This window comes from Calliphora vicina, chromosome 2 (genome assembly GCF_958450345.1).
Source record: "Calliphora vicina chromosome 2, idCalVici1.1, whole genome shotgun sequence".
Taxonomy (NCBI): domain Eukaryota; kingdom Metazoa; phylum Arthropoda; class Insecta; order Diptera; family Calliphoridae; genus Calliphora; species Calliphora vicina.
This window is the reverse complement of record NC_088781.1, coordinates 9,927,714-9,999,802: the sequence shown is the minus strand read 5'-3', so window position 1 is coordinate 9,999,802 and position 72,089 is coordinate 9,927,714. Positions and strand designations below refer to the sequence as shown.

The window sequence follows — 72,089 nt, the reverse complement described above, 5'->3', positions numbered from 1 at the left end:
TTCAACCCAAATATTATAAAAATACCAAAAAATCAATTTGTAAAAAAATTTTAAAAAGTACCTTTCGTTCTGCGGCTCCTCATGTGAGGTTTTACTACTTTAGACAAACTTCGTTACACAGGTTTGTCTTATCTACACTTATAACCACCAGGGGCCGAACGTAAACTGTAAACAAGTTCATGAAAATAATCTAGAAACCAAAATCACACTGAATCATAATAACAAGTTATGAAAGTGCATAACTTGTTATTATGATCCATGGTTCATGTTCTCCTGATGCCGACCACTGTTTAGAGTATAATATAATTGTGACGTCCACGAATGAAATGGTTCATTTGAATGATTAAGTCAACAAGGTAGTAGTAGTTAAACGACAACTATATAATCATTACAAAAACAGCAGACATTTTGTTCTGGTATATCATACAATACACCAAGAAAACTTTTATTGTTTTTGAAAGTTTTTCATAATTGCTGTGCAACTAACTCTAATTGGTTTTTATAATTGTCCCTATGAACGACTTCGTTCATGAACGACACTCAACTCTGCAGTATTATTCTAATTCGCCTCCAACCAAACCATTGAAATTGTATGTAAATAAACTGATTTGTTTTGTGAAATGTTAATTGTAAACAACAATGTAATTAAATTTAATTATTTAAAAAACATATAAAAAAAGAACTCACCACAGGCGTTTTTCTTTTCAGTTAATGAAATCTATGCAATTTGTCTGGTCGTTTCTGGGGAGACGGAAGATAAAAAAAACAATAATTTGTTTCACATAATTAATGAAGTTTTTGATTTAGTATTTATAGATATAATTATAAATGTTAATTGCATAATTAATAAATTAATGGAATAATTGTTTAATAAAGTTTAAAAAAAATATGACTTAATTTATGTAAAATTATTTTGCAACAAGTTAGAAAAAATTAAAATTAATTGTAAAGTCATATAAAAATAAGGTCCACACAAATTAGCTTGTCATTTGTTGATCCAAAGATAAGTTTATTATTGAGTCATATGTTATTTAGACACTGATAGGTAGTTTTGTTTACTGAAAGATCTTCTTTCAGTATGAAATTTTTTCATTTGCACTTGAACAACACACAGTGGGGTCAATCGCAAAAAGGGACAATAAATCAGAATCTTCTAAACTGTTGATTCGATTGTAAAATGATGTATGAACGAATTATAGAAGAGGACACAAGCTTTAAGAAAATTAAATTTGTGATCACCCTGTTAGATACAGGGTGTCAAAATTGACCACCTAGGACCCACAAGATTGACGAATCCACCTTATGCATACCTCCAACGTACACGAACAGAGAGGAAGTTTCGCGAAACCGTCACCGCAGCAGCCGCAAGCTTCATTCCCGCTGGACGAATGTCCGTAGTGTGACCGCACTTCTCAGCAGAAACATGGGGACTCGCAGATGAGCGTGATAATATCCGAAGTACCAACCCTAACGACCCTAGGATCGCCCAGCTGAACCACGTTATCAGCAGGTAGATAAATGAGGACTAGCGATATAAACAGTTGGATAATTTGAAGAACTTCAACTTAAGTTCTGGAGTTGACAAGTTATGGTCTATAGTTCGGTCTTTCTCCAATCCCATAAAGAATAATGATAGGATCGCTATTAAGTTTGCAGGTACCACCATATCCGTCCCCAAAAAGTGCGCGAGTTATTTTTGCCTACTTTTTATTGAGCACTCCAAGAGTGAAAACGTTAAAGTCTCGGACACACGGTAACTTTACACGCCTGAAGTTACGGAAAAACGTCAAATGCAATAGGACCTGACGGAATATCCATGCTGATGCTAAAGCACCTTGGCGAGAGGGGAGTTGAGTACCTGACAACGGTTTTTAATCTGTCAGTAAGTAGCATAATAATACCCAAAGCTTGGAAAATAGGTCGAATGATCCCGTTGTTAAAACCTGGGAAAATCGCGAGCGAGGGACAATCGTCTCTCCTGTTACCTGTAGCGGATACACCTGAAGGTCTCTCCTCCCCAATTCACCAAAAGATTACACATCAAGACCACAGCAATATCCGCTATAGTTATTCCGATCTCACAGGGCTTAAATCAGCAGAGGCCGGACAGCCCCAGTGGCACTTGATCTGTCGAAGGCATTCGACACTGTCAGTGACGCCACACTCTTCCCGGATATGATGAAGTTCACAATGCCCAACAATACGCAGAGGTGGATAGTGAACTATCTGAGTGGCAGGTAGCTCGAAAAATTATCAAAACCCCGTAGAGTTAAACAAGGAGTGCCTCACTGTGGGATCCTGTCTCCGCTCCTGTTTAACTTGTATCTCTCTAAACTCCCAGTGGTAATCACCTATGCGACTGCATTATATTGGCGAGAGGTCATAACGTTTATGAGTTTTGCATTATGGTAAATGGTTATCTCAACGAAATCCACAATTTCTTCACTGCACGTAGTATGCAGTTATCGCCAACGAAGTCATCGGCAACATTCCTCAACTTAGGCATCATCACCCGAAAATCTTGGGTATCACTTTTAATAGCCTTTTTACATTCTCAGCACGTGCCACTGTAATCAAGCATAAATTGCTTGCTACCTACAACTATGCTACTCCAATGTGGTCGCCTTCGTTGGGTGATAATCAATGGAGAAATATTCAAAGCTGTCATAATGGAGCCTTAAGGACCGTCACAGGCTGCTTTAAAATTACCCCTAAAGACTAAGGTTCTACCGATCAAGGAACACTACGTCATGTTGATGCAACAGTTCCTTCTGAGAAGTCATTGGTCAAACTTCAACATCACACAGTTGTAGTTTCCCCCGAGGCATGTGCAGGATCCATTTGATCGCCGCATATATGACAGCTTTGAGTGACACAGAGACACCATAAATTCCACAGTAGTAGGATATCGTATGAATGTCGTACTTGGAGGTCGCCCACCACGTATAGCAGACCACGAGAAGATTCTGTGACGTAAAAAAGAGTAAAACAAGCTTGCCTCCTTTTGGCCCGCATAGACGGTGCCGTCCTCAACTTATGCCCAGCAAGTGACCAGGCTCCTCATGACATCCTCCACATATTCAACTGTCCAGCCAGCATTACTGTACAACGTCCAGTGGATAAATGGACTCATCCTGTCGATGAAGCACAGTTCTTTGGACTTGAACTACATATAGAAACCCCAGATTAAATATTCAAAAATTGTTTATGTTGCAACATCAACAACAAATAAATATGCTTTCAACCAAATATTTTCAATTCCAACAGATTCGAAATCATCTTTGAATTGTGATGTACCTATAAAATAAAATTCGCCATGCAGCAAATATTAAAAGTTCTATTAATTGACTATTAATAACATTCTGGAAACAAAAATCATGCAATTAGCCCCAGTCATCCACAGACCACCATTTCGGAATCCTTAACATTTATATATAGTAATTTATTTTCTTAAATCTTTATGCTCAAATCAAGTATTTTAATTATGACCTTTCTAAATATTCCAAGTATTTAAAAGAAGACGAATTTTTATTGATCATAAATTTAATAAGTGTCCATAATTAACATTTTGGGTCACAATTAATAATCATTTACTTCTGGCTTTATACAGTTACGAGAACACACTTACATACGCCAATCAAATTTCGTCATGGCCATTTAAACATAATTCCTCTTAATAGGTATTTTGATTAACTCATTACGGCTATAACAAAAATAAAATACCCAAAAAACAAAAAAAATAAATACAAAAACAACGTTGTTTGAAAATCAAATTGCAATTTTGTCATCATAATAATTATGAAATTTTCCTTCATTTTCGTTTTTAGTCTTTTTCTCTATCATTCTGCTTTTATTTCACTTATAGCATTTTACTGGGGCGTTAAAATGAATGGAAGATGAAAAAAAAGAATCTAAAACAAAATATTGAAAATATAGGCTAAGGCTGCATGTATCTTTATCCGTCTGTCCGTACTTTCCTTCGTCTGTAGAATTTTGTGCAACATTGTTATTGTTTTCTAAAAAAAAAAAAAAAAATTAAAACAAGAATATTGTTCGAAGTGATGATTTTGATTTTGTTACTGATGATGATGAACGACGACGACGTTGATGTTTATGATGAAGATTGTTAGATGTTGGGGCGGTGAAAATAATCATGACAATTTACATAGAAACCTACAATAGACAAGATGCATAAATACATACAAATCTACCCGTATACAAGTACATAGGCTGATTTATTTAGAGTTTTTTTTCCAATTTTAAATAAAAAAATTTAAAATAGAATTGGATGTCGGTATCTTTGTCGGTTTTGACCCGAATGAACAATCTTTGACATTTTCATCTTCTATATATATAAAAATGAAATGGTCCATGTATGTAATGGCATCACGTGAGAACGGCTGAAGCGATTTGGCAGATTTTTTTTTTATTCAATTCGAAATTTTCAGGAGATGGTTTCCAAAGAAAAAAATTCAAAAATTACGGGTAAAACTCGGAAATTTTTTTTTTTAGTCCAGTCAATTGTAATAAAAAAGCTGCCTAAAGTATGCAGTACAAATTTAGATATTTTATTTGCAAATAAATAAGAACAGGCCGGTGAAGAACTAACATTAGTAAATGCTACCGGGCGAAGCCGGTGCGGTCAACTAGTTTTAAATATAATTACATTCAAATGTTGGCGATTAGGCGGTCCATGCGGAAGATTCAATTTTCGATCTATCTTTCCAGCATTGCTACAGTTATCTAGCTTTTTACTTCACATTACCCCAAATGAAATAGGTTTAGAACACGAAATCAGCAGCTCACCAAAATGATTTCTCAATTAAGACATTGTTGCTCGAAGTGCACGAAAAACATTTCACACAGAACGCTGATTTTCGTAATACAGCTGAATAATTTGTAGAAGTTGACAAAAACCTCTAAATAAATCACCTTATACATGATTTTTTTTCTCTTATTTTTAGTTAGTTAGTATGTATGTGTGTCTGTATGTCAATTCTGGCATAATTGTATGTTTGTATAAGTGTTTAGTGTCTTTTGACAAATGACAATTATAATTTGTAAATTGCTTTTTTTCCACTCACTATCTTTTATCTCACACCATCCTCGCCATCTCTCCCTCCCTGTCTAACTGTTCTAAATATTGTTCAGGTTTTATTTTTATTTTCCTTTTTATGTATTTCATTGTTGTTGCAAATGTTTTACTAACATTGCAATTAGTAAAAGGAAATTAAAGAGAAAATTAAATGTTATGAATCATTCCATAGAAGAATGTGTGTATGTACATTAAAATCAAACAAGTGTGATCATTGTCAACTCTTAGCACATCAAAACAATCAAAATGTTGTTAAGAAAAATATATAAAACAAAATGAACAAAATTAATGGCCAGAATTCATTAATATTTTTATGAATGTTCAAATTTAAAATGTAAGTTTGTTTTTGTGTTTTTACAACAATATCAAATTGTTCTGAAATTATTATTAAATTTTAGTACAAATGCACATTTGTACTTGCCATTAATTATGAAAATATAAAATCTATGTACAATTATTTCAGTTAAGAATTGCATGAACTTGTGTTTGCATATAAAACAGGGTGAAAGATCAATATATTTGCGCCTTTTCTCTACTGAAAACAAAGTCAATTGCGTAAATTTTCTTAATGAATCATGATGCAAAATAGGAGTGCCCTTAAAATCTAACATACTTATTTTCTTTTTAAATATATTGTTACGTTTTTAACTTTTAGAACGTGGTTTATTTTTTTTAAATAAACCGGATACTTTTGATTGCAAATAAAAGCAGTTTAGTAGTTTAAAATTTGTTTTTAATTAATAAAACAACATTTTAAATTATATTTTAAATTTGTGTTATGGTACGATATTTAAAATAATAGTCTACTTTAAGGCTTTTATAGTCAGTCCTTTTGTTTTTATTTGAAAAAAGCTTCAAAACTTTTTCCAACATATACATACATTCAAATAATTGAAGGAAAATTTCAAAAAATGTTTTTTTTAGAAACATTTTAAATTATATTTGAAATTTGTTTTCAGTTACGAATTTTAAAATAATAGTCAACTTTATGGACTTAAAATCGACTTTAAGGCTTTTGTAGTTAGGCTGATAATTTTTTGAATAAAAAATTATTTTATTTTTCATCATAGTCTACTTTGAGCTCTATGCACATTGTCTAACGTTTCTCCAATTTGTTATCCCTTCGAAAAATATGATTTGTCGAGGTCATCAAAATAGGTATTTGTTTGTGAGATAATTTCATCGTTGGAGACAAATCTCTTTCCGACGAGCCATTTCTTCAGGTTTGTAAACATGAAATAGTCAGTCGGCACTAAGTGTGGATAATAGTTCGGAACAGGGAGCATTTCGTAGCCTAATTCATGGATTTTTGCCATGGAAACTTGTATGGACGATCAAAAAGTAAAAAATCGTATAGCAGAATCACAATCTACGGAAAATTCTAAGATAATTTCCTCAACAAACCATATGCAATGTGGTTCCAAATCAAAATCTAGGTGGACAAAATTATTTGGCGCTCTTTTTATATAGAATTGGTGTCTCCGATTCCAAAAAAAATGTTTAAAAGATCAATATAAACTTTTTTTCAAGTTACAGTAGGGTCTAGATATATAAAAATCATTAATAAAAAAAAATTTTAAAAATACGTTTTCATGTGTTTCTGAAACTAAATTTTTAAAAAAATCTGTATTTACTATATTTCAAGTTACAGTAGGGTCTAGATATATTAAAATCAATAATAAAAAAAACAAGTAAGAAAGTATGGTAGGTCAAGCCCGACCATATAATACCCTACACTAAGTAAAAGAGCAAAAACATTTTTCTTTTAAAATTTCAATAATTTATCTTTTTGAGTGATTTTCGGAACTGGGCCTTATATGGGGGATATGACCAAATATTGACCGATCACCATGAAATTAGGTCGTTTGATTTATGTCTCCATGAAAGTTTATTATGTTGAATTTTGTGAGTATACCAACATTTTAAAGCGATTTATGCAATTTAAATTGATTTTCGGAAGCGGGTCTATATGGGAGCTATGACTAATTATGGACCGATCGTAACAAAATTTGGTGACATGAATTTTGTATATATAAAACTTATTTGGAGCGGAATTTGTGGATATACATATATAAATTAAACATTTATGACCGATAAAGTCCAATTTCGGGAGGACATTTGTATGGGGGCTAGGAGGAATAATGGACGGATTTCAGCCAGTTTCAATAGGCTTGGTCCTTGAGCCAAAAAAATAATATGTACCAAATTTCATCGAAATATCTTCAAAATTTCGACCTGTACTCTGCGCACAAGGTTTACATGGACAGCCAGACAGCCATCCAGCCGACCAGACGGACGGACGACTCAGAAAGTGATTCTAAGTCGATCGGTATACTTTAAAGTGGGTGTTAGACAAATACCCTCCCCACTATGGTGGTGTAGGGTATAAAAATATTTCTACAAATTCCATTTCATAAAAATTAAAAAAAAAAGTATTTCGGGGGTTGCTGGCGGCTACAATTTTTTTACAAGGACATTCCCCAGAAGTTTCTTTAAATGCTGTATATAGGCATTGGCAAGCTATATAATATTCTTAGAAGAAAAAAATATCTGTATATTTGAGACCCAAGTTTAAAGGACTATAGCAGGAAAATGAAGAGGCCCATAAATATAGGATATACAATTAGTAAAAGCCTATATCAATGTTTATCTATATTTTGAAGTATGATTTTCTATATGATAAAACAATTGAGATATATGTAATTTAGTAAAGCAGTAAAATATTAAAAACAAAATAACGAAAATATGATTCAAAATTTGTTTGAACTTCTGGCGCTTCTGTCGAGAAAACGAAATGTCCAATTGAAAACCCCATTTGTATTGAAGGAGACCAGATTGTCAGCTTCCGATAAACTGCGTTTTTCCAAATTCTGAAGATACCGATTTTTATAATTTTGTCCACCTATATTTTGATTTGGCTCGGTTGCTATTTAAAATCGAGAAAATCGGTCCACAAATGGTTGTGATATAAGGAAGAAACCAGGGCAAACTCGATTTTTCGCCTATTTTTTTATCTATATCTGGATTATTAAGTCATTATTACAGCCAATTTGCAACGGCGTATATAAGGCCATACGGACCTACAATCGGTCAAAATCGGGAAAAATATTTTTTAACCTGAATTTTTTCACAAAAAAAAAATATTTTTTAACCTAAATTTTTTACCAAAAAGTCTTCTGTAATCGAATTTTTTTCACTAATAAAAAAAATTTAAAAAAAATAAAATTTTTTGTGCCATAAAAATTTTTTACTAATAAATTATAAATAAAAATATAAATTTTGTTCACCTAAAAACATTTAAAATCTTTATTTTAAAGTATAATTTTGTGAAGAGTATATAAGTTGTTTCGGGTGTATAGACCTCAACTGGCCGTCCAGAACGTTCGGCATCTTTCGTGCATGTTCTTCCAGAATGAAGTTCAGAAAACCACTTTTTTATTGATTTAAGTTTCACTTGAATGATAATTATGCCCACTGTAGTTGCAGGTAAACATAATTAAAAATATTTATTTTCAAAAAGTACATTCATGATGCAAATTTACTTTTTGAAAAATTTTTCCACGTAAAATTTTAAATTTGTTCAAATAATATTATTGTTACTACTGATAATTTTTAAAAGTTGGCTGCATAATTAAGAGCAGGTCTAATGCATTCACACATAAATTCTCATTTTTTCAATAATTTTTTTTTGTTGTCAATTGACAAGGGTATCACTATCATGCAAATTTATTTAAATCTCATTAAGTCTTCAAGGATGTCTGATTATTACTATGACAATCAGAGTTTAAAGATAATTATGCAAAAAATTCATTAAGAACATAATGTCATTGATCGAACGAGAAATGAAAAAGACAAGAAATTTTTTTATCATAAATGTTTGTAGATGCAGTAAGACTACAGCTTTAATAATTGGAAAATCATTTAAAAAGTTACAGCCAGTTTAAAAATGCATATTAATTTAATATTTTCCCTATAACCCAGCCATAAAAATGTTTCCTTATGTTCTTTATTTACACCAAGAAAAATATGTCCACTTATTTACATGTTTTCTTTTTGGAAAAAAAAATGTTTCCCCGAAACATTTTATGTTATTTCATACTAATTTTGTTTACTTTGTAAAATAGAAAAGCACGAACAAAAAACTTTGCATTTATAATAAATTGCTCAACTTATGGTCCCATAAAAATGACTTTATGTCATCAATATTTTCTTCTTTAAACATCTGTTGGTGGTCGGTCTCTAATCTTGGCCATAGCCATACCAACCGAAAAATAACAACGAAAAACAAAGAAATATGCATCATATAAAAATAAGACAAAAAAAAACTGAATTGAATTTATAAAAGAATAACCCAAGAAGAAAAAAAAAATAAACTAAAGAAAATTAAAATTGATATCAGCATGACTTTTACTTCAACTCATTGTTTAGAGAGTTTGGATTATTTTATTTTCTAGCTATCTTTCTTGCTTTCTTCAGACATGTTGGTGGTTGAGTTGAAGTACTTCGAACTCGTTGTCTGCAAACATGTATAATAAGAATACAAAGAATATTTATAAACAGAGTAATTTTTCATTTTGCAAAAAAAAAAAATATACAAAAAAAAAATCGTCGTCGTTTCAGTTTTTGTTTTGTGGGGGTGACAGTATAACATTTTCTAACCTAAAGGTATCAAATATAACACACTACTGAATACAAAATACTACACTAGCGAAATATTAAGGCTATTCATATTGTTACGTTTTTACCTTTTAAAAACGGTGATTTATTTACTTTAAATATACCGTAGTCTTTTAATTGTAGTTTAAAATTTGTAACATATCTTTATTTATTTGAATTTACAGCACCTATGATACACTGACTAACTGCAACTTGCTGTTACTATTAATAGTGCCTTGTTCTAGTAGTTTCAAGAGTTATATGAGATACCTAATGGACAAAACTAGAATGTTCTATTTATAGAGCTTTTAGAAGTTTTAATGTTAATGTTAGCAGTTTTAACAGTTAATGTTGTTATACTTGTAAAAAATTTTAATAACAATGTGTTATCAACATTGCTGATACGTAGAAGTATCGAGAAATGGAAATGTTTATAAACACGCTGAATGTTGCAGACATACAGTGGAGCCATTTGAGTTTTTTCGTTGCAAAAATCATAACTTTTGAACCAAATGAGATAGTCAAAAGATTTAAAAGGCATATAATAGATAATTGATCAGACTATGAAATGAGTGTTTATAAATTGTTCTAAGCCTTTCTTGCCTACTTATGGGTTAGCAAATTTGAAATTTGTGGAAAAATCAATTTTATGGGAAGTAATAGGGCCTATACACAACACCATCATCATTGAGCAATCAAATGATTGTGCAATTAAGCTTGAAGCACACATTACTCCAGCATGCTGGTACAAAATTAATTTTTTACCAAAAATTGTGGGGAAAAGTTTGTAATGAATAATGATAAACAAAAACGAAAAATTATCAAAAAACCGTGTTTGCATGAATGGCTAGAAAACAAAGGAGAACTTGGACACACTAAACTTCTAAAAGAAGATGGTACATTTTTCTTCTCTGGAACATTCCTAATCTTCCAAAAATGGAGTTTATCGTAATACCACAACGAAGACTCCAAAACATCATCTGTTCCTGCAGTATTCTAAAAACGTTGATTTTTTTTACTATTCTTGCTCTTGGCCCACCTCTTTCAATTGTTCTACCATTTTATTGTAGCATTGGTTTTTTAATTCATAGGCAAGGCATTGTTTTATAAACTTCGAAAAATTCTCCCCAAAATATTTTTTCTTTGGCATTCATATTTAATTTTTTTTATTTTTTGATGTTTATGTCTTGACGAGTTTAATTTTATGATCTAATTTTACAACACACGATTCAATCATGCTGGTTCAATCAAAAAAATATCAAACTATTTTTGATAAAGCACCAGCAGCTGGTACAATCACACCACAAGCTCATACACGATCAATCAGCTGGCACAATCACTTGATTGCACAATCATGATGGTGTTGTGTATGGGCCCTATAAAATAAAATATTCTTTAAAATTTTTTAATTTTTTATGTTTCTTTTTAAAGGCTTTTATAAATTAAAATTATTCCAGAAAAGAATGGTTTTTCACCGTCATATGTCATTTTTGAAACCATGTCTTTTTTCAAAATTTTACCTCTAGCAATAAATTGGGCAAGAAGCTGCTAAATATAGAAATTGATAGTTTTTTTTTATTTTCGTTCAAAGTTGAGAAATATTGAAAAAATGAATAGTTGGTAAATATCGTTTGTAACCATGTCTTTTTTCAAAATTTTACCTCTAGCAAAAAATGGGACAAGGACGGGCAGCTGGGAATTTTTGCATTAGGTAAAGGAGTAATCAAAGAACTTATTTTGAAAATATGGCAAATATTGAAATTGATAGTTTTTTTTTTTATTTTCCTTCAAAGTTGAGAAATATTGAAAAAATGGATAGTTGTTAAATATCGATTTACTTGGACAAATACAAAACAAACAGTACAATTTTTGTTTATTCTTTTCTTAATGACGATCAGTTACATAGTTTTCGATATATTGTATCTGAAAGCGTACCAAATTACCTAAAAATGTTCTGTTTTTTTGGAAACTGAAAATCAGTCAACTTTGAAGGGCTGAACCACTTTTGATATCGTTGGACAATTTACTGTAAAAGAGGTTTATTCAATATTTGTTAGGGGCACATGAAATTTTGATTTTTGCAACCTCACTTGTTCTATGGGCGGCACTGTGAGACAACCGTTTCAGACCATTAAATTAAACTTGATGGTGCAATTTCGTAACAATATAAAGCAATTAAAAACTTGAGCTAACACAAAAGAATGAGTATCTTTGGCCCTTAATAGCGAAAATATCTTTCTAACTTACAGAAATTTAGCTTTCTAGCCCAATTTTCTACACTAACATTAACATTAAAATTTATGCAGTGAATAGAATACCCTTACTACAAAACATCGTCATAAAAATATTTATAAAAACAAACAAAAGGCTGATGGACATCAATATTATTAAGAGAGGAAAGCAGACAACTGCAGAACCTCAAAACACGAAATGTTGACCGTTACTACTAAATTTTTTTACATTTTTTTTTATACTTCCGCTGACTAAGCAAGCATTCTATAAAATACATAGATCCATCCAAACCAACATGCTAGCATCCATTATCCATGTATATTGTATAATAAGTAGCATGAAGTATATTTCTATGCGAAAAAAATATTACAGACAAAATGATACAAATTTATAATAGTAGTACTCGTATAATACTGGATGGTTGTTTGTTACTTGTCTTTTTTTCGCCGTAAAATAAAATTTGTATATTTTTTTTACGACTACACAGGTCCTGTTGAGTGCGGAGCAGTAGTAACACAACCAATCATACTTGAGCATTTTTGCTTCTCTCTGGTCCATTGCTTAGATTTTCATAGCATGTTGTTTTTCCTAAACTAATGAATAGATTTGACTAAAAAATATTTCAAATCGTTGTCATCTAATTTATAAATTTTAAGCAGAAGCTGTTGCTGGTTGAATCAGGAGGAAAAATGTAGATTTTAATTAAAGTTTCATGGTTTAAATCCCTGAAGTTTTAAACAGAATTTTATTTTTAAATTTTACAGCTATTTAAAAGATATTAATTGGAAATATTTGTTATTATTTGCTATAGATTTTAAAAAATTGCTTTATTGCAGATGTGTTCAAATTAAAGTGAACAAAATTTGTATTGTATCCACTAGTTACCTAGCAGACTATTGGTGGTACGAATTAAACTCTAGCTTAACATCATTACGATGGAAACTATTGATACCTCCTAGTTTTTAGGATGCCCCTGATGGACTAGACGATAGTATGCTGGACTATCATTCTGGGGGTTGCGGGTTCGATTCCCGGCAGAGACTCTGGGTGTATCTGCAGACAAGCAAAACGCATCGCAGTTTGTGCTTCATTTTTTATTCTTACAAATTGACGAATTGATTTCGAAAGTTATAAAATTATTTGGTGTATGCCTTAAAAATGTAGGATCTACTAAAGATGGTGTATCTCACTTAGTTATTGAACAATATACAACAAAGTTTTTTTTGCATCGCAAATTTCAAATTTGTGCCAACAAAGCGCCATATGCGGGACGATTTGCTTTACTTCTTTAATTTGAAAAAGTGCAGCTGAAGCCCACCGATTGCTGACCAAAGCTTATGCTGAATGTGTTCCATCGGTTTCAACTAGCCAGAGACATGGAAGACAACGATCGCCCATGCCAGCCAAACAAATTTGAAAACCAAGAATTGGAGGCATTACTCAATAATGATTATTGTAAAATTCAAATTCAGCTTCATTCATCTAAAAGCTGGGAAATTAGGTACCATACGAATTGAAGCCAAAAGACCTTGAATGGCGATTTTGCATGTTCGAAATGATGCTTGTTTTTTGCACCGAATTCTTACTTGCGATGAAAAACGAATCTATTACGATAACCCGAAGCGTAAGAGATCATATGTGAAGCCCGGCCAAGCAGCTGAATCGACACCATAGCCAAATATCCACGACTCTAAAGCATTGGTCTCCAGCAGTACGCCGCTGGCACCGTCTATGTGTGAGTTTCTTATACGTACATGTGAAACCGAAATTAAACAAGTAAGAGTGCTATATTCGGCTGTGCCGAATCTTATATACCCTTCACCAAATTATACTTCAAAATTTTAAATATTTTTAGGTAAACAAATTTTAATTTTTTTTGCAGTTGTTTTTTTAATTTTTTGTAAAAAAATTTTTTTCTATTGTTATTTAAAATATTTTTTTTTAAATTTAAATTTTTTTTTTAAATTTTAAAATTATTTTTTTTTAAATTTTAAAAATTTTTTTTCTTTGCTTTAAAATTTTTTTCCGATTTTGACCGATTCCAGGTCCAACTTACTATGATCTTATATACGTCGTTGCAAATGTCTTTGAAATATCTATCATTAGATATCCATTTTGTCTATATTAATGTCTTAGTAATCCAGATATAGGTCAAAAATCGAGGTTGTCTTGGTTTTTTCCTCATATCTCAGCCATTTGTGGACCGATTTTGCTGATTTTAAATAGCAAAATTCTCGAAAGCATGTCTGACAGAATTATTGAAGATTTGGATCCCGAAGATATCTGGGGTCTTCAGAAAATTGATTTCAACAGACAGGCGGACAGACAGACGGACATGGCTTAATCGACTCCGCTATCTGTAAGGATCCAGAATATATATACTTTATAGGGTCGGAAATGAAAAATGTAGAAATTACAAACGGAATGACAAACTTATATATACCCTTCTCACGAAGGTGAAGGGTATAAAAACAAACATGAGTTATTTTACATGTGTTGCCAGTGAAGGATATTTTCATAAGCAATTTTGTTCAGTGTACACACATCGTAACACTAGAATACTAAGCAAATCTATTGTTGTGAGAGTTTGGTTAAAAATGCTCTAAAGCAGTGAAATTCTATCTATTATGAGCTGCTGAAATCTGACCAGACCATCACAGGGTACCTGTACCGAACGCAATTGATTTGGTTGAAAAGAGAATTGGCCGAAAAATGCTCAAAATATGTTAAAACTATTTAGAATGAAGTGATTGGAAAGTTTTGCAGAACGCTCTCTCTGGGATACGCTTCACCTTAGAATAGAGTATCAGAAATTGGATTGATAGCGTCAATACATGCAATGCAAATAGTGTCTGCCAACTCATGGACATCTTTAAATTGACTTCCTAACATATAAGGATTCAGAATATGTAGACTTGATAGGATCGCAAATGAATACTATAGAAATTACAAACAGAATAACAAACTTTTAAAAGGTGCTCCAAAATTTTCCGCAAGATTTAAATTAAATATAAATCACACATTTTTTCTTTAGATTGAACGTTTTTGTATTTAATGATAAAGTTCAGCAGATAGGGTTACTTATGGAATTGCACATCGGTCAACTGGTATCTATGGCTTTGCTGACACTTAAGTACTTCTTTGCCGAAATAGTCCAAGACGATAACTGTAGCTGTAGTCGTTAATGCAGCGTTTAATTTCTTCCTTCAATGGTTTGGTGATTGTGAGCTTATTGCCATAAATCTTTGACATCAAATAACCCCATGAAAATTATCCTATGATCTTAAATCCATAATCTAGAAGATCATACAATGTCTCATGCAGTAATTAAATTGTTTCAATGGCTGTGTGACATTAAATCAATATAATCCAATTTAGGCAGAAAGAACTCTTTTATCATGTCTCGATATCGTGTAATAATAACAGTCACTGCTTGACTTCCAACCCAAAATCAACACTGAAACTGTTGCGGATTCATTTGTATTTCACCATTCACATGTGTGTTCTCAGCACTAAATTACATTTGTCAAATATTCGAATTTCATAAAATTCTGCACGAAATTTTCGAACTATAGGTGTGTTCGCGTACTTTCCAGTAAAAAATATCCAGTAACTTTATTTTAGAGAGTAAAAATAAATTACTCTCAATCTGAAAAGTAACAAAAAAAAGTACGCGAACAACAATTTGTAAAAATAAGTTGTATTTTATTATAAATTAATTTAAAACGTTTGTTTTGGGCTATTTTACTTCTTTTCTTTGCAAAACTTGTAAATTGTATTAATTTTCAACTTTTTAGTTTTGTTTGAATTTGCAACCATATGTTTTAAACGTTTTTTATGTTCTCTGTCTAAGAACTTTCATTTTTAACACTCTCTTGCTCTCTCGTTACAGGTTTTTAAAAGTAAACGAACGGAATCCCGTAACTTCCAGTGATAATTTGTACAAATTATTACAAATTATCAAGTACTCGAACACAACTATTTTTAATACCAATGTTTAGGGCCTATACTATCAGCTGTCAAACTATTTTTTTTGTTGGTTTGCGTATACAAATTTAGATTTCCTCCTCAATCTGTTAAAAACCCAATTAAATGTAATCAAATAGACTTCAACATAGGCAGGAAATCTGAATATTGGTTAAAGAAAAATAAATCAAAATCTCTTGAGAACAGCATTAAACAATTTAACGTTAGTCGAGCTGAAAGTATATTTTTGTGGTAGCTGTAGCTTAGCGCTAACGTCAACCTAGTTAAATAGTGTCTGGATAAGTAAGTGCAAATGTAAGCGAAGACACTATTGTGTGTCTTCGCTTACTTGCTTATTGTGTCTTAGCTAAATGTTTTCGAAAACAAAGTGATATTTGTGAAATCATTAATTTGACAGTTAATATCAATATCACTTTACAAAACAAACTATCATTTATCTTATTAAAGAAAAAAAGTTATAAAATTAGAACAACCGTATTGCCACAGATGTTATAAATATAAAAAAAACCCATTAAAATCATAAAGAGTTTTTATTTTAATAACCAGTAGCAGTATTTTCAACAGATGTCCTGATTAAAACTATTTCTTTAAGTCTCTTAACTATTTATTTAATTTTGCGTTAATTTACCAGCTAAACATTCCGCCATATACCAGATGAATTTTAATGACCCTGTTTAGTGGCGCCCAAGTGTCATACGCAGAGAGATGCTAGCATTCTAAGAGGATCATTATTACCTTTGACAGTAATTAGGACGCGACATGAAAACTGCTATTTTCACAATATTTGTACTTGTACTTGAAGTCATACTAAAGGTAAATTGCTGCTCCCAGTAATGGTACTTAACGTTAGTTACTTCAAGCGTTAAAATGTTGCTGTTCGTTCTTAAATTTCTACTTTTCTCTAGCTGTCTTTTTACACATTTTCTTGTTTTTTTTTTCATTTCTTATTTGTAGGAGACATTTTCTAGTAGGTACTTGTGGAGTTTGTGAAAAATATTATGTGTAGAGAGAGAAAAAAAAACTATGTACTTACTTTATGAAACTATTGTTGCAAAAGAAGTTTGTTTTGCTAAGAAAATTTTAAGAAAAAAAAACAGAAAAGTTTGTTTAACAATTTTGTATACGGTGTGTTTAAATGACTAGAAAACTGTGTAATGTTTTTTGGGAAATTTATGTTTTAAACAGTGTTTGATGATTTGGCAAAACATTTTGAGACTTAATCATTTAATTTTGTTCTTTTTTTTGACTTTTGGAAACTCCAAATGTCAGATTGTAAAGAAGTGTGTAGCAAACAAACTTTTAATTTTTTAATACAAAGATGAAAATCATTAGGAAATTTGTTTATGTTTTTACACGATATGTACATTTAGATTTTGTATGTATTTCATTCAGACATACAGATTCATCCGTATGTAGGGGATGAGTATGAAAATTACTCTCAAGAAAATAACAATACACTAGGCTTTTTCAGGTATGATCAATTCACCTAGAATTTTTTGAAAATCTTAATCAAATTCGAAGAATTTTTGATACTTCAACGTGATTAAAAAGCTGGAATATGCGCTCATTTTCTGATTATAAATAATACTTTTGTCGGGAGAAAATAGTACCCTATCCGCGACTCGTCTAAATGAGTCTTTTATGAGCCCCTCATTGAGCGGAAACTCTCCTGTCAAAGACCTAACTCAGTTGTCAGAAACCTAAGTGGTGAGAATGTATTAGTCGAAAAAACTATGTGAGAACAAAAACAAGTAAGAAAGTATGGTCGGTCAAGCCCGACCCTACACCAAGTAAAAGAGCAAAAACATTTTTCTTTTAAAATTTCAATAATTTATATTTTTGAGTGATTTTCGGAGTGGGTCTTATGACCAATTACACAGTGCAACAGTGAAAAAAACACACGATCATGACTATATAGGTTCGGCTCTACAACCAAAGGGTAGTAAAACCCTATACTCAGTTTGCCCATTTTGGTGACCGATTTTTTTTTATGGGCCCCCAAAGTTTCTGAAAATCAGTGGGGCCTCTAAAAAAGGTGTCATCAGTTTTTGGTTAACAGCTAATTCAGACTTTGGTTAACAGCTAATTCAGACGGCTTAACTTTATATGGCAATAATATAGCTAAGATTCCGCCAAATAAATTTTGTTAAAATTTTTTTCCAAAAAATAGCTTTTTCGTGCATTTTTGTTGAAAAAATATAGGAAGAAAATTTTTTTTTCTTTTTTTAGAATAACTTCCAGGGTCTCCTAATTTTTCACTAACAATATTTAGCAAAGTTGTAGGTACGGTAAAGTTGAACAACTCTTGAGAACATATCATTGCATTCTGAACGTGTCTAGTCACTCTAAATAGCACACAAAGATCACTTTGTACCTTAACAATTTTCGTTTTTACTATTTTTTGACAATAAAACAAAGATTTGTTTGTTATAATAGTATGATCAAGTCCACACTTCTATGTTGTGTTGTATTATTTACTCGGCTGAGGTGTTCGGAATGGGGATCAGTGAGTTGACCCTCAATAAAAAAAATCGCCAAAAAGCCATTTATGATCCGAATGAGCTGAAATTTAAAATGTAGATAGTCCTTGAGAAGGTCTACAAAAATATGCTTTTATCTGCAGGTATCTCTTTTAGTTCAAGATATATTTACGTTTATTTTTTTTTTTAAATTTTGGTCGAACTTTTTTTTGTATTTTATATATGATGGGCCTACTAAAGCTCCAAATTTGTTTTTTATATATGACGTTTATTTGCCATAAAATTCTAAAGAAAATAAAATAAACCTGATAACAATTATTTCGTCCCTATAAAAAGTTACACGCATCCAAAGTTGAAGCATCTTTTTATATATTTCAACTATGTATGCGTGTGTTTTTTAAGTTTTTTCCCAAAAAAGTCCCCATATTTTTTCTTTTATAAAAAACTAATTTTCTTCGTGGCTATACACATTTTTAATGATCTGGAAAGAGAACTTAATGCAAAAACGTATAAAGTAAAATTTGACTAACTTAAGCGGACATTGTACCCCCCAGCCCTATCCAAACTTGGCCAATTTTGAAACAAAATTTTAGGTTTGAGTAAAAAATTCTAAAAATGCAAAGCACCGATCCTCAAAATCTCATCATATTTGTATAGCCCTATATATTGTTTATATACATACAAAACGTTTTTACTATCATACTGTAAATAACGTCAAAGTGGGCTATTTTAAAAAAAAAATCAGTTTTTGGAACACATTTTCCCCGTTTTAGGAATTTCGATGTTTGAAAACAATGAATGGCAACATTAGTGATGCCATTAACTTAAGAACATTTAGATCTATATTACTTCCAAATTTTATTGTGATGCCTGTAACTGTTCAAATTTTATATTAATTAAAAGTTTTTATTTTTCTTGATGGAAAGTCACCATTTTATAATATAGTTAGTTATAGCATAAAGTGATGCCCCCAGATCATACCGATAATGATTTGCCCATTCTTCGTTATTCCAGCACAATAGAGAAGTATACACTCGGAAATACATTTTTAACAAAACATTTTCAAAATATAGTAAAAAACTAAAATTTTTAAGCTACAAAGTGATTTTTGACAGCTATTTAGAATGCCTAGATATGTTCGGATTGCATTGATATGTTCACAAGAGTTATTCAGATTTACCGTAGCTACAACTTTGCAAAATATTGTTATTGAAAAATTAGGAGTCCCTGGAAGTTATTCTAAAAAAATTAAAAAAAAAAATATACCCTCCCCACTATGGTGGTGTAGGGTATAACAATAATCGCATGTGTGATTATTTTGAGTATTTTTTTTGTTTGAGTTTTTGTCTAGTTTCCGCTCTATGCCTCTTCTGATCATTTTCATTTCATTACATCATTTTTGAGTAATTTTTTGGCCGAATTGCCGTTAATTTTGGAGTCATTTTCGAATCATATTTTAATAATTTTTGAGTCTTTTGTGAATAATTTTTATGTCTGTTACAATCAGAAACAATAATTCAGGAAACAGTTTTTGGTATTCCAACTGCGAAAAATATAATTCCAAAATATATTTGTAAACAATCATATTTAGAACGCCTGAATGATCTAATTATGATTGATGTACATTTTGTTATTGTTTTTCAAATAAATCACATTTAAATGGGAATCATTTTCGAATAATTTTTTAAGCGTACAACTTATTAATCAGTTTTTGATCACCAAAAGTACTCGAAAAAGTCTCGGTTTGGTGAAAAAACAATCTTCCAAATGCTACCTGGTCTTCTCTTCTGTTACGTTTAGAGCAGTGGTCGGCATAAAGAGAACGTGTATAGAAATTACATGTTAAGCACTTTATTTCTGTGTTGCAATCTGACCAGCAATTTATTGTGATTTCGGTTTCTTATTTGATCATTTGGCTATGTAAGTCAATCACTGCTTTAGTGGTATTTAAGGCAAATATGTACACGAAAAATATGTTATTAAAATCATAAAACTTAAATTTGATCAATTGACTTGTTATTAATAAATTTCTTTAACAAAAATCCAGCACTTTCCTTTTTTATATTTTGTTCTATAGTAAAGCGTGCAACTTTTTTTTTTGGCAGTATGAGAAAGCACATATTGACTTTGTGTTGCTGTTATTTATCAAATCCTTTGTCTCTGTGCCTTTTATACGCTTTCAATACGTGTGATGCCTTGAGCCCTAATACTTGTGCACACGAACCAATTAATTAAATCTAATTAATTATATTATATTATCGGCGGAATGGAGTGTGTCATTCATTATACTTCCGTTTTCTGATACACAGGCAATGGGGCTTACGTGCTCATATATGTATATGATGTGATTGTACATTCAATTTACTTTTAACAATTTTTTTCTTTTCTAATTTGTATAAATGTTATATCGAATGATTAGATTTTATTTACCATTTTATACCTCTTTAAAAATCAATGAACAACTTTAAATATTCCTTCGGCATTCCTCTTATATGAGATAGGACACAATTTTTGAAGGTACTCAGGTAATTTATGATCATTCAAAATTTTAAGTTGCTCAAACATTTTAAATTCGCTTTGGTTTGGGATTTATCGAGGTTAAATTTATTTTTTTGATCGACATTTTTCGTTTTGTCCCTATACATATTATTTTGTCTCAAATTTCTGAGTACACTTGTGTTCCATTTATATTTTAAACACATTGTTGTTTGATTATTTCATGTTGTAATTTTTAGAAATTTAACTGACAAAACAAAACATACAGAAACTTTGTAAACCACAATGATATTTCTTGGTATAACAATTCTAATAAGTCTTTTACTAACTGGAGGTAAGTGATTTAAATTAGTTTTCATTTCAATGGGATCTTTTCGATTAATCCTTTTATATTTTAGTGCACGACCTGCATTGTCACAAATGCAGTCATACCCATTATTTATGCGAAAAAGCTCTTGGAAATGATCGTTACTTGCAGATGTGCAGTGATGATATGCCTTTCTGTTCTTTGATTTGGAATTATACACATAACCTGCATCGTGGCTGTACAAATGGTTCATTTTGTCAGCATTACTTATCAATGCCTCTGCAATGTTGTAATTGTAAAACAGATGGCTGCAACTGGAGTTATTGGTCATGCAAAGGATCAAACATTTCTCATTCAAAGAGTATTATTGTAGGTTTTTTGATTATTCAGTTTTCCTTGTTACGTGTGTTTATATGATTCATTACTTATTTATGTACTATGATTTGTTTGTAAGCTTTAACCTCCTGATTATACCTGACTCCCTGTCTATACTTAACAAATATTTATCATAACAATACATGACATTTGTTTTCCAGACAAAGTTGTCTAATAGGGCCCATACACAACACCATCATGATTGTGCAATCAAGTGATTGTGCCAGCTGATTGATCGTGTATGAGCTTGTGGTGTGATTGTACCAGCTTTATCAAAAATAGTTTGATATTTTTTTGATTGAACCAGCATGATTGAATCGTGTGTTGTAAAATTAGATCATAAAATTTAAACCGTGAAGTCATAAACATCAAAAAATAAAAAAAAATAAATATGAATGCCAAAGAAAAAAATATTTTGGGGAGAATTTTTCGAAGTTTATAAAACAATGCCTTGCCTATGAATTAAAAAACCAATGTTACAATAAAATGGTAGAACAATTGAAAGAGGTGGGCCAAGAGCAAGAATGGTAAAAAAATCAACGTTTTTCGAATACTGCAGGAACAGATGATGTTTTGGTATTACGATAAACTCCATTTTTGGAAGATCAGGAGTGTTCCAGAGAAGAAAAATGTACCATCTTTTAGAAGTTTTCCTTTGTTTTCTAGCAATTTCTTCATGCAAACACGTTTTTTTTTTGATCATTTTTCGTTTTTGTTTATCATTATTCATTACAAACTTTTCCACACAATTTTTGGTAAAAAATTAATTTTGTACCAGCATGCTGGAGTAATGTGTGCTTCAAGCTTAATTGCACAATCACTTCATTGCTCAATAATGATGGTGTTGTGTATGGGCCCTATAAGCAAAAGCACTAACAATTTTATCATAACGAAGCAGTAATACTTAAAAATGGAGACTATACCTGATAATTTTTTATCTTGACAACGATTTTGACGTTTATCATGATACAAATTTATCAGGTATAGACACGGGGTGATAAATTTGTACAGGGGGTAAAAATAATTGTTATAACTTATTACAGCTAAACCATTCCAGCAAAAACGTTCATTACCAAGTAATGACTTGAAATGTTTAATTCTGACACTTTACTTTTTACACAATAGCTAGATCCAAGTAATTACCATAACCACTTATAAATCTACATATCGAGCCCTTAGCGCCAAATTAACGTAAGCGACATTTTCTAATTTTTTTTTTATTGCAAAAATTACAATTTTATGGACCGACTGATGTTTTAGCGTTCTCAGAATATCGAAATTGTTAATAACTTCAAAATTATAGGGGGTAAGATTTTATCGTAAGTCAATGTTTACATTTTACAGTAAACGAATTTTAACGAAAGCTACACATAGTGATATAGACAAAAAGTAGGAAATAAATCTGTAACTTCTAAATGGTTAGATTGGTTTGAATGAAATTTCACATGCGCAAAGAAGAAGTGCTGTCGAGTTTAAGTTCTGAATGTGGACCAAGGGTCCTCAAAGTAGGACACCTCGGGTATGTTACATTTTTAAAACAATTCTATTTCTAAGTTTGTGTTCCGATTTCAAAAAAAAATAACACATATAAAATCTTTTCATCGAGCGCTACAAAAGACCTAGTCGTAGCTATCAATTACCTATTATATCTTAGGAAATATTCGCATTTGAAAATTAAATGTTCAATATTTTTACACAACCTACTCCAGTTTTTTGATAACATCGTATCCAAATATTTTCCGATTTTCTACAGTTTTTCTTCATTGGACTAACAACATATTTATGTGTCAAACAGAAAAAGAAATGTTTAAAAATAATGACTAAGTCCAAAGTTATATGCATTTGAATTTAAAAAATTTTAAAAAGCCGATTTTTCGCAAATTTTTTGGGAAAAAAGAACTGTTTTTCTTTTTAAGTTATCACAAAAAATTTCTAAGAGGATGTATAACCCCCTGTCTATACCTGATAAATTTTAATCATGATATACGTCAAAATGGTTGTCAAGATAAAAAATTATCAGTTATAGTCTCTATTTATTAGAATTATTGCTTCGTTATGACAAAATTGTTAGTGCTTTTGCTAAGACAATTTTGTCTTGACAACAAACGTCATTAATTGTTATGATAAATATTTGTCGAGTATAGACAGGGGGTAAGGAATTTATACTTTCTGAAAGCTTAGTTTTCATAAAATATTTTAAATGAAAAAAAAATTAAAAATTGTTGTTACCTATTTTTTATGTAAAATTAAACTTTAGGGCAAAAATTCTCAAATCGCATATTCGATATCAAAATATAATAACCGATTTTGGATGGCCCAATATGCTCTTAATTACTTTGTAAAGGGTTCCGATAACTCCGACCCTGGTATGGATATTGTAGCCAAAAAACAAAAAATTTTTAATTTTTGGGATTTTTCAACACTTTTTAGGAATTGCGGGATTGCTGATAATAAATTTCAAAATTCGTTTTTATTTTTCCATTTTGAATAGAAAATTTTACATAACTGTGAAATTTCGTTAAAAACTATTCATAAATAACAATTTCATTTCAATTCGAAAAATTTGTATATATGCAAAAATTCAATAAAAAACATTTTTTGTCATATTTTTCAATAAAGTATTCCATGAATTTTTAATTGTCAAAGGTTATAAATATTTTTGAAAAATAGACAAATAGCTTGAACGAAATAATATTATATCGCATCATAACATTTTTAATTCTATGTATAAATTTCAAAATAATCGAAAAAACCTTCTCCTGTAAAATTTGTGTTTTGTCGCTTACGAAAATTTGGCGCTAAGGGCTCGATATGTTGTTACCAAATTGCATTATCAATTTGAATTCTTAACATTCTTTATAAGGAGGACAACATTAACTGTGATGCAGCTTTAAAAGCTATAAGTGATCATTGTGGTTATACGACATTCTAGATTTTCCGTTAGATAATTCTAGAAGTCGTATATAAATAGCATCAGCGAGTTGCAAACGAGTCAGTATATCGAGTTGTTACAATTTTAAAACTATTTGGTGCTTTTATTTGCAACTTAAAAGAATCCGGTCTGTCTGTCTGTTTGTCTGACAGATTTCATCTATCATTATATATTCATATTATCTATATTAATGACTAAGTAATCCAGATATAGATCAATAATAGTCAAAAATCGAGGTTATCTGGTATTTTCCTTATATCTCAGCAATTTGTGGGCCGATTTTCTATAGCGGATATATTGATGTATGAATCATGTATGTTAGTTATTTGGGGAATACGGAAAGTTGATTTCAACATACAGGTGGACATGGATATATCAACTCCGCTATCTATAACGATCCAGAATATATATACTCGCAAATGAAAAATGTAGAAATATAAAACAAAATAATTTACTTGCTTGCACATTGAAATTCTCATTAATTTAAATCCAACACAGTCAAATACTAGATGTTACAAAGTTAATTTTATACATAATTCTGAAATAGATTTAATAAAAATAAGAACACGTATTTTTATCAGAATCACCGCCATTAAATGAATCATATGCTGTGGATAACGATTGCTACATAATTATAAAATGTTTACAATGAATTGTTTAGTTTGTTAAGAAATTCCAAACGTATTAAACGTTTAAGACTTTAACATTCATCCATCATCTGATCTTAAAAAGGAATAGCCAAGGAAATGCTGCTGAAATTCGAAATATTAACATTCTATATTTTGGCCTCTTTTTATTTAGCCAAATCAAGTAAAACTATTTAAAAATTGTTTGTGTGCATTTTGATTTCTGAATAACATTAATGTTTTCTTCTTCAAGATACCTTAGATACTATTTCTACGGCTACATCGTTATTTTCATCAAAAAGTATTAAATGCATTACATGCAGCAGCCTATGGGATGACGATTGTAAAAATGATACAAAGGTCAAGCACAGATCTGATTTTCAGGGAGAATGTAGATCAGATGCTACAGGTTGTGTTAAGCAGTTTGTCGAAACTAGTAAGTTTTAATTTCGAAAATTTAATAGAAATTTATAAAAATAAAATTTGTTTTTCTTTTGTCATTAGCTGGGGGAAGAAATGCCACATTTCGTGAATGTTATTATGGTAGTATATTTCCCGGTGTCACGACTTTTGGATGTGAAAAGATCGACAGAAGTGTACATTACACTAATGTGAAGTGCTATAAATGCAGGGGTGATTTGTGCAATAGCAGTAATCGTCTAAAGCATTCATCATACGACATTATGTTATTTATATTAACAGTTATGTTAATTTCTTTTATGTTAAAACTGTAACTTAAGGAATTTTCTGTTTGTTCAAATAATAATATTGATAATTCTAGAGTCTCAAATATAATTAAAAACAAGTAATATGTATGTATGTATGTATGTATGTATGTATGTATGTATGTATGTATGTATGTATGTATGTATGTATGTATGTATGTATGTATGTATGTATGTATGTATGTATATGAACTGTTTCCCTTAAAATATGTAAGAGCTGTAAATGAATCATTCATTTTTGATTTTAATTCATTATGAATTAGCTAAATTTTGAATTAATTCATTGAATTGAAAAAATTAATTGAATGAAATTTGAAACAATTCAAATGAATTAGGCAGAAATGTGTTACAATTCATTTCCAATTCATTTGAATTGAATTGATTTTGAATTAATTCAATTGAATTAGAAAAAAGAATTAGTAATTCATTTACAATTCATTTGAAGTGATTTTAAATTAATTCAATATAATTAGAAAAAAGAATTAGCAATTAAAATGAATGAATCAAAAATCAAGAGCAAATCTCTAGGGGGAATGAAAAATGTATCCTACCAAAATGAAAATATCAAGTACAAAAATTGAAAAGCCTTGTCCTGTATCCGCGGCTGATTAATGAAAACATGGTGTTTGGAGTTTGTTTCTTTGAGAAAAACTGATTTTTAATTTGAAATATGCTGAATATTCAAGAAGCAATTAATTATTTTTGACCCACGACAAACTTTTTGCTAATATTTATGTTATATTTATTTCAAAAAAATAAAACTATCTTCCACAAATAATCAAAAATCAGGAAAAATAACATTGTATGTAATGTTTGTTGTCTTTTATATAAAAAATTAGTTGAATTTCAATCAATTCAAATGAGTTGGAAATGAATTGCTAATTCTTTTTTTAAATTCATTTGAATTAATTCAAAATCAATTCAATTCAAATGAAATGGAAACGAATTGCAATTCATTTTTACCAAATTCATTTGAATTGATTAAAATTTTATTCAATTAATTTTTTTGTGTGAATGATTCGCGAATTAATTTAAAAATGAATGATTCATTTACAGCTCTGGTAAGTATGATGTGTAAATGTTCCTTCGAACAAAAATTTATGAATTTTGTGAAAAGTTGCAAGGCGAATTAATAAGGTGACAGCATAAAATCAGCTGATTCGCCGTTGTTTAATGTAGGTCATCTGTCAAACATTGTTTATGTTTACCAGGGCACACTTAGAAAGGTGACTGCGATGAAACAGCTGATTATTTTTTTTATTCAGTTTGAATTGCCAATTCACTTGTGGTTGTTGTGGCGAAAAATACAACAAACCCAAAAGCAAAAACAACAACAGGCAACTTTGACAGTTCACCTACCTTTTAACAAAAACAAAGTTCCTGTTGTTTTTGTATTGTTGTAGTGATGCAGTCACCTTTTTAAGTGTGCCCTGATGTTTACATTTTTTATTGAAAATAACAATAACAATACTTTTATTCGCCTTGATTTTGACTTTTATTCTACATTTAAAGGAAAACAAGAAGGCGTATTAACAAGGTGAGTGCATAAAATGGTGCACAAGGCGTATTTAACAAGGTGACAGCAGTGGCGAATTGAAATAAATACAGGCGAATTCACTTATTTTTTATATATAGAGTTTGACATACGGGTGTACGGGCAAATATTTTTTATATATGTAGTTTGACATTTGTGCGAGCTATTTCTATAATCAGCTGTGCTGCCGATGGCACCTTATTAAATGCACCTTGATGGTGCATAAGCTGATTCTTAATTCGCCGTGGTTTAATGTAGGTCTCAAGGTATATTAATTATAAAGTAGTGTTATCAGAACAGCTGATCGTGTAAAATAAATGTCAAACTTTTGTTTACATTTTGTAAATGTCAAACTTTGTTTTGCTGTTAAATTCGTTTATGTTTTAAAACCAATAATAATAATACACGAAATTAGTATTATTTTTAGAAACATCAAATTAAATTAAAAACAAATGCAAATTTATAAACATTTTTTGTTTAACAAAAATTCGCTTTGATGTATTTGTCAGCTGTTTTTGACATTTTTAGCTGACAGCCAATTCGCCTTCAAGTGCAGGCACAATGTCAAACTACATAAAAAAAATTTAACCAATTCGCTCGGTATTCTGAATTCGACGATGACACTACCTTGGTAGGTCTTCTGTCTAACTTTGTTTATGTTTACATTTGTTATTGTAAATTACAATGGAAATATTTTATTTTGCCTTGATTTTCACATTTCTTCTACATTTATTTTTGCATTGCACAGTGGGGCAGAATCAATATATTTTGGAAATAAATCCGGCAAATCTGGTTGAAGTTATTAAAATGGGACCTACAAATGCTCCAGGGGCAGTACAATGTTGTCCATGGGGTCCACATTTCTTTTGGGTTGGGAAAATTAGGAGATAATTAGGGAACACATCAGGGTTTCTAAAGCTGCTTTCCGTTTTTCGAGCACGGCTTTGGGATTTTATAACATTTGGCCCAAAGTTGATATTTTGATAAACAAAAATAGGTCACATTCCGAAAAGCGTAGGGGCAACATATTCGTAAAGATAAATATTAAATTGTTTTATGTTCTTAAAAAAAGTTTATTTTTAATAAAAAAAAAAGAGTTAAGTCACCTTTTCGCCCCAAAATTAGCAAAAATCAACTATTTCTGAATATTTATATAAATAAATTGAAAATCGTTTGTTTTTGGATCCCTAACTGACATTGCTCGTTTGTATGTTATTCGTAATTTAGTTGTCTAACTAACAATAAAAATCGAGTTCAAAAGTACGACCTTTATTTTTAAAAAAGCGGTCTAAAGTATGGCAAAATTTTAAAATTTAAATTTTTAAATGCCTATAACTCGGAAATTATAAGAGATAAATAGTTTTTTCAATACCTAGTCGGGAAACAAAAAGGTAACCTACTTTGAGCCCCATAGCGCCGACCCTGGAGAATTTGTAGCACATATTTTAATAACATAAACTCAAATACTCCTTGGTTACGTCCACATCAAATTTTATACCGATCGGAACAGCCGATCGCCAGACTTATTTCCAAAAAATTTTGATACTGCCCCACTGTGGATTGTTGTATTTGTTGCCGCGACGAAATTACCTTGTTAATACGCATTGACAAGATGCCTGCTGATTTTTCATTGTTATATCTGTTGCCGCGATTCACTCACATAGTTGATTTGCCTTAAAATATACCTAACAGTTCTAAAGTTATTAACAGTTTTCTTTAGGTATTTTGCTTTGAACTTTGAACCTAATTCTGGAGAACTTTAAAATATGAATGGCAATGGAAAACAGTGTAGGTAAATATTATCGAATTCAGAAGAACATGTAAAAATGATCTTTTTCCTTTTGTCTCTATTACATTCGAGAACATTATTATTTAAAAAACAAAAATTCGTTAAGTTACATTTTTAGCATTACAGAAATTAACATAACTATTAATGTAACAAACAAATTGCCGTATGTTGAATGCGAAAGACGGGTACTGCTGTTGCACAAATCACCCTTACATTTGTGGCACTCCACCACATCGTATTGCCGATTTCTGCTAATGTTTTCACAATCAAAACTGGTATATAAGGAACTTATACTACCATAATAACATTCACGAAATGTGGCCTTTTTTCCATCATCTAAAGACAAAAGACAAAATAAATTTTATTTTCTAAAAATTTCTATAACATTTTATAAAATGAAAACTTACATCTTGTGACAAGCTGTTTAACACAACCCGTGGCTGCCGATGCGCATTGCTCCACAAATTCTGATTTTTGTATGACATTTGTTTTATTTTTACAGTCATCATCCAAAAGACTGCTGCATTTATAGCATTTCAAATGTTTGGTAGTAAATAACGATGTAGCCGTCGATATATCTAAGGCATCTTGAAGAAGAAAAAAATTTAACGTAATTCAGAAATTATTTGAATGGTTTAGTGATTTACTTGATTTGGCTAAATAAAAAGAGGCCAAAATGAATAATGTTAATATTTTAATTTTGAGCAGCATTTTCTTTGTTTTGCCTTTTTAAATTCTATGACGGAAGTTGTAAACGTTTAATACGTTTGAAATATCGTAACAAACTAAACATTTTACAGAAATCTATAACTAAGTATGTAATGAATTTTACTATATTTCTGTATCAATCATTACACACAGCATGTGATTCATTTGATGGCGGTGATTCGAATAAAAATATTTCTGTTTATTTTTATTAAGTCTATTTTAGAATCTTTATATATATAATTCTTCTGTACGAGTGTTAGTAACTAAACTCCTACTTAACGGCTGGGCCGATTTCGATGAAATTTGTTGTGTGTGTTTGAGTGGGTCCCTGGATGGTTTAGATTCACAATTGATCTATATAGGAACAATGGGGAACAATTGTTATTTCAAATGTGGAGTACTATTATAACGGGAGTCTTCAAACTTTGTGTGTGCTATGGCAGAACAACGTTTGCCGGGACAGCTAGTTTTATATAAAACTTTGTAATAACTGTGTAATATCAAGTGGTTAAGTATGTTGCCTTTAAATTAATAAGAATTTCAATGTGCAAGCAAGTTTTCTTTGTTTTACAATATTTTAAAAATAATGAAAGAATATAAGCAATAAAGCACATTCACAATCATAATTTTAACTGATGAATTTGTTAGTCGTTAAAATTTCAGCATTTGTTATTGTCGAAGTCAAATGAATGAACAACGTGTCACTGTTTAGTATGGATTCTGAGCTGGAGGCATCATTGGACTACACTCCTTTGAAAATGAGGCTGGTTAAGCATCCAAGATATCGGCATGAACATAGTTATATTTGTACATAAATTTGATGATACTGATGTGGATTCGCTGATCTGATTTGGCTCCCTAGATTCGTGTGCTTTAACACCAAAGGTCTTTGCCAACTATCCCACAGTCAACAGTGAATTGAGGAAGGATATTCAATGCTTGATCAATGAAATGTAAAATTTGGACAAAAGAGTACATAGTATATGCCAGCAAAGCCATGCATGCCTTTTCCCTGACTTTGATTCAATATAAATTTTAATTTTGCGTATATTTTGGGAGATCATTTTTATACCCTTCACCTTCGTGAGAAGGGTATATATAAGTTTGTCATTCCGTTTGTAATTTCTACATTTTTCATTTCCGACCCTATAAAGTATATATATTCTGGATCCTTATAGATAGCGGACTGTTGAAATCAATTTTCTGAAGACCCCAGATATCTTCGTGAAATCTTCAATAATTCTGGCAGCCACAAATAGCTGAGATATGAGAAAAAAACCTGGACAACCTCGATTTTTGACCTATATCTGGATTACTAAGTCATTAATATAGACAATATGGATATCTAATGATAGATATTTCAAAGACCTTTGCAACGACTATATAAGACCATAGTATGTTGGACCTACAATGGGTCAAAATCGGAAAAAATATTTTTTAACACGAATTTTTTTTTCACCAAAAAAAAATATTAAAAAAAAAAATTTTTTAATTTTAAAAAAAATTTAAATTTAAAAAAAAAATTAAAATAACAATTCGAAAAAAAATTTTTATAAAAAATAAAAAAACAACTTTGGAAAACAAAATTTTCTTTGCTCCTCAAGTTAATAATAAGACATACACTACTGGAAGAACATATACAGGATGATTTCTTTTAGATATTGGCAACTAGCGCACTATTATTCGAAAACGTGATCTAGTACCTCAATATCGACTCTTGTCATGACGCAATAATGACGATTTTACTTAAGTGCTTGCGTGTAACGAGCACTCATGGTAATCTCACTAATCAATCAGGTAAGGTGAATTTTTTGTCCAATTTACAAACTAATTTATATTTAACAAGTAAGAGAGCGATATTCGGCTGTGCCGAATCTTATATACCCTTCACCAAATTATACTTAAAAATATTTTTGTTTAAACAAATTTAAATTTTTTTTTCAATTTTTTTTTAAAAAAGTTTTTTCTAATTTTTTTTTAATTTTTGTAATTTTTTTTTAAGTTTTAAAATTTTTTTTGGAAAAAGAATTTTGAATTTTGGAAGAAATTTTCTTTCAAATTTTGAAAGAATTTTGAAAGAAAAAAAATATTTTTCCCGATTTTGACCCGTTGCAGGTCCAACTTAATATACATAGTTGCAATGGACTTTGAAATATCTATCATTAGATATCAATATTGTCTATACATATGAGTTAGTAATGCAGATATAGATCAAAAATAGGCCAAAAATCGAGGTTGTCCCGGTTTTTTCCTTATATCTCAGCCATTTGTGGACCGATTTTAAATACCCACCGAGCCGGACCAATTCCCGATGTATTGATGTATGAATCATGTATGTAAGTTATTTGGGGGCTACGGAAATTTGATTTCAATATACAGACGGACAGGGATATATCGACTTCGCTATCTATAACGATCCAGAATATATGAAAAATGTACAATTGTACAAATGAAAAATGTGGAAATTACAAACGGAATGAAAAACTTATATATACCCTTGCCACTCATGGCGAAGGGTATAAAAATTGACGGAACATGCATTTAACCAAAAAAATCCCCTATTCCGCTTTTAAGATTTAATTTGTGAAGGTACTTTACTGGTGGCTGTTATTAAATATAACAAGTAAGAGTGCTATATTCGGCTGTACCGAATCTTATATACCCTTCACCATATATACGTCGCACGTTGGGTTGAATCATGGTCAAAGTGGCGCTTAATTGATTTTTTAGAATTAATATTTATTTATTAAATTTGGTACAGGGTAAAAGTAGACAAAATTCTACATCACTAATAGCTAAAATCGTTATTCTAGGTTGCATACTTTTTCTGCAATATTCTGTCAAAGTGGAAAAATTTTTCGTATTTTTAGATAAAGTAATAAAAATTGAAATTAAACACAATTAAAATAATTTTTTTTTGTTTAAAACATTTAAAAGCTAACTTTTTATGATGAAACCATGAACTTCAGATATTTGAGTATATGAATAAGAATCTTTTATTTGGATTTTTTTTTTTAAAGTATTTTTATTTTTTTTTTTCTAAATGTTCCAAATTTAGAGTATTTTTAATATTTGATGGATAATAACTAAATATGTTTGTAGTTGTTTGTTTTTAAATTATATAATAAAAAAAGTACAACATATAGGCTTTTATTTGAACAAAAAAAATGTTGCGCATTTTTGCGCGCTTTTCTTAAAATTAAGATTTTATTAAAAGACTCGTGCTGCACTGTGGCGAAAATGAAAAACTGGAAATAAATGAAAAAAAATGGAAACAAATCTGTAAATTCTAAACGTATCGTCCGATTTTAATAAAATTACCCATGGCTATAGAGGAGGTGTAGCTGAGTTTAAGTTTTGAATTTGGAGTTAAATCACTAATACGCGCCGAAGCCTCAAGGCCTCAAAGTGAGGTAACTCGGAATGGGAAAAAACACCTGTTCGGTCAAAGTGTCAAATTTGGAATCCCTCTAACTCAGAGAGTTCATGACCGATCTTGTTGAAAAATTGTGTCTAAATTACTATCCAATAGGACTATCTTTGGTGCAAATTTCGTCCCGATCGGAGGACATAAGTTTCAAAATTTTTTTCAATGGACTTGAAAATTTTTTCTTTTGTGAAAATTTTTTTTATAAAATTTTTTATTTCAAATTTTTTCTATTTTTTTTACTTAATAAGGCATAATCTTTAAAAAAAAATATATAGAAAAAATCTAACATTATTGCCTGAATTAAGCGTCACTTTGGATGCGATTCAACCCAATGTGCGTCGTTGCAAATGTCTTTGAAATATCTATCATTAGATATCCATATTGTCTATATTAATGTCTTAGTAATCCAGATATAGTTCAAAAATCGAGGTTGTCTTGGTTTTTTCCTCATATCTCAGCCATTTGTGGACCGATTTTGCTGATTTTAAATAGCAAAATTCTCGAAAGCTTGTCTGACAGAATTATTGAAGATTTGGATCCCGAAGATATCTGGGGTCTTCAGAAAACTGATTTCAACAGACAGACAGACGGACATGGCTTAATCGACTCCGCTATCTATAAGGATCCAGAATATATATACTTTATAGGGTCGGAAATGAAAAATGTAGAAATTACAAACGGAATGACAAACTTATATATACCCTTCTCACGAAGGTGAAGGGTATAAAAAGGGATTCTAAATTTAAAAAACTTGCAAAAAAGTACAATAAATATTTATGTATTCCAAACTTCATCAGTTTTTCATTTAAGATAAACGAGCCATACAAAGCCCTGTAGTCTCACTGTACACTGTATTGTCTTAACTGGGGTTCTAAATTTCCCGCGATTCAGACGTAATGACTAAATTTTTCTGTTGTGGCTGAAAAATTTTAGTTTGACTGTTTGGTTCAACCAAACAGTTATTTCGATCGTAACAGTTATTACGATCGTAAGTCAATACATGCAACAGAGAAGTAATTCCAAAGAAGTGGAATTGTGGTGATCAAAGATCAAACTATCATATTTGGTTTCAATAACGCTGTTGCCAGGTTTAAAATGTTCTAGTAATCTTATTGCTATTATATAACAGATGACGATTCAATTTGAATGTCTTGTCACAGATAATTCCGAATTATTTAACCACACCCAAAAGTTTAAGGATAAATTAATGAGTCTCAATATAAATTCACACTATTACTTGTTTTTTTTTTTTTGGTTCTGTGTATTTTATATGACCTGTATATTATGCATCAAGGGTGCTTGTGGTCGATTTGTTTCTTATGAAATACAAATCTGAAAATTTCCAATAACATTAGTAATAAACAAACAAACAAACAAAAAATAACAAATACCAGCACGTGAGGTTGGGGTCTTTTCTATCCAAGAAATTTTAAATATTAAATATAACTTTTAATATTTTCTATTAATTTATTAAATAAATGAATTTAATGATGTGAATGAATGTTGAATGTATAAGTATTTACTAAACATATGTACAATATATATATTTCATTTAAAAATACTTAAATTTTGTGACATAAAACCACAAAAGTTCTATTCTTTGTATAAATCTTTATCACGGAATTTTTTTCTTTTGTTATTTAAAACTGATTAGTGAGTAATTTGTGGTAGAATTTTGTTGCACTCTATAGTTGGTATAATAGAATTACTTATGCGTAAAATAGTTCCAACTTAATGCTTTAAAATATCATAAGATTGTACCAGCAACTTAGGCTGACTGTGGAATACAATGCCAAATGACTACGATCAACAGTTTAATATAATGGCTTCGCCAACTGATGTTGTGACTACAGTCGACTATGGTAGAATATTCAAGACAGGGGCATCGGTCTACTGCAGAGTACGGAAATAAACAAATCGAAACGTTTGCTATCGTTTTGTTTTGTTATTTTCAGTGAGTAAAACAAAAACCAAACATAAACAATGAGAATGATTGTCCCATTTTGTTTTGTATTGTTTTTGCTCATGAGCGCAAACTGTACATTAATATAAATGTACGCAGCTAGAAAAGAGTAAGAACAATATTGAAACATTCTGATAAAAAACGATTAACACACGTTTGGTAAATGATTTACTCATTATAAGGAGTGAGATCGAAAAATTCTTAACATACATATATGTTTATAAAAAAGAAACCACTAAACTTACAGCTTTAATTTTTTTTTTATTTGATTGAAATTATTATTACAATTTACAAAAAAAATTATTTTTATAGTTTTAATCACTAGTGATGAAATTTTGAACCTTTTTCGGAAACCCTTCCATTAACGTTTTTATAGTGCTTTCTGTCACTTTGCTCGAACATGTAGTCCATCTCCGTTTAAAATCTACAACACTTTTGGACACCTTTTTTGTACTCTTCAATTCTCTTTTAACAAGAGCCCAATATCTCTCCACTGGCCTTAGCTCCGGGCAGTTTGGAGGATTTGCCTCTCTTGGTACAAATACCACATTATTGTTCTTGTACCACTCAAGGGCTTGTTTGCCATAGTGACAGGATGCCAAGTCAGGCCAAAAATAAGTGGACACAATTTGAAGTCTTATGAATGGAAGCAGCCTTTTTTGTAAACATTCCTTGATGTAAATTTCGGTATTTATAGAGCCCGTTGTAACAAATGAGTGGCTTCTTTTGCCGCAACTGCATATTGCTTGCCATACCAAGAACTTTCTGGGAAATTTTGTCTGCTTTTGGGTCCTAAACTTTTCTTCAACATTCCCTCGAGCATCAGCAACATAAAATTTTTGACCTGGAAGTTGCGAAAAATCTGCCAGAACATACGTTTCGTCATCCATTATGCAGCAAGAATATTTTTTTATAAAACTTGACTTCAATTTCCGTGCTCTGTTTTTGGCCTCTAAATTTTTAGTAGCGTTCCTGTCAGGAACTTTTTGAGCCTTGTATGTTTTTAAACCTGCATTAGCTTTAACTTTTCGTACCAAATAGTCCGAGCACTGAGCTAACCGGGCTGCTTTCCTACCGGATGTGTTGGGAGCTCTTTTGAAAATGCGTTCTATTTTTTTGGCTTTAGAAACATCATGTGGACCATTCCTTCTACCTGAACCAGGTTTTCTATCAACTGACAAGTTCTCCCGGTACTGTTTAATAACATTGGAAACAGTTTGACGGCAGACCTTTGTATGCTTGGCCAACTTTTTGTAAGACCAAGTTGGGTTTTGTTGAAAATATTTAATAATTTCAGTACGCACTTTTTTCTGGTCACTCATTTTAATCAGATTAACAAAAAAATTAATATAATTGACATTACACATAATAACTGACATGTTTTTCAAAGGTAACTTGATCAAAAAAAAATTCAAATAATACTTGGGTTAAAAAATGTAATGAAAAACGTGTGTTAAGAATTTTTCGATCTCACTCCTTAATAGAAAACACAGTACAAGAAAAAAAAACAAAACGAATAAAAAATACGTTTCTCTATCTGTTTTGTACTCAAATGTACGATTGTAACGGTAAATTATAATGCAGATGAGGTAAATTATAATGCAGATGAGTTTCGTTTTCTCTCTTTGTCACTTGAAAAGTTTTTGTTTTGTTTTTGCTCATGTACAATACAATACAAAAATTTTGATTTGTTTTGTACATTTTGCAAACGTTTGCGAAATGTTTTGTTTGTTTTCATACTCTGGTCTACTGTTCAATTCAATGACTTCTGACAACTATCAATCAACAATGGATTCCGTCTGTTTAATCCAGCGACCCTGTCTTTAACAATTAAAGAAATTTAATTGTTAAATTCAGGGGCAGCGGCCAACTGTTCAATACAGCGACTTCGTTCGATCGTTCAATACAGGGCTTCAGACAACTGTTCAATAAAAATTACTTCGGCCAACAGTCAATGCAGAACTTGGGTCGACTGATCAAGATAGGAGGTTCGGTCAACTGCTCAATACAGGGACTTCGGTACACTGTTAAAACGCAGCGATTTGGTTCGGTAGTTCAATACAGGGGCTACGGTCAACTTATCAATACAGTGATTTTGTCCTTAAGTTTCCCATTATACCCATCACCAATAAAATGGTCCATCCAGCCCAGTAGACTTATTTATGATGAGATCCGCTAGAACCCTTTAAACTGTGCGAATGAATATATTTGGCAGACACATTAAGTTTACTAGCACAAGTCTTGAATGTATAGAATAGAGAGGAAAATGGAAAGATCAACATCTTTTGAATCCTCTCTTGTCTATAAACATAAAACTTGCCCACGAAAAATTTATATTTAGCATTATCCTTTATGCTTTTAACGAATGATCAAATGTTTTTAACGCCACAGGGAGTCGTAAGAACTTTAGCTCATAGGCGCTGGTCGTGTAGAGATTTTTCGCGCCTCAGCTCTTTAGCACACGAAGATCTCATCCTTTTGCGCAGCACACAGTGGTATGAGAAAAAAAAAAGAGGGAAATAAATCTGTAACTTATAAACCCTTAGCCCGATTTGAATGAAATTTCACATACGCAAAGGGGAAGTGTTGTCGAGTTTAAGTTTTGAATCTGGACCTGGTATATTCTCTGCGAGTTGTTAAGTTTTCCCTAATTAATTAGCCACGTAAAAAACATAAGGTTGACATGTTATATATCAATGGATAGAGGATTTTGTCTACTTTTCAATAATGTTTTGACTATTAAAAAATTCATGGAATACTTTTTTGAAAAATATGACAAAAAATGCTTTTTATTGAGTTTTTGCATAGATACAGATTCTTCAAATTGAAATAAAATTATTATTTATGAATATTTTTTAACGAAATTTTACACAATGGACCTGTTCCCCTAGGTATCAAAAATCATAATTTTTTTTTCATTTCAAATATTTGATGTAAAGTTAGCTTTTCAAAAAGTACAAATTCATTATACATCCTTTCAGAAATTTTTTAGATAACTTAAAAAGAATAAAAGTACTTTTTTCCCAAAAAATAGCAAAAAATCGCATTTTTTAATTTTTTTAAATTCAAATGCATGTAACTTTGGACTTAGTCATGATTTTGAAACCATCATTTTGATATATACATCTGTTGTTAATCCTATGGAGAAAATCGGGAAATATTTGGAAAAAAAACTGGAGTAGAGTGGGTAAAAATGTTGAAAATTTAATTTTCAAATGCGAATATCTCCTAACCTAAAAGAGATAATTAAGGTTTCATGTAGTGCTCGATGAGAAGATTCTGTATATATAATTTTTTTGAAATCGGAACACAAACGAAGAAATACGATAATTTTTAAAATTTACCATACCCGAGGTGCCCTACTTTGGTGACCTCTGGCCCAGCTCCTGGTGGGCTCATCAGATCCAGATTCAAAACTTAAACTCGACAACACTTCCCCTTTGCGTATGTGAAATCGGGCTTAGGGTTTAGAAGTTACAGATTTATTTCCCTCTTTTTTTTCTCATACCACTGTGCAGCATCCAAGTTTCGGCATTTCTGTTATCTATTTCTATTAATGAAACCATATTTTCGACCATTTTCGCCATATCAATGACATTGAAATGTGACGAATTTCGGAGAGCGAAAATGATCAAAGTCAACAATGGGGTAACAAAAACTCTTAGGAACGTGCTACATTTAATGGCGGAATTTAAAAATCATTATGATTTATTAAATGTGTTACAAACACAATAGTCACATAATCTAACATGTCTAGTATGTAGGGTGTACACAATTCTTATGACTACTAAGTAGTCTATTTGAAATGGTCTTCAATAAAATAGATTGTTTTTATAAATATTTTATTAGTATCATATCTATCTATCAGTTGAATTTGTAATTTTATTTGAGGCAGGCGCTTAAGCGGAATAAAAAAATGCTTAAGATATTAATCTTCATTCTAGGAGTTGCTAACGGTAACAAAGCTATTACATATATATTTCATAAAATTGGCTAATATTAATTGTAACTTTAATTCCATTTTAGCTTTAGCCCTCAAGTGTCATGATTGTAATAATTTTGACACGGCTAGTTGTTTCAGAATTGAAAATTCCAATAATACGAAACTGAAGGAATGTAAACCGAATGAAACAAGATGTGCTCTGCTTATCGAAAAAAGTATGAATAATTTTTTACGAGATCTAGTAGCTGGACAATATCATTGTTTTAATTTACTTAAAATTTCTTTATGTTAAAGCCACCGATCCTATCATTACTAGAAGGTGTGTACAACCTAGTTGGAAATGTGATAATTCCAAATACAAGTGCGCTACATGCGAAACGGATGGTTGTAATACGGGCCAAGACGTTCCCAAACCTCCAATAAATGTTAATAAAGCAGAAGTGTTTAATATAATACAGGCGAATATTTATGGTATTTCAGCCATTGCATGTTTGATAACATTGCTGTTGATTTGGTGTGTGATACGAGTACGTAACAAAAGAAAAGCAAACAAATACGAAGACGAAGATGACTATGATGAATATTATGAAAATGAGGTATGATTTGAAAGTTTTAAATACCTGTAATTAAATACATATACTATTTATTGTACGTGTAAAATGTTACAGACCAATATCGATTTGGATGAACCCAGCGATCAGAAGTCCTAAATATGTATGTAATACATAGATAATGATCGCCATATTATAATTTTTTTATATTTATGAATCTCTATCGTATATAGCTTTAAATTTTAAATATGTATAAATATTTATAAATAAAATCTTATTAAGACGATTTGTAATTATTTTATTAAAATATTTGAACTCTTTGCGGTTTAGTGGTCACTTTACTAACCACCATTTCTATAGTCTTTAAAACATAGTTTATTGGCATCTATTGACATTTTGCTAAACAATTATATATTTTTAAATCATCTTTTATGATTTTTTGCAAAACTTTACCGTCAGGGTGCTCTCGTTAGATAAATATATTAATTGGAAAATATTGTAAAAATCTTTTTTTTTAATCGAATTCAGTGTTACTTACTTTGTTGCTATTTCGTTTATTTGGTCAGAAAATTTAATCAAAAATATTAGATTTAAAAAAAGTTTATACGAAACGAAAATTTTTATCATTATTATTTTTAAAGCCAACCGCCTGGGTGGTTAGTAAACAAACCACCTCACTCCACAAACAACCTTGAAATGGGTGGTTTTTTATGTTTTGATTTATTTTTTCTTACTTATTATAATAAACTAACCTTGATTGAAGTAAAAATGCAATTGTTTTGATTTTAAACTTATACGCAAAAAAGCGTGACTGAAAGAGTTAAGTGGCTACTTCTTTATTTGGAAAAGTTTCCATTGTATTATTAACCAATGTATATAGCTTCATTTAAACAAAAAAAAACTAAATTTAATTTACAAAAAAAAAAAATCAAGTAAAAGAATCCTTTTAATTATTTACTTCATTTAATTGTTCACATTCAGAAAACTGCTCTCTACAATATGTGACTGTATTTAATTTTGCTCTGTTGAAAAGGAAAGGAAAAATTGCACTTGAAATTGAACGGAAATGCACACACAATCAACAAATTTTATACTAGGATGAGTATTGTGAGTAATTGTGTGTGTGTTTTTGAGTGTGTATTTTTGTGTGTGTGAGTCTGCAAAACAGACATATGGACGTTCATATAAAAACTAAACAACCAACATGTTGTGCAGTCAAAATTAATTGCATGCCACTCAATTGAAGTAGAAAACAACACTACCACCATTCATACTCATACTCATGCACATACACTCCCTCACACAAAAAACTATCAAAAGAAGAGTCATCAACATCATTATGATCAGTTGATAAAGGACATCAAAGGAAAAAAAATACAGAAAAATGTATGAGAATTCAACCATCATATTGCAACTTAAAATCCAAAGAATCTTAATTTATATTAGCAGACATATGTATAGGTCAGTTCATTCCTTATATAACACAGTGGGTTAGAAATAGCTAAAGATATAGCAAGGGAAAATCAGTTGACAATGAAGAGTTACAATATAATAAGCGAATTATTGTCACCCCAACTAAAATGTTTAGCAACAACAGACAAATTCGTTTAATTATACTGAAGCATTTGATTAGCAATAAATTCGGTATGTATTAGGGTGATCGACCCGGTTTTTAATAATCGGTTATAACCGGTTTTTTTGGTTAAGTCGGTATCGGTTTTTTTCGAATATCGAAGTTAAGCCGAATAGCCGGTTTTTTCTAAAAGTGTGTTTTTATGAGTTTTACCCCCATTAACACGAACTCTGGTTATGCGTTAACTAATAGTTATACTGTCGATTAAAATTATGTTTGTATGAAAACTGTCAGTATCACTATTAGTTAATACATAACCAGTCTTTGTGTTATTGCGGGTTAGTGTATTAAAAACTTTAAAACATATTCAAAATCTAAAAAACTTTTTTAAAACAAATACTCCAACTATTTTAGAAGACTTTTTATATTTAGACAAATGTCAGAAGCAATCTGGAAAGCTTGAAAACTTAATCAATGCTTTGTTAACTAAAAACTGTGTTTTATTCCTAAGATATTATTTTCACTTTCATAAGGTCTTCAAATCTTCGATCTTCAGATCAAATTTGACCCAAATAGAAAACTGTTTTTTTTTTTAAACCTGACGAAGTTGTTGACTTTTGAAATTCAATAAAAGTCATAAAATATCAAAAATAAATACATTGGTGTAACAAAAATTGATGATTTTTGCTCCAGGCCAAATATGTACCAAAGACTTTAAGTACAAACAATTTTATAGATAATTTTTTTTGCCAATTTGTTTTTCTGAAAACCTAACGTAGTTGTTGACATTTTGAATTAAATAAAATTTGAAAATGGTAACAACTCTTTATTTATTCAAAATGTACAACAACCACAGAATTAAATAGCCACTCAATGTTTTTTTTTACACGTTTATAAATACTCAGAATTACAGACACAATTTATAATGTACACGAATTTACTTGAAAAACACAACACACTTTAAGGCTCTTAGATGATGTTTATTCGAAATAGCGTCTCTGATAAACTCACTCACGACTGCAACCTCTGCCACTATTTATAACACTGCATTACCATCTAGAAAGCTCTTTAACTGTCTAGAGGTTTCTAATACATACGCCATCTGTGGTGTACTTTCTACAATGTTCTTTAACTGAATATTCGAAATCGAATACAGCGTTGCCAACTTACGATCAAATCAACTGAAAGCTTTTATTTAATAATGCCCACAGATATGTTACAGTTTTACAGCACTGTTATTTGAAAGCATTATGCTACTTTTAAATCAGCCGTTAAAATCGTTATATTTGAATTCAAGTACAATTTCGTAACAATATCAACCACTCACTCAAATTTGACCTGAAGACCTTGTGAAGTTTAAAAGAAGTAATCAAAATTAGAACTAAAAAGTATTTAAGCGTTTTAAAAAGGATTATTTTTGTTATTAGATACGTGTATGTATATTCTTTATCATAATTATAAGATCTCTTTTTATACCCTTCACCATGAGTGGCAAGGGTATATATAAGTTTGTCATTCCGTTTGTAATTTCTACATTTTCCATTTGCGACCCCACAAAGTATATATATTCTGAATCGTTATAGATAGCGGAGTCGATATAGCCATGTCCGTCTGTCCGTCTGTGTGTTGAAATCAACTTTCTGAAGCCCCAAATAACTTACATACACGAATGATACATCATCCACATCCACAAATGGCTGAGATATAAGGAAAAAACCAGGACAACCTCGATTTTTGACCTATTTTTGAGCCATATCTGGATTACTAAATCATTAATATAGACAATACGGATATCTAATGATAGATATTTCAAAGACCTGTGCAACGACGTATAATCGGAAAAAAAAATTTTAACCGGAATTTTTTTTTTCACCAAAATTTTTTTTCACTAAATATTAAAAAAACAATTTAAAAAATAAAAAAAAATTTTAAAATTTAAAAAAAAAAATTTTAAAAAACAATTTCGATAAAACAACTGGAAAAAAATTAAATTTTGTTTACCTAAAAATATTTAAAATTTTTATTTTAAAGTATATTTTGGTGAAGGGTATATAAAATTCGTCACAGACGAATATAGCTCTCTTACTTGTTTGTTTTATGTAAGTTTTTCCATGATCCGTTTTTGTTTTAATATCCATTATTTGAATAAATAAAACATTCTTCTTCTTATTTCTCGGCGTTTTAATATTTTGCAAAAAAAAACCGGTTATCCGGTTATTATTAAAAAACCGAAACCGGGTTATATTAAACTGCAAATTTTTGGAAGAAACCGAAAACCGATTTCTAAAAAATGTCGAAGAATCGATCACCCTAGTATGTATTCAATACAAAAAGTCGCACTCTCATGTTTTGATGCTGTATGATATTTTATAACAAGAAGTGCTGCCAAGTTAATTAGATCACCGCGTGTATTATTACAGACACCAACCATGTGTATTTAAGGAATACAACTTATTTTCTACAGTACAAATATAGAGTACTAAACCATTCCAGAAACGTTTTAATAATTTGTTCTCATTATGTACACTTATATACCCTACGAGGGTATATACAAGTTTTTTATTCAATTTGTAATAAACTTTGTTCATGTGAAAAAATTTCCCATGTTATGAAATTTTTAGATGAAATTTTGTAAACAATAAACAGCTGCTACGAACAAAATCAACTATTGTGAATGAAAAGTTTAGGGGAATATCACGATAACAATTTTCCCTTCGAGGGAAATGGATATTTCATGGGAACATAAATTTCACATGTTTTTCACGATAGGGGTGATTATATAGATTTGATGCATCATAGCGACGAAAGTACAAAAATGGTAAAATTTTTCAGTTCTATGGATAGATTTTAAAAAAAAAAATTTTAAGTAAAATTATAAATATTGTTAAACATTTCTCCACATTATCAATGATAACTTAAGAGTTAGTCCGATCTTATTATAATAAACTTTGAGATTTACATAACCTTTAATCCGTCTATATGTATATTGCGTTTCAATTGTCACAGTAGTTTCGGAGTTATAATAACAAATTGAAACAATTTTTTTTTGTTTTAAAAAAAAAATCATGAAAAATCGAAAACGGCAAGAATTGTTCGGATTTATTAATTTATAGAAAAGCCAAATGTAATCGATGGACTCTTTTCGAATTTATTCAAAATTATTCAGAAAATTTTCTGTGTTCTTTGAGTGTAAATTTTAAATGTGTTTTGTTACATTGTGTGTAATTTTTTGAATCACGGAAATATATCCATATACCATATATTTATTATGGGCCCCCAAGATTTGGGGCCTCGGTGTAATTTTTGCAAAAAAGTGATCATTTTCTCAGGCTCATATCTTGCAAACAGTTCGGATTTCTGAATTACTCTCTGAGGCAAATTTATAGCTCTTGTCATAAAGCACAAAATAAAATCAAAACAAAAATCATCTTCACGATCAGCAACGCAAAAACGCTTGACGCTGAAAGCAAAGATCGCCCAGGCCAGCCAAATAAGTATTGTAAAACTCAACAGGAGCTTGAAAAATCATTGGGGGCTACTCAAGCAACAATTTCAAAACGTTTGCGAGCAGAAGGATTCATCCAAAAGCAGGGAAATTGGATTCCTTACGAATTGAAGCCGAGAGACCTTGAAAGACGATTTTGCATATCCGGAATACTGCTTGAACGCTAAAAAAATAAAATAATTTTTACACCGAGTACTGTTGATGAGAAATGGATCCATTACGATAACCGGAAGCGTAAGAAATCGACACCAAATATCCATGGCGCTAAGGTAATGCTCTGTATTTGGTGGAACCAAACGGGACCTATCTAGCTGCTGAACCTTTCATCATGAACATGAAACCTGTACCGAACACAACTCATTCGTTTGTAGCGAGCATTGACCGAAAGAATCCCAGAATGTGCGGTCAGACATGAAACCATAATATTCAATTATGACAACGTTCGGCAATACCTGGTAAAAACTATTTAGAATGAAATGGTTGGGTAGTTTTGCCGCACCTGTTTTATAGTTCAGACCGTTCCCGTTCGACTACTATGTATCTCTCTGGAATAAGCTTCACTTTGGAATAGAGTATCAACCGAATCAACCCAATATCATAGGTTGATTCGTTCTTGTCCTCAAAAGATGAGCAGTTCTTTCGGTTCGGCATCCATATTTTGCCAGATACTTTGAATAAATTATATACTATTTATTTCTTTGCTGGGTTGTAAACCTTTTACTAAAACTTTGTGCAGAGACATCAAATTAAATAATTCCTCATAAAAATGCAGTTTCCTAATTTTCTCAGCCATAACATGTCATATAATATTTATTGAAAACAAAAACTATTGTTTTTTTTAACAAAAAAATAAAAAACTACTATTCGTTTAAATATTTAGTTAGAAAAAAAAGATTTCTTTTCTCAATAAATTCATTTTTATAATTTAATATTTAATGTTGCAGTTTGTTTTATGTTACATTATAAATGGATATATTTTCTATATACAAAGTATTTAATATTTCTTAGGTGTTTGTGACTTTTTAAAGCTGATGTGAAGTGAAAAAATGTGAAAAGAAAATCTGTATTATCCAAATAATTCAAATAGAAAATTAAGCTTTAACAGGTTTTACAATTTCAAGATTTTTTTTTATGAATTGCTATGAATTGTTAAAAAATCTATTTATATTTAAAATTTATGCTATTAGGAATAAAAATCTTATAAATCATATAAGAAATAAATAAATATTGCTATGGTTATTTACAGTTTTATTTAAAAAAAAACTTAAAATTGTAATACAGTTGAAGTGAATAGAATAAATACATATTTACAAAACTTAAAGTAATTGTTAAATAAAGATTTTATAAAAATTTCATTTAAATAGAAATTGCTTTTGAAAAACTTATACAATATGTGAAATTCAGTGAAAGCAGTTCATTTTCTAAAGAATATAAGAAAAAAAAAACCATTTAATTTAAAAATGAATTTGAAAATATTAAATAAATCAAAATGTATGAATGTCCTTGTGATGTCTGTCCTGCCCTTAATATTAAATTTGATTTTATTAAAATTTGAATTTCAATTAATTTTTAAAAGTATGTTGTTTTATGTAGCAATTAAGCTTATTAATCTAAATATTAATTCTAAAAAGTTCTGTTTATGATGAATTCTTAATAAAAACATACATATGTAAGTATTTCGTAATAATATTTGTTTTGCTGTGTGTGTGTTTATAAATAATTTCATAGAAAAAGACCCAACTACTATTTGTACAATAATTTACTAGTTTAAATTCTTAAAACTTAAAAACTAAATTAAATAAAAACTAAATAATTTAACAATTTCAATTTAATACTATCATGATGATAACGTGCCACATAATGTGGAAGATAATGATGATTTAGTTGTGGCTGCTGCAGTTGGCTGCAAATGTTGTTGCTGACAATGATGATGATAACGATGATGATGATGTTGCTGTTGCTGCTGCTGCTGACGATAATAACTTTTAATTTGCCATAATTGTAGATTTGTCTGTAGTAATATGCATATTAATGCTAAAATTATTAATTCTGTTGTTGTTGTTATTGTTGTATTCAAATATTTGTTTTGTTTTTTTAATAATCCTGTGGCTGCACTCTTTTGCATGGCAGCTGGACTTTCATCTAATTAACACAATCAATACCAGGATCATGGAAAATATTGACACAAATCCAGCATAGGACAGTTACCAGGCAGCAGGCATTATTTATAATCAATATGTTGATGAACATTTAATAAATTTTCAAATAAAAGATATAAAGGTAAAAAAAAATTACTTATATTAAAGTGTTTTTGTTTTTGTTTAAAATCAATTGTATTTGTTGTGGGATTAATTAATGCATATGCATATGTAGGTAAATTTTAATTAAAATATTAATAAATTTGTTCAACTATAACAGCTTTTATAAGCTGATTTTATATGATTATGCAACATTTAAATACATATTTATTTATATTAATATGGTTTTATTGAAATTGCATTTTTGTTATGTTTTTATTACTTTATTGTATTATTTTTTTGTTTAAATATTTTAAATAAAGCATTAATTCATTTACCATTTAAAACATTGACCACTACACTGGCTGCTTCGGCAGTGGTTGGCATGCAGGTGTAATTCCCCGAATCGGCCAGTTGGGCATTTGATATGCGCAGTCTGTTTGTTATTAAAGAAAAGTAAAAGAGACAGAGGAGAGAGATAGAAATACATTTTAATTATTAAAAACTTTTTTATTAAAATCTAATTTTTTTTAAAAAAGAAATGAGCGATTTTTATTAAAAATTATTTTTTTGATGTAAAGATTTGTTTGTAATGATTGATGATTTATTTAAATAGTAATAATATTTATTAGATATTAGCTTTTTTTAAAAAAACTACTTTTAACTTTTTATACCCACCCTCAAAAAATATGGGGTTGTATTGATTTTGTCATTCCGTTTGTAGCATATCGAAAACTTGGTCGTAGAACTAAAAACTTTATATATATCCTGGGTCCTCAAAATATTCTAAGACGACCTAGCTATGTATGTCCGTCTGTCTGTCTTGTGAAAACACTATAGAGACCAAACGAAAGGAGCTAGCTGGATGAAATTTTCAACAAATTCTTTCTGCTGATAAGGTTTGTTGAAAACGGGCAATATCGATCTACTTAGCCATCATCTAAATGTTCCCCCGAAATACTGTTTGAGCAGTCATAAACATGTTGATTATGCGACAATCCTGATAAAAATTATTCTGTAAAGTATGGCGAAAATCAAATATTTGTCTTTTTGAAAAATAGCATTTTTTTAATAGTAGCTTTTTGTATAACAACTCTTTACAATAAACAAAATTAAATTTTTTTTTTTCAAAATTAGTTTACAAATTTTTTTTTTTGTAAAAAGAATTTATGACGAGAACAAATTTCAATGAAAAAAAAATTCGGGTTAAAAAATATGTTTCCATATTTTGACCCATTGTAGGTCCAACTTATATACATCGTTGCAATGGACTTTGAAATATCTATCATTAGATATCCATATTGTCTATATGAATGACTTAGTAATCTAGATATAGATAAAAAATAGGGGAAAAATCATCTATGTAAGTTATTTGGGGGCTACGGAAAGTTGATTTCAACATACAGACGGATAGACGGACATGGCAATATCGATCGGGATTATATGTATATACTTTGTGGGGTCGCAAATGAAAAATGTAGAAATATAATAAAACTATCCCGGTAGCATTTACTAATGTTAGTTCTTTAAGTTTCTCCAACCCACATGCCTGTTCTTATCTAAATTTGTACTGCATACTTTAGGGAGCTTTTTTATCACAGTTGACTGGACTAAAAAAAAATCCGAGTTTTACACAGAATTTTTGATTTTTTTTCTTTACAAACCATTCAAATAGAATACAAAAGAAATCAGCCAAATCGCTCCAGCCGTTCTAACGTGATGCCATTACATAAAATGGACCATTTCATTTTTATATATATAGAAAGATAGATATTCGCAACAACATGATGTTGCAACATCAAATAACTGATTGAAATATTTGTATTTTTACATACTATTACTGTCTATTCTTTATATTCGGTTTGTGTACCTGTAAATTGAAAAAAATCTTCGTAACCTGAACCATATGAAAGCCTACCAATGATAATAAACTGTTAGAACTAGAACCAGTCCCTATCTCCGAAAAGCCAGTCGTCACCTGATTGTTTTTATGTCCTCTATCCTCTATCTTAGAAAACACAAGCTTTCAGGATAGAAAAAAACAGTTAATTTCGCTAATTAATAAATTAAAATTATTTCTTATGGAAATCTAAAAATTAAGTAGTGCTAATAAGTAGTGTATTTAAGTAATTATACAAGTTAAGTTAAGTTTATTTAAGACTTTTAAATATTCATACATATTATAGGTATAATGGATCTGAATATAAGAAAACTTAAAATTATAATGTGTTGTTTTAATACAATATATTGTTTCACAGCAAAAAACTTGTCCGGTTAAGAAAAATTTTTTTTATAATAGAGTGTGGTGCTTGCTCCCGGCACAACATAAATTGAAAATTTAATTAATGGTGTACTTAAAACTAAACTTAAAGCTAAAGTAAAAAAAAAAAAAAATATAATAATAAAAAAATCAACCTCTATGGGCACATTGAATTTTGGAAATATAGAATTTTGGCAATGTACTATTAACGTATGCAACATATGAATGTATTACTTTAGAAATTTATGTAGAAAAATACTATTTTAGTTTTTTTTTTAATTTTTCAAGATTTTCTAAAAAGTTTTTCATAATTTTTTTAATATTTCCTTAAGGAACAGTAGTTAGTTTTTTTTTTAAAACCATTGTAAAAAATTATGGAAAAATAAAAACAAATTTGGAAATTGTTAATCCGGAATCCCGCAATTCCCAAAAAAGTGTTCAAAAATCCCAAAAATGTACTTTTTTAGTTTTTAGGCTATAATATCCATACTAAGGGCGGGGTTATCGAAACCCTTTACAAAATAATTAAGAACATATTGGCCCATATAAAATAGGTTACTATATTTTGACATCCACTATGCAATTTGAGAATTTTTGCCCTAAAGTTGAATTTTACATAAAAAATAGGCGTTTTTTAATGGACCTGGTATCAAAAATTATATTTTTTTTTCATTTCAAATATTTGATGTAAAGTTAGCTTTTCAAAAAGTACAGATTCATTATACGTCCTTTTAGAATTTTTTAGATAACTTAAAAAGAAAAAAAGTACTTATTTCCCAAAAAAATACCGAAAAATCGCCTTTTTTATTTTTTTTAAATTCAAATGCATGTAACTTTCTTTCTTTATTTGATATATACATCTGCTTTTAATCCTATGAAAGAAAAATGGAGAAAATCGGGAAATATTTGGAACCGCGGTGATCAAAAAACTGGAGTAGGGTGGGTAAAAATGTTGAAAATTTAATTTTCAAATGCGACTATCTCCTAAGCTATAAGAGATAATTGATAGCTACGATGAGAAGCTCGATGAGAAGATTCTATATATGTAATTTTTTTGAAATCGGAACACAAAAGAAGAAATAAATTTTTAAAATTGACCATACCCGAGGTGTCCTAATTTGGGGACCCCTGGCCCAGGTCCTGGTGGGATCATGAGGTCCAGATTCAAAACTTAAACTCGACAACACTTCGCCTTTGTGCACGTGCAATTTCATTCAAATCGGACTAAGGGTTTAGAAGCTACAGATTTATTTCCTTCTTTTTTTTTCTCATACCACTGTGCGGAGTTCCAAAACTAAAATTTCAAATTTTTAAAAATTCTATAATTTTTACGTACCTGCGATATAAATTTTGCGATTTTCGAGAAAAACTAATTTTTTGGCCATATTTTGTCGAATGAGCCCAATTTCCTTACTGTTATTAATTTTAAGTAAAATCTGTTCAGAATATTTTAGTCCAGGTAATTTTAAATATAGTCTAAAAGTTTTCCTAAAATTGGAAAACGTTAACCTATAAATCGTGAATGTAAAATGTCAAATTCAATATTTGGAATTTCTAATGTAAACATAGCGAAATGTTATATATTTTTTGGCCGATTTTGATGAAACTTAACGAAAATATAACATGAAGCTTAGTATTTACAATAACAGTCCAAAAATGGAAATTAACCCTAAGCGACACTCTAATAAGAATCTCATCTATTACATTGTGCAACCAAATTAGGTAAAATGTGAAATTAAAGTAAATTGAACAATCAAATGGTCAAAAAAATTGGATTCATATTAGTTTTATGAGACCTTTAAAAAATTTTGAAACTGGTAACTATTTTCAGAGTTTAAAACAATATTTAGTAATTTAAATCAAATTAAATTAAATAAAATTAAATTTACTTTGATCAAAATCGCATTAATTTTTATACATTCCCATTTCACAAAAAAGCATAAAATTCATCCAAAAAAAAAAGGAATTTCCGTCATAAAACTTCAACATCCTACTGTTAATCCTGGTTTATAGGCAAACACACAAATACATTTTCTACATACCAGAGCAGTAAAGTAGTTAATAATTAATTTTTTAAAGAAACTTTGAATGATTTTTTTAATTTGCATTACATTTGACCATACATTTTAATGAATAAATCATGAATTAAAATTTCTTGAGGGCTTTACTTTCATTTACAGTTTTTTGCTTTCATTTACAGTTTAAATGAAATGACAAAAAAAAATAAAATGTATCTCAATCGCTCTTTTATAATCTAGCTACTCAATTGATTTAAAAATAATATTGAACAACTTTTTAATTCTTCCAAGAGTATTCGCAAAAAAAGAAGACTGTATTTTTTCATCTTTATTTTAACTAAAACAAGTAAGAGTGCTATGAAGAATTCATTCAAAATTTAATTCATTAAAATTTTAATTCAATTAATATTTTCGTCAAAATTAATGAATTTAAATTGTTTTAATTCATGGTACAATGAAAAATCAAATGCTAATCATTTATTTACAGCTCTGCTAAATACATACATAGTAAATGTATGCGTGTCCTTATAGTTGTACACCGTTAATGTGAATGTCATGTTTTTGATGTTTTTTTTTTCTTTTTTTGTGACAAAACCAACCTGCTTTGCAATTTATCTCCCAATTTCGATTCCATTGAAATGCGCTGCATATCGATGGCTGCCTCATTGGGATGTACCACGAATGGTGTCAGTATGTATGGTCCACGATACCAATGTATTGGTCCAATATCATGGGCTGAGGAAGGTTGCTTTATATGGCATGTTAACGTAATGGCACTGCCGATTTTCACATACAAATCCGCTGGACCGGAAATTGATGCTTTGGCATCTGGTGGTATCACTTTAACAGCGTAATAAATACAGGAAGAGCAGCCGAGCAACAGCGAACGGGAGAGATATAAGAACCAAAAAAAAACAATTAATACAATCCATGAAAACGTTATTTTCTTTTTTAACGTTGTCAACAAAATCGAAAAAAAGACTGAGGATTTTGAATTTTAAAATTACAATAACAAAAAAAATAGCAACAAAATTGGAATACAATTGCAACTTACCAATAACATTTAAACGGAAAGCCATTGACATCTTTGGTTCCGTATTAACTTGACACTCATAAATGCCACTATCACGAGGCTGTGCATATTTTATATGCAATGACCATTGTTTCCTATCCAGTGTGCGTGTGACCTTAAAACAAAGATACAGCAGGTACACATTAGGCTGGTAGAGATTTATAAAATAATTTTAATTTAAGAAATAATGGTAAAACTGAAAGATTAACCCTTATATCACCCTTGTGTGGATAACCACACAAAGCGATTATTTTTTATACAAGAGATGTTTATGAAATTTCTAGATTTTTCCTGCCACATCAATTTAGCACAGATATATTTAAAATGTAACGTTGCTTGACCTCTTGTGTGGTTTTCCACACATAGGCAAATTATATATATTTTGCGCTAGGTACAACATTTTTTGTCGGCAGAAATGTTTTTCTGGCGAAAAATAATATTATATAAGAGCACTCATAACATATCTGTTTAAAATTGTTGCAGATAAACTATTTTGACGGAAAACAGATACAAAAACATAAAGACAAATATGTTATTATTATAAAGCATGATTTTCACTAACAAACATTATGTTGCTAGTAATAAATTCATAGATATACTGTGTGTGTGGAAAACAACACACAAGGGTAAACAATGTAAGTTTTTTTTGAGGGTGATATAAGGGTTAATTGTTGTGTATCGCATTGAGTTGAGGTGAAATTAACACAATATATGATTTAGTATCATACATTGGATCAATCCCAATGTATCTGAGAATCCATTAACAACAAACAAATTGCTATCTAAGCAACATATAAGCATCCTGCCATTAATTCTTGTTCAAAATAAAACTTAAGGATTTAATAATGTTAGAGACTTGTTTTCGCTACAGCATTTCAATTTTAATTAAATAACAGCCACCCTAATATGATTAAAACAATTTAACACTGTAATTTTTTCCTCTGCAATTTTGAAATTAAAAACAGCAAAAAAGTTTTTCTCTTCGTTTTGCTTTTTTTTTGTTATCATAAATACCTTAAATCTATCATCAGAGGTGTATGTCAATAAACCGGCTGTCAAAATGTGTAAATCTCTTTTGCGTATCCAGGATACCTGCTTCCATAAATTGTGTTGTTGAAATAAGAGATTGCGTGCAAAAACGAAAAAGAACAAAAATACCATAATAGAAAGATTAAAAAAGAAATCAAAGACTGCTAAAAGGTTAAAGAAAGATTTATCTACGGCTTGGTACTTTTTAATAATGTTTTAATTAAAAAAAGAAACAAAACAAAAAATCTAAAACCAAGTTTGTTTGATGTGTCTTTTTTTCTTAAAAAAATAGAAAAAAATTTTCTCTGTCTCAATTGTCAACATGACTTACTGATTTATCGCCCAAGTTTTCCACACGACAATTTATGTTTGCTATTTGTCCAGCGCGTGCTGTAATATTACGCGGCATTGTCAAATCAAAATATGGCTGAGGAACTTTTGGAAAACTTTCTTCATGTGACGACCCCTCCCCGTCCGACTTGTCGGTGTGTTGGTGAAGCGTCGATGCATCTTTGATCGCATGTAGTCTATTGTGGTGGCTGTTCAATGATTTGTAATTTATGTCTACGATATTATTATTGTGCTCGTTGCTATCCATATGGCTGGTGGTGCTGGAAGTACCGCTCCTGCTGTTGGTTTTATTCGTTGTGGCGTAAGGGTTCATCATTTTGTGTGAAGTAAATTCGTTTGGTTGCTGCTGCGGCTGTTTATCCATTGATACTTTAATAAAAGATAAAAAATAGATTAACTACAATTGATGATGATGCTTATTTATAGTTGTGGATTTAGATTGAAACTACAAAATGCAATGTTTTCACAAAATTCTTTAAAAATATTGAATTAAGTTTTATTGTGTTGCTTTGAACTTTAAATTTTTTATAGCATTTAGTGTGAAAATGCGGATTTTTTTATTTTTTGCATCAGCTTTACTTATAAAAAAGTTGTAAGCAGATAAAAACAAGTAAGAAAGTATGTTCGGCCAAGCTCGACCATATAATACTCTATACTATAATTTATTTTCGTGAATGATTTTCGGAAGAGGGCATTATATGGGAGCTATGACTAATTATTTACCGATCGCCATGAAATTAGGACGTGTGATTTATGTCTAAATGGTAGTTATTTCTGTTGAATTTTGTGTTTATACTACACATTTTTAAGAGATTTATGCTCGTTAAAGTGATTTTTGGAAGCGGGCCTTATATGGGAGCTATGACTAATCATGGACTGATCATCATAAAATTAGGTGACATTAATTCAGTTTATATAAAACTTATTTGGAGCAAAATTTGTGTAGAGACCTATATAAATTAACCATTTACGATATATAAAGTATAATTTCGGGAGAACATTTGTATGGGTGCTAGATGAAATAATGGACCAATTTCAGTCATTTTCAATAGGTTTCGTCCTCGGACCGAAAAAATTTATGTACCAAATGTTATTGCAATATCTTCACAACTGCGACTTGTACATTGCGACAGTCATATGAACAGGTAAAATGAAAATAGAAAAAAAATTGCTGAGTAATTTCATTCAAATGAAAAAAGTGTTCAACAAATAGGTCAAAACAGGTCAACAAGTATATATATGCTTAAAGAGGACTCTTTGGCCTTTCTACTGGTAGTAAAATTAGTTTAACCCCTTTTGACCCTAAGCACTTTTCTTCCACTGAAATTCAAATTTGACTAAAATATAGTACCTTAATAACACATCAGGTATAAACGGTACAGTGACAATTGATACCAGTTCTTAACACATTGACTGCCAAGGCACTTTCAGCAAATAAAATGTTGGGGGCCACAGCATTTTATTTGCGTAATCTCTTCGAAAACGTCAATATTGGAATTTAGGCTACTGTCACTAATATTTACTGCTTACAAACAGATTTTTTTTATAAACTAGAGGGTCTTACGAAATGGCGAAAAGGAATTTTTTATGGGATACTGAGTTAAAAAAAATACTCAGTACAAGTTCAGAAAGTGATGAAGAATGTGAAGATTACAGTTTTGATGAGGAACTTCCAGACAACATCGAAAAAATTCATAAAATCCTGCACTATTGTCTGACATGGCTAGAGAGAATAAAAGTCGTGTCGGACATATGTGTCCGACGTGGCGTAAACCGCATAGTGCACTGTCACACATATGTGTCCGACGTGGCAGTCAATGTGTTAATAATAGTTTGCGAGTAATGATAATTTACTTCTGATCAAATTTACAAAAATCACATTTTTTATAAAATATTTGATTTTAACATTTTTTATCTAATTTTTTGGCTACCTTAGTTTCAATGTGTTTACTATTGAATGGCATTGAAATCGGAGTTAACAAAAAGTTGGATTTTAGGCCGATGAAATTGAGATATGAGCCACCGTGCAGCGTATACTTAACTTTAATTTATCTATAAATAAATTATTACTCATACGTCACGTTGTACTGCAGTAAGTTTAATTTATATTTTTAGTTTATACTAAATGTTTGATTATAAAAGACTTGTAAACTACTATACAAAACTGCGAAAACCAATAAAGAAGCAGTTAAGCTTTAAAACAATTTTTTCTCAGATCAAAATCCTAAAATCAGGGGACGTTACAGTTGGTCAAAGTTGATTAGCTAAGGTGTGAGAAACCTTTTTTCACGTTTTTGTTTTTATTTACAAATTAACAATAAGTATTAATATTTTAATATGAATTAAAACAATATTTGTTATTTCCACTACTATCTGATTTAAAGTTTTCTAAGGCCTTCAAATGATAGCAAATTTACAAATTGACATACAAAAGATTTCAGAGCAATAGCAATTATGGATCCAAAAATAAACGATTTTCAATTTAAATATTCAAAAAATAGTTGATTTTTGCTGTTTTTTGGGCGAAAAGGTGACTTAACTCTTTTTTTATTAAAAAAAAACTTTCTTTAAGAACATATAACAATTTTATGTTTTTCTGAAATATATCTTTTCGGAGAACACTTTGATATAAATAGCATGTCCTATTCTTAGAAACTGTCGCCCCTACGCCCTTCGGAATTTGTCCTATTTTTTTTATCAAAAATTCAAATTTGGGCCACATGTTCTAAAATCCCAAAGCTGGGATCAGAACACAAAAAGCAGCTTTGGAAACCATCACGTGTTTCCTATTTATCGACAAAGTATTTTCCGAGCCCCGAAGGAAATGTGGATCCTATAGGCAAAATTGTAAAAAATACCATTTTTGGGATTTTTGCTACAATTTTTAGGAATTGCGGGATTTCCTTTGACCTTTTTACAAATTTTTTTACACCTTGTAATTAAGAGTGACAAACATAAAAAACTTTAAAAATTTCATTGAGTTTCGTTAATAAATAAAGATTTTATTGCATATTACATATTCATTGAGTTTCTAAAACTAAAATTTATATCAAAATTTTAATAGGATTGCAAATATTAGGAACAATTTGATCCACATTTATTCCAAGCTATATTGTTTTGTATAGATAAGTTAATTTTTGGTCTTACAAAGAAAATTTCAAGTCAATATCTCAATTAGATTCAAAAATGTGCCACTTTAAAACTCCGTCCTTCAAAAATATTGCATTATATTTATACTAAAGAATTTTTATAAATTTTCTTAATGTGACGGAGTCAGAACCAATGACTTTTGTTGAATAAAATATAAGGAACATTTATACAAATTTTTAGTATGAAAAAGTGCAATATTTTTGATAGACTTCATTTTAAAGTGGCATATTTTTAAATCTAATTGAGATATTGACTTGAAATTTTTTTTTGTTAGACCAAAAATTAACTTATCAAAAATATAAAAACCTTTGAAATCGGATGGGAAACAAAAAAAAATGGCACGTGTTTAAAAATGTTACATGTCGAAGGTACCCTACTTTGAGCCCCAATATCGATGCCCCTGGAGCATTTAAATAACCATTTAATAATAAAAATAAAAAAATGCATTGATTGCTTTTTAGTACAAGTCTACAGTAACATTAACATGGCCCAAAATCCGCACTAAACAGTGAGATGTTCTGGAGGTATTTCTTTTTCGACAATTTTCAATCGTTTAGGACACTTCTACTCGAAACTATGAGCTGCCAAACTGCTTTGTTGTGGTTAGTCACGTAAATTATGGGACTACCTTTAAATTTATGTTACTAACTTTTATTAACTACAATTTACACATTTTACAAACCGTCCTTGAGTTTAGAAATAATGAATAAAACCTGTTCACATTTCAAAAACTCTCAGGGGTACAATCTCATTGTTGTTCAAACACAATTAATAATTGTGTTATTTTCGCATACTCAAAATTTGTAATTTAAATAAATAATGAAAGATTCCTGGTATAAATTTCTCTTGTTTTCTTTTTAATTTTATTTAAAACATTTAGGCCGGTTTTTCTATATGTAGTATGTACTATGTTTTAAAAATGTTAATTATAATTAAATTAGCTCTTGTTGTTTGGCTCTACAAATCCCAGGTAATCCTGTTGTAGATGAGCTTTAACTATATTAAAAAAATCCTCAAAAAAATGAGAAATGAAATGAATAAAAAGGAAATGACACCAACAAAGAGGGATGACTTAACGAAAATTTTAAAATTAAATTTTACAACTGACCCACAATGATAAAGGAATAATTTGATTGTAGCAGAGTAACAGATTTAAAAATATTTTAACAGGATATAACCTAAAAAATTAAATTTACTTATATTTCAATATTACATAAGTCTGTCGTCATAAACCTAACTCTTGCTTACACGTTAGTCAATGTATTTTGTTGTTGTATCAGACATATGATTTGTTGTTTTTTTTTATTTTTTGGTTTAACAAAACGGAGTGTCTCGTGCTTATTTGGATAGAAAAATATAAATAGAGCGAAAACATTCTCCCCACTTAGATTTTTGACAATTGAGTTAGGTCTTTGCCAGGAGAATATCCGATCTATGCGTATTTATCTAGTACTTGTATGTATGATTATTTTGAGTAATTTTTTGGTTTGAGTTTTTTTTCTATTTTCCCTTCTATGTTTATTTCTCTATATTTGATATAAATTCTCAGACATTTAAATATTTCGTAGAGAAGTTAGTATATTTAAAAAAAAAAATACATCCTCTAACTTATTGTGTAACTATTATACTATAGCAACTCCTGCAGGCTTATATATATCAGGTAAGTATCTACCCAAATACTCATTATAACAGTAACAGCAACAAAAAAATATACAAAAATAATGACAACATTTATTTAAATTCTAAACAAGGGGTGACTAGTTAAATACCACCTAAGGCCTAAAAGGATAAACATTTAACTGAAAGTTTAATTTTTGTAATTTATTTTACTTTGGTTGATAAATTTTTTTTAGCAAGTTTAAGAAACTTATTTAAAAATTTAAAAAATTTTTGTTTATTATATCTTTAAAAAACTGTCGTTATTAGGTTTTATGTTTTGTTAAATTTATTGAATTTCCAGCTTTAAAACAAACAAAGAGTGAAGTAAACTGATGTTTAGCCCTTAAAATAAAATGTCGCATTAATACCAAAGAAAAAAAGAAATGGTAAAACAGAAACATGCTTATTAACCGAAATAAATAAGACCTTTTTGTTCAACTTTATTGAGCAAATTTGTGTAGAAATTTGAGCCCTGCATACACACAGCAATATTGTAGGTACTAGAATGTACTTATTTACAAGTATTGGCGCATGTTTTGTTTATAAGTTACAGTGAGAGAAATTTTTGTATGAATTAAAGATAATTTACCAGGAAAATGGTAATAAATATTGAAGTTTAAACAGCCATTTAAGCATTCTGAATATGGTTATAAATTAGTTTTTTATTGTATCCATGTAATCAACAACACAAAGGATATGAAATCATTTTACAAAACATGTGCCTCATGTGTTGATTAGTTAGTTGAATCGTTTATTTCAAAAACCAGACAAACAACAAAATATCCAAAATTGAGTTAATGGGCGATTACTGTTTTAAAAGCCCTTAAACAGTATAAGAAATACTTGGAAATTGAAAGAAAACCTAGATGGATAAGGAAAAAAGGTCTAACAGATATTGGTAAGACAAAAGAAGTCGAACAACTCTTTCGAAGAGCACCGAACACTTCTATCAGAAAAGCAGCTCGTATAGTTAAATGCTGTGATTCTTTTGTGCGTAAACGCAAAAAATATAGTTGGGCCTGGTTACTGTAACCATTTCAATATTGTTACAAGTTGTTTAACTATATTATAGTCACAGGAACCATTTACATGATTTTGGTAACCATAATATGGTTAATTTATGATTCACATGATTGTATCAACCATATATATGGTTACAGTTAACAAATATATGTTTGTGACAACCATTCATATGATGAAGGACTTATCATATTATGTTGCTCTCGGCTTAAGGCTTATCATAATCTGAGAACAACATATTATGATAAAATTATTCATCATAAATATGGTTGCCACAAACATATACTTGTTTACTGTAACCATATATATGGTTGATACAATCATGTGAATCATAAATTAACCATATTATGGTTACCACAATCATGTAAATAGTTACTGTGACTATAATATTGTTAAAAATCTTGTAACACTATTTAAATGGTTACAGTAACCATGCCCAATTATATTTTTTCTCTGCGTGTAGAGAAAAATCTAATGCAGTGTTGAAGTCGTATAAAGTTCAGAAAATTCCAGATCGCAATGCGGTAAAGAACTTAGAAGCAAAAGAACAACCGAAAAAATTTAATAAAATTTTGTATCCTGTGTGTTATGGATAATGAAACTTAGAGTTTTTGTGGTTGTTGGACGAGTTAATGTTCAAGAATAATACCGGACAAAAATCAAACAAACTTCCGCAAGAAATGTCTTGTGTGGCAAGCCATTTTTAATTGTGGCCAATCATTTGTGAAATCAAGCACGACAAGCAAAGAAATATATATTACGGAGTATCTACAAAAACGGGTTTTGCATTTCTTAGGACAGCACAGATTGCCTTCATATTTCTGGCCCGATTTGGCAACAGCCACTGTGGAAAAAAGTCCCTTGACTGGTATTCAAACAATAATGTCAATTTTGTACCACGGGAAGCAAATCCACCCAACTTTCCAGAGATTCGGCCTGTGGAAAGGTATTCCAGGTCATGTCTGATTTTAAGCGTTAGTGTACCACCGTCCAAAAAGGTAACGGAAGCATTTAGAAAATCATTAATGGGAGGATTTCTGGAAAAAGTGAATAAATTTATAAATACCGAGTAATATGCCAACATATTAATGATTTATGAATTTGTACAATATTTGAATAAGTTAACGTGTTTTTGAGAATTTTTACATTGAAAGGTTTAAGTTTTTTATTGGCTCACTTTTTATATACATATTGCTTTATAACTTTATTGTTACTGAACCGATTTAGCTGATTTTAAATACTACACTATTTAGGACATTGATAAATATTCTTGATAGATCTTGCTAATTTGGGTTTAGTATTTTGGAAGTTAGAGTGTTTTAAACATACATATATCTGTGGTCGTATTGAAAAACTAGGTAACTCCACTTTTTGAGAAAATTGAGAAAACACAAAAAATAGAAAGTGCGTTTCATTTACTATCGAAATTTTCATATAGTTTCCCACAAAAAATTGGTAGTTTAAAATGACGTTGTTTCGAAAACTAACAGAGGAAGAGCGAAATGGAAATGGAACAAATTCGGGTCACAAGCTCTTTGGGTTGAACCTAAAAGAATAAAAAAACTCGGCTTATTTTTAAGAATATAAGGAACAAATATTTTTTAAAAAAAACTAGGTTACTAGGTTTTGTAAGAAAACGGGTAAATTAATGTACTGAGTCAAGTCGATAATGTATTTTACACAAATGATTTCTAAAGTTGCCTTAATTCCGTAAAATATCAAAATAAATATAATTTTTTTTTTGCAAAACTTAGATAAAAAAACACTGACATCGATTTTCGGTTTTAATATCCAAAAATTAGTTCAGAAGTCATTAACATTATTTGAAAAGCGCATGCATAATAACATAAATTAATATTAAATAATTAGTGAAATATGTTTGAATCGTTAAGTGTGTTTTTCTAGGAGTTACCTAGTTACTAGTGTATTCAATTAATCGGGTTTCTGGTTTAATCGGTTAATCGAGCAAAAATTAATCGAGTTTTAGATTTATTCGGTTAATAATCGGTTAATTTAAAATTATTCGATTAACCGAATAATTTCTATTTTAATAATCATGTTTATTGGATGTTCAAAAAATATGTAATTTTAATTTGAAATTTGTATTCGAATTGAAAGGGAAAAATAAATAATAAAAAAAATTTTAAAGTTCAAAAAAAAGGAATTTCGGTTAATCGGTTAATCGACACATATTAATCGGTTTATTTGTTATTTGAAAATCGGCAATTTTAAATTATTCGAACAGTTAACCGTCCAAAATTAATCGGTTAATCGATTGAATACCCTAGTAGTTACAGATATACAGACTTAGCTATAAAGTTAAGCAATCCACTTTTTGATGAAAATAGTGGGAAAGTCAACGAACTGAAAAAATTCCAATAGTCGAAAAAAATTGTTTATAAAATTAAACAAAAATAGGTTTTTTTAATTCATGAATCTAGCAAAAGAATTTTTTACTGACGAAAAGCCGACTTTTCATAAATGAGGAGCCGCAGAACAAACGGTACTTTTATGCTCATTTAAATTTTTTGGGGAAATTGAGTTTTATTTATTTCACCCCCTTAAAAACTGCATGAACCTGAAAATGGTAACAAGTTTCTTACTTATCAATAGATACATCTAACTGTCATAAGTCACCACAATAAATGTTACCCCATGTCTATACTTGACAAATATTTATCATAACAATTAAAGACATTTGTTGTCTAGACAAAGTTGTCTGAGCAAAAACACCAACAATTTTGTCATAACGAAGCAATAATAAATGGAGACTATAGCTGATAATTTTGTATCTTGACAACCATTTTGACGTTTATCAAGATGAAAATGTATCAGGTATAGACAGGGGGTTAAGGATGTTTAATATAAAACTATTTTTATATCGGAAAAAAGTACGTTTTGTTAAAAAACAAAATTAAAAAGTACGATTATAATATTTTGAATGAATGTTTTTAATACGTATCTAATATATAAACAAATTAAATATATATATTTGTCTCGTTTTATAACAGGTGGCGCAAAAGTAATCTTCTGATGTTTTTGGCTGTAATTAAAAAAAATGAAAAACTTTGATTCTTCTTGTGGATTATTTTTATTTGGTCTTTTAATTTTTTTTACATCAAGGCGAGAATATGATGTCATGTAAATGGCCGCCGCCACTGATCAGAACTGACATTAGGGGCCAATCGCAAAATTTATAGCATTTTCTGATAGGAGGATTACTTTTGCGCCACCTGTTACAAGTGTTGTACGTTTTGTTAACTACCAATTATTTTTAGAACCCATTTCTTTAGTAAAAAAAATTAAAATAATTTTGCTGAATTGATTGTTTCGAGAAGATTTCAACCTAAATATTATTAAAATAACAAAAAAAACCAATTTGTCGAATAATGCGAAAAAGTATGTTTTGTTCTGCGGCTCCTCAAAAAGCAATTCATAAAAGTAGACTATTAAAAAAGCGCAAAATTCCACAACATATTTATGACTGTAAAATTATTAAAAACATTAATTTCACATTAAATATCTAGTAACAAAAAATGCGATACAGTTAAACATGTAAAAATTCAAAATGTGACTAATTTTTTCAAGTGTAACTCAGTAGTTTAACACTTTTTTCTTTGTAATTTAAATTTAAAATTTTATATTTTTTACTAGACAAAAGAGTGATAGAGAAAGAGTTAGAAAACAAAAAGGGAAAGGAGATCATTAAACTTAAAAATAACAATATTTATTAGAAACTATAAACAAAACTGGCAAACAATTTTATGACATTTACTTGAGTGACTAACACATTTTCTCTTTGGTTGGCCATTAAATATTTATTAGCTCATTTCATAATATAAATATTTGATAAAGAAAACTTTAACACTTATAAACAAACAACACACACATGCACAAATAAAAAAAAACCCTTCATAAAATGGCATGAGAATGTGTTTTATAAAGATATCGACAAATGAATCAATCAATCATGTTTTTATTACAATCCACCCGTATATTTAATACAAACATGAACGAACTCACTCTCTCACACTTGATTTAAAAAAAAAAAAAGGATTTTATTTCGATTTTATTTTTTGTTGTTACTGAACAATGACATTTTATAAATTTTTTTGTTTTTTTTTGAACAAACATTTCCTTATGGCTGGCTGGTTGTTAGTTAAACTTTGCTTTATAAACTCATATGTCAAATAACCTCCTAAACCCCTGCTCCAGTTTTTTCTTTAACATTTTGTTTTGTGACAATTTTGGGTAGTTTTCTTTCGTTTCTGGTCTTGTGACTCAAGACAACTTTTAACACATTTATCAAATGCATACATAACTACCAACAAATTCTAACACATATGCAGAGACAGAGACAGACAGATAAATAGACAAACTTTTTAACTTTGACAAGTGTTTGAATGGTGATAATCCTTTTTAATAATTTAAATGTATGTCTGTATTTATAACTTCTGTACATATGTGTTCATATGCATGTGTTGATTAGTATGTATGACCTTTATTAATTTTTAAAATTTTAAAGTTTTTATAACAAAATTCATTGAGTTGAACACACATTTTTATGTTGTTTAACTTTTTACTTTACTTTAACATTTAAGCCGAATGGTCTTAATAAAGCTTAATGTTTGCAAGTTAAATGAAATTGGCATAATAAAGAAGTAGGTTGTATGGATATTTAACAATAACTGCTGGCTTTATTTCCAATAATTTATTCTTGGGATAAACATAAAATTTATTTATTTTAACAGTTTTCTATTAGGGTTATTACAATTTACTTATGCATTTTTTGATCAGATTTTGAAAAGTTTATTTTTGGAATGGATAATGATAATTTGTTAGTTACACCTATATATCTATAAAAGCCAAATAAATGTATTGCTTACACAGATAATAACAATAACATATCAATACTTGTTTTCGTTAAAAATATCACATTTTATTCCAATTTCCTTACATTTCAGTTCATGACTTTTTATCTACTGAACTGAATGGGTTAATTTTCAATACCAAATTTCCTAGTATATTGATAAACATCCAGGATGAGTATTACTTATTTTGATTTTGTATTTTAGACGTGAGCGAGTTTTACACACAAAGATGTTCATATCTAAAGCTGGCCACACAGGGAATGATTTGTTCGCCTGATTTGTGATTGAAAATTTTCAATTACTTGTGATTTTCTTCGCGCACAGCCCCATTAACAAGTAATAAGACGTCGAACACGAACAAATCGGACTCACAAATCATCCGTGTGTGGCCAGCTTAAATATGCTTACACAATCTGCTCTGTTATCCATAGTTATTAATTAGTCCGAATGAGTTTATAAGCAAATCATTAAATAAGCGACGTATTTAGAGTTGTCGAATTATTCGAAAAACCGGGTTTTTTCCAATTTTGCGGTTTTTTTAAACCGGTTTTTACAAAAGGACGGTTTTCGAGTTATTCGACAAACCGGTTTTTTTGTCTCGAATTATTCGACAAAATCGAATATTTTTTTAAATTTATTTTAAGATTTTATGCGATTATTTTTAATAATTTTAATACAACAAGTAAGAGAGCTATATTCGGCTTTGCCGAATCTTATATACACTTCACCAAATTATACTTAAAAATAATTTTTTATTTTTTTTAAAAAAAGTTTTTTCCAATTTTTTTTTTAATTTTTTATTTTTAAAAAATCTTTTTTGGGGAAAAATAATTTCGGACAAAAAAATTCAAAAAAAAATTTTTCCGATTTTGACCCCTTGTAGGGTCCAACTTACTATGGCCTTATATATATGTATATGTCGTTGCACAGGTCTTTGAAATATCTATCATTAGATATCTATTGTCTATATTAATGATTTAGTAATCCAGATATGGGTCAAAAATCGAGGTTGTCCTGGTTTTTTCCTTATACCTCACCCATTTGTGGACCGATTTTCTCGATTTTAAATACCAATCGTGCCGAAAGAATTCCCGATATATTGATATATGAATCACGTATGTAAGTTATTTGGGGACCACGGAAAGTTGATTTCAACATAGTGGCGGACACACGGACATGGCAATATCGACTTCGCTATCTATAACGATCCAGAATATATATACTTTGTGGGGTCGCAAATGAAAAATGTAGAAATTACAAGCCAATTGACAAAAAAGGCTAAAAACCGGTTATTCGAACCGGTTTTTGATAGAAAAAACCGAAAACTGGTTTTTGACATTTGACAACTCTAGACGTATTCCAAAATTGCTTATTAAAACGATTCGGCCAACTGGGGATTAAAATTATTTCTTCTACATATATGTATGTAAAACATATACCTTTCATCAATAAGTTAAAACAAATTTTTGTTAAAAATATCTCATTTTATTGAGGTTGTCACATATTTTATTTAAAAAACTATTTTTCTAAATTGTTTATTTTTAATACAAAACACAATACACCCAAACAAACAAATATTCTTACAAAATTTAACGGTCTGTAACGACTGCTTGCAACATTCAACATATTTGTAAACATTTCCCTCAGCTGTTACTAACATTGTTTATAAGCATGACAACATTAACTTTTAAAGCTGTCAACATTAACATTTAAGCTGCAAAAAGCTCTAGTTGATCATTGTGAAAGTATAACATTCTAGTTATTTCCGTTAGATTATTTATAAGACATATAGAAGATGGCGCTGTGTATATAAATAGTAACAACGAGAAAGCGTTATGATGAAGAGTGGTTAACATTTTTAAACCACTGATCGCTTTTATTTACAATAAAAAGAATCCGGTTTATTTAAAAGAAATAAACCACCGTTTTTAAAAGGTAAAAACATTACAATCAATCAATTGCTTTCAATTCGTATTCGTCTTTTTAAATTTCATTGAAGTAAATCAAACAGAAATTTCAACACGGTATTTGAAAATATCATTACCAAAAGTTTGTGGTCTCTTTGTAATTACTACCATTTTTACATTTGTTTGTGTCTGAGCGTAAGTTAACCTTAGAATTATAAAACACTGCTGCAATTTATTTTGAATTTTAGATTTCTACATTTTCATTTAACTAATTGATTTTTATTACTTGGTCCTAAAAATTTCATGAAAAATTTTCCAGTTTGTCAAAGATGTCTCAAAGAAATTATTATTTTCTTACAACAAACTTTGAACCCTTGTCCTTCTTAACTTTAAACAATTAAATTCAAAGAAATTACTGCTAATTAAAGGACATAACACAAAGGTTCTATTGTTGACATTAAATTAGTATTTTATTGTTTATTATTCACACAAAAATAAAACTAAAATTAAATACTCAGTTAATGCAGCAGCCGAAATTCTGTTTATAAGAAAATAATACCATTTTCTATGAACAGTCAAATGTTTATTAGTGTGTAAATACCCTGCAGTTTTAATGGGACAACTAGTTATTTATAACAATACAACTCACTTGTTACTTTGGGAAAAGCATGTTCAGTTTAAATCATGGTTGGCTACTGATTCGAAACGGCTACAAGTTAACACCAATTTGGATTATTTCGGTAACGGTAGCTTAGCGATAACGGTATTTGATTTTATTTCGGTAACGTTAATTTTGCTCTGATTTAAATGGTTAATCAGATAATAATTTAAAATTATTTACATAATAACGGTAACGGTATGTATTGGTAACTATAGCTTAGCGGTAAAGGTAATGGAGCGGAAAGGGTATTTTAGGGGTAGCGGTAGCCAAACTTGGTTTAAATTATAATTGTTTTATCATATTTGGCTGGCAACGCAATAAACCTGACACAAATAGAGATTAGTTATGCAGAGAGCATCAATTGTTTACTCTAATTGACTTCACCACCCAAAAGCCTTGCAAGTAGGTTGAGAGGTAACTAGTGCTAGTTCTTATTCTCAGTTGTAATACATTATTTTAGGATTTAGTTCCATAATCAGCTGGGTACAAAATAAGAAAATTGTGTAAATGTATCTTATTGTTGTCATATACTAATCTGCAGTCATTTCAGGGTCATTGCATTTACTTGCCGAGATTTTGTGATTTAATATTCATATTTGTTGTACATTATAAATAAATAATTCACAGACATTTTTGTTGTTGTTGTTAAGCTTGTGGTTTCTGTTGGTATTAAAATGTTGTTGTCATTTTATTGTGACTTTGTAGGTCATTAGTATTGTAATTGGCTTAAGAATTAACATTTTTTCTATATACATACATATTTAAGGGAATACGATTAATATAAGTATTTAGTGGCTGCTAGCAAAAGTATATATTTTTTTCCAGTCTCCAGCTTAAATAATAATATTTCATTTTAACAAGACTTTGACATTGTATCAGCATTTATGTGCATTTACATATATATTTTTTAAAAGGACATAAACCTCAAAATTCAATTAAGTACCAAAGTACAAAGAACTCATATAAAATAAAATGTAAAGTTCTTGATATTAAAGATTTTATTTATTTGGTTTCTGAAAATATACGTGGATATCTGTAACATATTTATTTGTATGGATGTATTTCAATTTCATTTCAGTTTATTTGTATCAACACAAAAAATTCAATTTTATAAATACTGATTTAATTTGTGTGGTATTTGTATAACATTTTCTTTGTGCACAAATTGCTGTTCATTTTATTTTACTTTTTATTTTGATTTCGGTTTTTTTTTTTTTCTTTTTGTTGGTTAGTTGTTTGTGCTAAAAGCACCTGTCGGGAGTGTCTGAATGTCTGCCTTTAAGTCAATTGAAATTGATGTCTAGTACTCTCACTTTGACTTTTCAAGCGTATTTAAGTTTTCGCAATAAACCCGAACTCAAACCCAAAACATGTACTTGACATTTTAGTTAGTGAAAAATACTTGCATCGAAGAAGAGTGTTGCAAAATTTTGGTTAGAGATGGAAATTTTGAGAAATGGCTGACTGGCTGGCTGGCAGACTGGGTGTGTGTGTGTGTGTCTGTTTGAGTGAAAATTTAATGTTGCTTTTAGTGCAGTTCAAGCTTAAGGACGTTCAAAAAGTGTTATCTAAGCAGGTGTGACTTGTCTTTAAACATTCAAAAGTTTAAGTTTTAATTATAGAATTACATATTTGTTTTTCAATTTAAATTAATTTATTTTTAAAACATAAACTCAAATTCAACAAGTAAAGCATGAACGTTGCACAAAAACAGCTTTTCTGACAATAGAGCATATAGTATTTAAAGTGAATGCTAAGTTAAAATAATCAGAAATTGTATAAGAAAATAAGCTGAATCCTAAAAGATTAACATAAACTGTGGCAAGAATCATAAAATAACTTAATGATCACCAGTGCTGTAAATTTCCATGTATGTGTGTGTGTAAATCATTTTCCCATCCAAAATATCAAAACGAAATGAACAAGATTCCGTTGGAATGTTCATCATTGTCTTAAGCTGTATGGTATTGAAAGACAACAAAATCGGTTTAGTATAACAAAAGTTATAAGCTCAAATATCGAATAACCTTTGAAAAATTTGTTCTACCTATTTTTTTTTTTAATTTTTTATATGAAAAGTTTTTGGTTTTGGAAGGGGGAAAATTCCTATTTCACCCCTCTGCATCAGGGCCTGCACTGCACTAACCTCAACCTAACCCGAACCACTTCTTCTTAATTTAACTTCGTTAAACAACTTTAAATTTAAATCAAATTAAACCTTGGCACTTGTTTTTCTGTTTTTTTTTCAACAAAACTAAATAAATATTTGAGTACAAGTTAAAATTCTTATTAAATGTTATTATGAACAAAGTTTTATCAACAACTTGTTGCCATACTTCTGTATTTATTACTATTATTGTTATTGTCATTTTACTGCTTAAAAGTAGAACTTGGTAAAAGAAAACAAATTAGAATGCTACAGTCGGCAGTGTGGAAATATAAATATCACGTACTTAAATTACACAACTCTACAGCATTTACACACAACAGCATATTCAAATATTTCATTCTCTGATAATATTGTGACGACTCAAACGGTGTTCTGTACACCGCTATACTAACTCTTATATCAGTTAAAGTTTTACGAAAGTTTAAACCAACAAATATTTTTCTTATTTAAGGTGGCCTACTTTGGTTCATTTAAAATTTATACATGTCAGAACAATATTCTAAAATTTAAATTCCTCTTCTGTTAATTTTTCTGCAAGTTCCAATGAAATCTGACTAGTAGTTTAGAAGTTACATATTTATTATCATTCGTTAAAAAAAATAGTTTTTGTTAAAGATTGTCTCACTTTATGATTCATAATATTTTTTGTACTGAACTGATTTTATTGATTTTCAATACCAATGTATTTAATACAATGGTAAATCTTTCAAATAAATCTCATTAATTTCGGTGCAGTATTTTGCAACTGAGAGTGTTTTACACACACAGAACGCTAAATTCACTTAGAATTTCATAATAATAAAGAAAATATTTAATTCTAATGGATATTTCTATATCTTTTACTTACAAAACAACACAATTCTTTAACTTTTTCACCAATAGTGGTTCTATTAAGTTCTTTCTTAAAGTTTGCGAAATTACAAACCCGAAAGTATTTTTCACATTTGACTTGGTCAACCTTGGCCCACTGTAGCTCCATATATGCTTTCAATGACAATATTTTGAAAGCTCAAAACATCTTCTATTATTCTTCCAAGATTCAATAAAATCTGACCAGTAGTTTTGAAGTTGTGTATTTATAACCATTCGTTGAAAAAGAAAAAAAAAATGTAAAGGTTGTCTCACATTTTCATTCATAATTATTTTTGTACTAAACCGATTTTATTGATTTCCAATAGCAACCTATCTAAGACAATTATAAACCTTTGACATGAATTTCATTAATTTTGCTTTAGTATTTTGTAGCTGAGAGTGTTTTACACACACAGAATGCTAAATTCACTTTGAATTTCATATAAATTAAGAAAATATTTACTTCTAATGAATATTTATATTTCTGCTACTTACGGAACGAGAAAATTCTTATCTTTTTTTATCAAAAGTACTTCTAGAGGTTATATAAAAAAGTTCTTTGCCAAAGTTTGTTGAAATATTTTCCACATTTGAGGTGTTTAAACTTGGCCCACTGTAGCTCCATATGAGATTAAAATTCATACTTTCAAGGATAATTTTCGGAAAGCTCAAGACCTCTTCTATTGTTTCTCCAAGATTCAATGAAATCTGACCAGTAGTTTAGAAGTTATGAATTTAATACCATTCCTTGAAAAACAAACAAAAAATGTAAAAGTTGTCTGACATTTTCTTTCATAATTATTTTTGTACTAAACCGATTTTATTGATTTTTAATAGCAACCTAACTAGGACAATTATAAACATTTTATATTGATCTCATTAATTTCGCTTTAGTATTTTGTAGCTGAGAGTGTTTTACACACACACAAAATGTTAAAATGACTTAAAATTTCATAAGAATCCCGCAAATTGTTACTTCTAAGTAATATTTCCAAGTGTTACTTGCAGAACGACAAACTAATTTACTTATTTACTATTTTCCCCCAAAAGTAATGCTAGAGGTTACACAAAAATCCATTAAATTTCTTTCTTATTTAGTTTACTAGAATTGGGTTGAGTTCAGCTCTGTTTTAATAAGTTCTGTTGCATACTATTGTATCTATGTATGTAAGTTTGAGTGTCTGTATGAGTGCGTTCTAGTTGTGCAATTTTGTTATTTTATAATAGTTTTCACACTTTCTTTTATTCCCCAGTTACTTTTTTGTTTCATCTTACAGCAACAAAAAAAAAAGAAAAACTAGAATTATCTTGAAATAACCAAGAAAGTATAACTTTGTAAAATAAGTCTAAAGTTTTATTATTATTTTTACAACTGTGCAACCAAGACTATTTGTGGTTACAGCTTTTGGTATTGTTGCACATTCTAACCATTGCAGCAACAGGGCAAGGCAGGGAACAAGGATTTACAACAAGAGTATGAAATTGATATTTGCAACAGTAACAAAGTTAAAGTAAATAAAAAAAATAAAATATTTCAAAAATTTAAACAAAATTCAATTCAATTGTATTAAAAATATATATTTTTTTTTCATTCATTTCATTTGTTATTTGTGCAAATTCAACATAAAATAAATAAAATTGGAATTTAAGTTAAACATCACTCAAATGTACAACATTTTGTGGTGAATGTTGATTATTTGAACAATTTCGTTGTACATTTTTTTCGAGATTTATTTATATTTGTATTGTTGTTTTTATTACTTTGTTGCCCACCTTAACAATTGCTGGTTTTGTTGCTGTTGTTGTCATTCCCATTCAGTAATTGTGATAAATGTTCACAACAAAATTTCGCTTTTTTTTGGTATTTTGTTCGATTGTGCCATTTCAGTGATTGCTTGTTGTGATTTGTTGTTCTGTATTTAAAT

General features: G+C 29.8%; 4 protein-coding genes across 4 annotated transcripts; 2 read left to right on the top strand and 2 right to left on the bottom strand.

Moving 5' to 3' along the window:
- Positions 1-25,228: 25,228 nt before the first annotated feature.
- LOC135952556 (UPAR/Ly6 domain-containing protein bero-like) lies at positions 25,229-26,009 on the top strand. Its single transcript, XM_065502558.1, has 3 exons — positions 25,229-25,370; positions 25,440-25,622; positions 25,691-26,009. Exons 1-3 carry the CDS (start codon positions 25,307-25,309, stop codon positions 25,918-25,920), a joined length of 477 nt encoding a protein of 158 aa, XP_065358630.1. The 5' UTR covers positions 25,229-25,306; the 3' UTR covers positions 25,921-26,009.
- Positions 26,010-29,307: 3,298 nt separating this feature from the next.
- Positions 29,308-30,012, bottom strand: LOC135952513 (uncharacterized). Its single transcript, XM_065502507.1, has 3 exons — positions 29,882-30,012; positions 29,642-29,821; positions 29,308-29,570 (listed from the first exon to the last, which is right to left on the bottom strand). Exons 1-3 carry the CDS (start codon positions 29,943-29,945, stop codon positions 29,341-29,343), a joined length of 474 nt encoding a protein of 157 aa, XP_065358579.1. The 5' UTR covers positions 29,946-30,012; the 3' UTR covers positions 29,308-29,340.
- A 9,173-nt stretch (positions 30,013-39,185) lies between these two features.
- Positions 39,186-40,115, top strand: LOC135952318 (uncharacterized). The gene is made up of 4 exons (XM_065502199.1): positions 39,186-39,291; positions 39,362-39,493; positions 39,573-39,874; positions 39,947-40,115. Exons 1-4 carry the CDS (start codon positions 39,252-39,254, stop codon positions 39,986-39,988), a joined length of 516 nt encoding a protein of 171 aa, XP_065358271.1. The 5' UTR covers positions 39,186-39,251; the 3' UTR covers positions 39,989-40,115.
- Positions 40,116-46,744: 6,629 nt separating this feature from the next.
- On the bottom strand, positions 46,745-54,131 carry LOC135949859 (uncharacterized). Its single transcript, XM_065499306.1, has 6 exons — positions 53,855-54,131; positions 53,509-53,586; positions 52,477-52,609; positions 52,022-52,262; positions 47,483-47,580; positions 46,745-47,049 (listed from the first exon to the last, which is right to left on the bottom strand). The coding sequence occupies exons 1-6, from the start codon at positions 54,119-54,121 to the stop codon at positions 46,745-46,747; spliced, it is 1,122 nt and encodes a 373-aa protein (XP_065355378.1). The 5' UTR covers positions 54,122-54,131.
- Between the last annotated feature and the right edge of the window lie 17,958 nt (positions 54,132-72,089).

What these genes read in the sequence shown, in the direction of transcription:
- LOC135952318 (XM_065502199.1), top strand. Translation starts at nt 39,252, where the DNA reads ATGCTTAAGATATTAATCTTCATTCTAGGAGTTGCTAACG. An exon ending in TGCTCTGCTTATCGAAAAAA is followed by an intron (nt 39,494 to 39,572) that starts GTATGAATAATT and finishes TTTATGTTAAAG; the next exon opens with CCACCGATCCTATCATTACT. An exon ending in ATGAATATTATGAAAATGAG is followed by an intron (nt 39,875 to 39,946) that starts GTATGATTTGAA and finishes AAAATGTTACAG; the next exon opens with ACCAATATCGATTTGGATGA.
- LOC135952556 (XM_065502558.1), top strand. Translation starts at nt 25,307, where the DNA reads ATGCTGCTGAAATTCGAAATATTAACATTCTATATTTTGGCCTCTTTT. An exon ending in TTTTTATTTAGCCAAATCAA is followed by an intron (nt 25,371 to 25,439) that starts GTAAAACTATTT and finishes TTCTTCTTCAAG; the next exon opens with ATACCTTAGATACTATTTCT. An exon ending in TAAGCAGTTTGTCGAAACTA is followed by an intron (nt 25,623 to 25,690) that starts GTAAGTTTTAAT and finishes TTTTGTCATTAG; the next exon opens with CTGGGGGAAGAAATGCCACA.
- LOC135952513 (XM_065502507.1), bottom strand. Translation starts at nt 29,945, where the DNA reads ATGCTGCTCAAAATTAAAATATTAACATTATTCATTTTGGCCTCTTTT. An exon ending in TTTTTATTTAGCCAAATCAA is followed by an intron (nt 29,822 to 29,881) that starts GTAAATCACTAA and finishes TTCTTCTTCAAG; the next exon opens with ATGCCTTAGATATATCGACG. An exon ending in TAAACAGCTTGTCACAAGAT is followed by an intron (nt 29,571 to 29,641) that starts GTAAGTTTTCAT and finishes TTTTGTCTTTAG; the next exon opens with ATGATGGAAAAAAGGCCACA.
- LOC135949859 (XM_065499306.1), bottom strand. Translation starts at nt 54,121, where the DNA reads ATGGATAGCAACGAGCACAATAATAATATCGTAGACATAAATTACAAA. An exon ending in CCTCTGATGATAGATTTAAG is followed by an intron (nt 52,610 to 53,508) that starts GTATTTATGATA and finishes CTTTGTTTTAAG; the next exon opens with GTCACACGCACACTGGATAG. An exon ending in GGAGATAAATTGCAAAGCAG is followed by an intron (nt 47,581 to 52,021) that starts GTTGGTTTTGTC and finishes AATAACAAACAG; the next exon opens with ACTGCGCATATCAAATGCCC.